At 47.8% G+C, this 68,006-nt stretch overlaps 5 protein-coding genes, 1 long non-coding RNA gene and 1 pseudogene across 9 annotated transcripts; 3 read left to right on the forward strand and 4 right to left on the reverse strand.

Annotated features, from left to right (window-relative positions):
• The first annotated feature begins 8,458 nt into the window (after nucleotides 1–8,458).
• Nucleotides 8,459–12,354, forward strand: LOC120674410 (receptor-like protein 34). Of its 2 annotated transcripts, none has more exons than XM_039955598.1 (2): nucleotides 8,459–9,638; nucleotides 11,853–12,354. In XM_039955598.1, the coding sequence occupies exons 1-2, from the start codon at nucleotides 8,498–8,500 to the stop codon at nucleotides 11,873–11,875; spliced, it is 1,164 nt and encodes a 387-aa protein (XP_039811532.1). In that variant the 5' UTR covers nucleotides 8,459–8,497; the 3' UTR covers nucleotides 11,876–12,354. The 2 variants fall into 2 exon arrangements, with proteins under 2 accessions (XP_039811532.1, XP_039811531.1); XM_039955597.1 differs by lacking the exon at nucleotides 11,853–12,354 and adding an exon at nucleotides 10,264–10,635.
• An 864-nt stretch (nucleotides 12,355–13,218) lies between these two features.
• Nucleotides 13,219–16,362, forward strand: LOC120673397 (annotated as a pseudogene). Its single transcript, XR_005674644.1, has 6 exons — nucleotides 13,219–13,834; nucleotides 14,348–14,518; nucleotides 14,613–15,263; nucleotides 15,508–15,625; nucleotides 15,709–15,897; nucleotides 15,971–16,362. The product of XR_005674644.1 is annotated as a pyruvate decarboxylase 1-like (transcript).
• Nucleotides 16,363–33,883: 17,521 nt separating this feature from the next.
• On the reverse strand, nucleotides 33,884–36,652 carry LOC120673398. Its single transcript, XR_005674645.1, has 2 exons — nucleotides 36,559–36,652; nucleotides 33,884–34,369 (listed from the first exon to the last, which is right to left on the reverse strand). It is a non-coding gene; the product is annotated as an uncharacterized LOC120673398 (long non-coding RNA).
• Nucleotides 36,653–52,802: 16,150 nt separating this feature from the next.
• On the reverse strand, nucleotides 52,803–54,507 carry LOC120676862 (transcription factor bHLH51-like). Of its 2 annotated transcripts, none has more exons than XM_039958192.1 (3): nucleotides 54,329–54,507; nucleotides 53,827–54,195; nucleotides 52,803–53,362 (listed from the first exon to the last, which is right to left on the reverse strand). In XM_039958192.1, exons 2-3 carry the CDS (start codon nucleotides 54,103–54,105, stop codon nucleotides 52,880–52,882), a joined length of 762 nt encoding a protein of 253 aa, XP_039814126.1. In that variant the 5' UTR covers nucleotides 54,106–54,195; nucleotides 54,329–54,507; the 3' UTR covers nucleotides 52,803–52,879. The 2 variants fall into 2 exon arrangements, with proteins under 2 accessions (XP_039814126.1, XP_039814125.1); XM_039958191.1 differs by having other exon boundaries at nucleotides 53,827–54,164; nucleotides 54,329–54,503.
• A 4,107-nt stretch (nucleotides 54,508–58,614) lies between these two features.
• LOC120676926 (late embryogenesis abundant protein EMB564-like) lies at nucleotides 58,615–59,594 on the forward strand. Its single transcript, XM_039958272.1, has 2 exons — nucleotides 58,615–59,017; nucleotides 59,131–59,594. Exons 1-2 carry the CDS (start codon nucleotides 58,867–58,869, stop codon nucleotides 59,259–59,261), a joined length of 282 nt encoding a protein of 93 aa, XP_039814206.1. The 5' UTR covers nucleotides 58,615–58,866; the 3' UTR covers nucleotides 59,262–59,594.
• Nucleotides 59,276–62,386, reverse strand: LOC120676927. The gene has a single exon (XM_039958273.1). The coding sequence runs from the start codon at nucleotides 60,159–60,161 to the stop codon at nucleotides 59,922–59,924; it is 240 nt and encodes a 79-aa protein (XP_039814207.1). The 5' UTR covers nucleotides 60,162–62,386; the 3' UTR covers nucleotides 59,276–59,921.
• A 208-nt stretch (nucleotides 62,387–62,594) lies between these two features.
• On the reverse strand, nucleotides 62,595–64,483 carry LOC120676399 (ricin B-like lectin R40G2). Its single transcript, XM_039957664.1, has 3 exons — nucleotides 64,096–64,483; nucleotides 63,648–63,978; nucleotides 62,595–63,559 (listed from the first exon to the last, which is right to left on the reverse strand). Exons 1-2 carry the CDS (start codon nucleotides 64,387–64,389, stop codon nucleotides 63,649–63,651), a joined length of 624 nt encoding a protein of 207 aa, XP_039813598.1. The 5' UTR covers nucleotides 64,390–64,483; the 3' UTR covers nucleotides 62,595–63,559; nucleotide 63,648.
• Between the last annotated feature and the right edge of the window lie 3,523 nt (nucleotides 64,484–68,006).

Raw genomic sequence — 68,006 nt, forward strand, 5'->3', positions numbered from 1 at the left:
ATTCATCTGGGAACACATCTGCGAACTCCCGAACTACTGGCACCTCTTCTGGGGATTCTGCTTGGATGTAGTTCACCATGGAGTCTGACAGGCTAGGCTGGATTTGGCATGTGACTGTTAACCCTTGGCGGTTGGTGTCTGTCACTGCTCTCTCAGCACAGGCTATGTTTCTGCGGTGCTTGGTGAGCCAGTCCATACCGAGTATGACATCTATCCCTTTGGAAGTAAGGACTACTAAGTCGGCAAGGAATACTACCCCACTTAGGTTTATAGGGATATCTAAGACACCTAAGTGGCAAGGTATATGACCTCCAGGGGAACGGGTTATTAGTGGCCTCTTAAGGGCTATAGTAGGTATATCATGCTTTTCCACAAAGTGAGAGGAGATAAAGGAATGCGATGCTCCAGAATCAAAAAGCACTGAGGCTAGAGCTGATTGGACCAGAAACTCACCGAGAATCACTCCTGGTGCATCCTCTGCTTCTTCAGCATTCACATGATTCACTTTTGCCTTGCCGAAGGACTGTTGCTGGCTCTTAGCTGGTGTTGCATGGTTGGCTCCAGTCGGCTGCTTTGGTCCTTGAACAGAGTTGGAGAAAATAGAAGGGGCGGGCTGATTGAGATACGGACAGTTGGCCTTGTAGTGTCCGGCTTCGCGGCAGTGGAAACAGGTCTTCACATTGGTTACTTGACTTCTGCCAGTCTGTTGGGTGTGGAAGGTACTCTGGGTCTTCATAACAGGAGCTGACTGAGTGGGCTTCTGGAAAGAACCGGGCTGCGCTTTGAATGAAAAGGCACCCTGGCTCCTTGGGCCTGAGTGAGCCGGATACTGGGTCCTTTGGAACTTCTCCAACTGCTGGGGCTTCTTGCTTTCAAACCGACGTTTGCGCTCACTGAGTTCTGCCTTCCTGTTTCTCTCAGTGGTGATGGCCCTGTTGACCATAGCTTTAAAGTCACTGTGGGTGGTGACTTCAACCAAGGTCCTGATTTCAGGGTTAAGCCCACCAAGAAAAGCTTCTTGCTTCTTCTCGTCATCATTGATATCCTCTGGTGCATAACGAGACAATTCTGTGAACTTATGAAGATACTCTGTCACAGTCATACCACCTTGACGAAGCTTTCTGAACTCATCCCTCTTGAGCTTCATAACAATGCTGGGAATGTGATGTTCTCTGAAGATCTTGACAAAGTCAGCCCATACCATCTCATTAGCGTTTTCATTTATTTCCCGGTAACTCTGCCACCAAGCAAGGGCTGGTCCCTTTAACTGCTGTACTGCGAGCAAAACCTTGTCTCTATCATCTGCATGTACCACTTCAAGCTTCATTTCAATTTCTCGCAACCAATCATCTGCCTCAATAGGGTTATCAGATCCTCCAAACTTAGGTGGCTGCAGGCGGTTGAAATCTGCAATTCTACTGCCATTGCCATTATGTTGCATTGCAAGTCTATTGTTGCCAAGATTGCCTTGAGCTTGAGCTGTGAGAGTGGTCACAAGAACTTGAAGGAGTTGGTTCTGCTGCTGCAGTATGGCTGCCAAGTCAATGGGTGCTGGGGCACGGGGAGGTAGCGGCGGTAGTTGTCCATTTTCTGGTGCTTCTGGGGCTACATTCAGAGGGGCTTGGTTTCTCGGGTTGACCTCGTCACCGTCTTCCCGAGCATGGAGTCCCTGGACTCGGCTCGAGCGACGAGACATCTACGGTCAAGGAGGGCAAGATTAGGTGACTCCCCTAGTATAATGCTGGGGTATATTTGTATATATAAAATATTTTGTACCGCGCAATGCACACAAACAAATCACTCAAGCACCACACAAGCATTCATTCAAACAAGCAGAGATACAAGACACGACGGATTACAATAACGCGGCTCGACTTTTAAGGGTCGGCCGGGACGACTCGACTACTGAACCCTACAACACGGTCTTCGGGGTCACTATTTTCGGGATCTCGGGGAGATGCGGGAGGCGTGGGCGGCACTGATTCACAAATCCTCCTGCGTGGTTGGGATGAGGAACATAGCGGAATTCCCTCTAGGATTGGCAGCTCCACGGCAGTCCTGGGATTGCGTTCCTTGCGCTTGGCACGGTCCACTAGGTAGACACCCCTAAGGAGCTGACTGTGGCGATCTGCCTGCTCCCTAAGGTTCTCTTCGGCCATGATAAGGCGGCTTTCAGCTTCGGCTGCTCGGGCTTCTGCCTGGGCTACGGCCAGTTTAGTCCTACGCCAACGGGACTCCGCTTCCTCAGCACGCTGGATTAAATCTCTCACACGCTGATGCAGTTGGTCGCACAAATCGTCGAGGCTAAGCAAATAGCCAGACATAGCGACAACTGTGGGGTTCTTCTCTGTCCTTGCGGGGCTCTCCAGGTTGCGGATCCTCGTCGCCCAAGCAGGACGGCTACGGTCCAGCGGTGGAAAGTACTTCATGGGAGTGGAACCCAAGTGCCATTCAAACATCTGGCACAGGTACCGCAACGCCTTGCGAGCTGCAAGTTGAATGGTGTCAGGCATACGGGCTCCAGTGGCGGTGACGCTCCAGGGTTGCATCTCCAAGTACTTATCACTGGCACCAATATGGATAGTGACCTCACAACTTTCGGTGCCATGCTCCACGAACTCGCGACCCACGTACTCCGGTCGTTCCGGAATACCAAGTCGCACCGTGGCAGCATAAAGCACCCTGGGGAATCCATCTTCGTTGATGCAGTAGGTGGTGGTCCAGTCATCCGCCATCTGATTTTCAAGGGTAGGGTTAGCATAACAAGGATAAAGTTTAAGGAGTAATATATTTTCAAGGATTGACCATCCTAGGGCTCCTACGGTCATCGTTTACTACCGGTTCGCGTCCTACAGCCAAGCATGGCTCTGATACCACCTGAAGCGCCCCGACCCGAAGATCAAGGTTAAACCATGTATTAACTACCGAATAAAGTCTCCGGCATAATACATGTTACATCAAGTGGAGTCCAGAGTCATACAGAGCTTTATTTAACACGTACATGAGGAGTAAAGTGGCAACACAAAGCTACACAGAACAACCATAGGATAACAACTAGCATAGCGACATGTAGGACTAGCTCTTCATCCATCACGGCTCCACTCGATCAGCTTGGGTGCGGACACGATCTACTCGTAGTCTTCTGGCACAAAGTCAGGATCCTCTGGAGAAAAATCAACAAGGGTGAGTACAAAAGTACTCAGCAAGCTCCACCTCACCCTACGGGAGGGGAAATGACATGCACGACGCATAATAAGCACATTCTACTAATAATGCAGCTAATGGTATGCAACTCTTTCCGACACAACACACAATAGGTAGCTCACTAGTTGTCAGGACCACACCGTAGCCTGTCCATACCGTGGACACGGACCATTCGAATGGATTATACACTCTGCAGAGGTCGTACACTGTACCCACACGCTCGGCTGCCCGAACGGACAACCGACATAGCCGACACCCAGCCGTGGCTCAACCCCGACTAGTCGCCCCCAAACCCTCGGGTCTGGACCAATCCAGGTCTTACCCCAAAACATATCCACCTCGGACGACTACTAGGTTAGCCAGTGGGATTAGGCTAGGGTTTGCCCATACAAACTCATGTGGTCGTACTGAAAGTAAGCTAGGTGAGATGTCAAAACAACTCGGTCCTTATGGTTCACCAGGGCAGCAATCATCCCTCAACATATCAACTCGAGCCTACCACCACGGTAGCACTCACCTGCCAGTCTACCACCACGGTAGCGCCGGCTCCAGCATACCCAGCTGCCCTAGCCTCATCCAAAACCCTTCATATCCTAGTCTCAACTCTGGATATGCATAACTACTCATATGCATGTATGAGCACACTCAATCACTCAAGTACTGGTATATGTAATCGATCCTAGACCCAGGCTACAGCTAAACGTCCTCACATGGATGCAACCGCTCACGTAGGGGTCGATGAAACTTGCCTTCGCTTGCGTACGCGTCGTCGGCGGCGGCTTCCTGCTCGTGGTACGGGTCTTCTGGCTCCTTGGCGGGCTCCTCCTCGGTCACTCCGTGATCTACGGGCGAGAACGGCACAACCGGCAAACAAACACAAGCAAGCAATAAGCTCAAATGGAGATGAAAATAGGAGGAAAAAGAGTTACATGAAAAGGAGTTGATATGAAGGAGATTTTGAGTTTACAGTATTGATTGGTAGAATGATTTGGATTAAGTGCTCACGGCCTGGGGGTGTTTTGGGCCTTTATTAGTGGAGTTAATGGTCGGGGGAGTTGCCTGCCATCTCACCTTGGCGTGGAACAGCTCGAGGAAGAGGATCAATTATTGGAGCTTCGTTTCGTGAGTGAGCTGGGCTCGGGAGGAGTGGTTCAGCTGGTGGAGCGAAGCGGCTCGGTGCGCTTGGGCTGGTGACGGGGCTTGTCACGGCCTTGCTCCTTTTATAGGCGAGGAGAGCAGCAGCGGCGTCGCGCAAGGACGGCGACGGCGTGGGCTGCGGTAGCTCGCCGTCAACGCGAACAGTGGCAGCACTGAAGGCGCGAGCGCCGAGGCGGCAAAGCCGGCGAGGGCGCTGCAGCGGCGTGGGCGAGGTGGGGACGTGGGGGTGGGCGGCACGGCATGGTGCCGGCGGCAGTGCGCGGTCCCGTCGTGGGGCCGGCGTGTCGCGCGTGCGCGAGCGAGGGCGAGCGGGTGAGGCGGTTCGGCGGAAAAAAGATCTCGGCCGGCACTGTTCGTGGCGACCCCGATTTTTTTAGCGAGGTGGGTGCTGCCATGACGGGTCTTTTCAAGGTCAATGGTGTGGGTACTCTATGGCTTCCAGGGAATGATGAAGTTATGGCAAAGGAGGTAGGCGCTGTCATGATTGTCTGGGAATTATGGCATGGTACGGTGACTTGAGAGGCTTTTATGGAAAGAGACGAGATGATTTTTGTCGTGGGTGCAAGCATGCGTATGCTGGTTACTGGAGGGAACGAATGTACTAACGCAAGACAAGAGTATAAAATAGTTTACCTAGTAGTTATGTAATACCTCGTATAACGTTAGTATTATTTTACATTACTAGTTTAATTGCAACATAAGTTTTATTTTAGTGATTGAGGCAGCCCTACTAAGTTGAGGACCTACACCAACTCAATTCAGAGTCGGCCAGCTTCTAGTTACTTAGTGTACCGGGTCCTTTTGACGGCAGAGCCGCCTTTTGCTTCCGGGAGGCAGAGCCTACCAACAGATGAAGCTGGCTTCCGGGTGGCAGAGCCAACCTTCGATGAAGCCCAGACCCTTTTGTGATCCCGGGTGGCAGAGCCAACCTTCGATGGATCACAACTTATACACTAAGTACTTAAATTTAACCGGGAGACTAACACTTATAAAGACGCTTACCTTATTGAAGCAACAAAGGAACACACCTAGCACACTCTACCTATGCTCACTTCTACCATGCCCTTGGATGTGTGTGGGATGGAGTGGAGTAGTATGTCATGGCAAGGGGTGGCACCCTCCTTATATAGGCACCCATACCCTCTTGGATGAGTGACACATGTCATACTCTAGGAGGTTCCCTACAAATATCTAATTTTAGAAAATTCTAAATTTTACCATGACAAAAAAATATCCAAACTTCTTGTCTTCTTATGACTCTTGTGGAACATTCTGGAACCTTGTCATGGTGAACAAAATTACGCCATGGTTTATCCTTGTTTTTATAGAACCTTTTAGAAGTTTGCATTATAAATTTCAACACTCCCCCTTAATCATGATGAAAACTGGGATGTTACAACTGCTCGTCATCAGATGAGCCCTCATATTCTTCCATCTCTATTGCGGTTTGATCTTCTGCCTCCATCTCGTCCACAATGCTATGTATCATCTCTCCCTCATCAGCAAGGCCCTGTGGTTCCATGTTTTGGTTCTCTGACTCTTCTGACTCATCTTGCTCAACATAATTGGTCTCTCTTCGAATACTCGGAGTTCCTTGATCTGCACAATATTGGATTTCATTTTCTGTCTTCTCCCGGATTTGAACAAGAATGGCCAGACGCCACCCACGCTCTAGAGCTGCTTGCATGTACTTCTGCTAGTCATGAGTGCTGTGTATTATCATCAATTCCCATAATTCACTTTCTACCTCCCAATTAACAAGAGACTGGACAGTGATCACATGTGTCAACGAATCAACATGGAACCCACGCTGCAGCCACTTACATATGGAACCAAAACTCCTTTCCAGAGGTTTATCTATGCCACTAGATGTGCGCTTAAAGGCAGAAAGATCTACTCCATTTGGCCCATATATAACATTGTATTCACCATAAAATACTTGAAACTGCATCTTGCTCGACATATCTGTATATCACATAATACTTATCGAGTTATACTCTTTACTTCACTAACTTATTCAATAATCCGTAAAAACTAAGTATGAAATTCAACTACAACGTATAAGTATTCATAACTGCATGATGACACTCAAATTCTATACTGCATATGCCAAATTCTATTCTAAATCATAATTAATTTATAAACACGTCTCTAATAGTACTGCAATTGTAATAATAAATGCGTAGAACTAATTTTCTAAACTAATTTACTACTACATAACTACAAACTAAAGTATCATTGAACTCCTACTTAAATGGTTCTACTATAGCACTAATTAAATTAAATTACTCACTCCCACTTAAATTACTCATATTTAAATACGTAGTACTTAAATATAACAATATATAAACTAAATGTACTAACCTGCAGATCACAAGTGCTGAATCCGGCAGGGCTTTGCCGCTTTCCTTCTCCTCACTCCTCTCTTTTTTTCTGGATTTTTGGTGGAATTTTCGGGCTCAAATGAGGAGGGAAGGGGAGGGTTGGAGCTTTGATACCCCGGTCGCCCAAGGGGGGGGGGGCGACAGGCCCCCCTGCCGCGCCCGTGGGCCGGGGCGCGCGCTAGGCCCAGCGGTCGCCCGAGGCGGGGGCGACAGGCCCCTGTCGCCCGTTGGGGGGCGACAGGGCCTTTTTTTTCCCAGGGACCTCATTGCGAATTTGAACAAAAAAAATTACACTTAAGACATGTCGCCCTATGGGGGGCGACCGGGGATATTTTTGAAATATTTCAAAACAGACATATATTTTTGAAATTTTTATTTTTAAAAAATATAAAAAAGAAAAAACCGCCAAGCAAGAGGACAGATGATGATGGGCGTCAGGACGTGCGCTGCTAGAACGGCTCATTAGGGAGGCCTGAACGTGAGGCTACTCTGAACGGCCCATTACCTAGAAAATAATCCAAGATGTTGGGTTGAATTTCATTTTTTGAACTTCACATAAAGTATAAAATACTTTCTAAATAATTTTACGTATATATATTTATAAAAAATCCAATTAATCTAAGAATAAACTGATTAGCCTGTGCTACACGTCGGATTATCTAAACACATAGAGAATTAGTGGCTAGTGTGCCTTCTAGACTGTGGTAACTAAAAAAGGAGTTCAGCAGAATGGTGAAGACCGCGTAAAACAGGTCTCTGTCTTCGTTTGTCAAAAACAAATATCTGGATGCTTCCTGATCAGCTGCTCAAAATCATATCGGTCGTCTTTGCTATCCGTATTCACCGCATTAACTATTATCGGTCTACAAATGGGCGGCCGGATAGCCTCGGCCATTCACTGTACTCTAACTACTCTAAAAATCATCCGTCATGAAAAAGGCCTTGCTAGTTTTCAAAAAAAAAAGGCTTTGCCTATTTCTGTTTGCTATTTCTAAGTAAACCGCCGTCGAAGAAGATTAGCTTGCTCAGCATGAACGCGCAGATGAGCCTGACGGTAATGCCACCTGCAGTTTCGCAGAATTAATCTGCAACACGCGTGGAGCGTAGACGCAGGTTAGACGCAGGCCCTGACGAAAACACAAGTGTTCTAACGACACTGACTAGAATATGATCTTAAGAGCCAAGCACGCCTGACGCAACATCACCTACTCCCATCCTACAGTCGTCCCGATACCGACCGCGATCGAGACCAGCCGGGCACATCTATCAGGACTCGGTGACTCGGTCACCACGGCGAGCATTGGATATCCTAAATTAAAATTTAGCTCTATCACATTGAATATTTAATACTAATTATGTTTATTAAATTTAGATTATTAATAAAATTATTTGCATAACCCTTAGGCTGTTTCACGAGACGAATTTATTAAATCTAATTTATACATAATTAGTTCAAGTGGTGCTAAATAATCATAGATTAGTTAGGTTAATTAATTTTATCTCGTGAATTAGCTCTGAGCTTAGGGAGTTAGAATTTTATATTTAATATTTCTAATTAGTATTGAAGGTAAATTTTAGAAGGAGCTGTCTGAAGATGCCATCAGACAAGAACCTGTTGCAAAAAAACAAAGAAAGAAAAAAAAATGAGAAGAGAAGCGACACTGGTAGCAACAGGCCTGTGCGTGTCAATATAATCGAGGCCGATCGTGCTGAAAAGGTAAGAATTCTACTCCGTACTCCAGTCCTCAACAATGATCACTCGTACCAGCAGCCACCGCAAGCAGCTCCTGCTGCCGCCCTTGCTCGTTCACCTGCTCCTCGCCAGCATCCAGCTCTCCTGCTTCCTCGACGGCACTTTCGGCAACCAAACCGCCATGCCGCCAGCAAAGGCCCCGTGCCGGCCGGACCAGGCCTCGGTTCTGCTCCGGCTGGGACGCTCCTTCCACTCCACCTGCTCCCTCGCGTCGTGGCGCGCCGGCACCGACTGCTGCGGCTGGGAGGGCGTCGCCTGCGCCGCCGCCGACGGCCGCGTGACGGCCCTCGACCTCGGCGGGTGCGGGCTGGAGAGCGCCGGCGGCCTCCACCCCGCGCTCTTCGACCTGACCTCCCTGAGGCACCTGGACCTCTCCGGCAACAGCCTCAACGAGTCCCAGCTCCCGGATGCCGGGTTCGAGCGGCTCACGGAGCTCACCCACCTCAACCTCTCCTACTCCGACTTCATCGGCAAGATACCGGACGGGGTACGGCGGCTCAGCAAACTGGTGTCTCTGGACTTCTCCAACTGGATCTATCTCGTCGAAGGAGACAACGATTATTTCCTGCCTCTTAGCGAAGGGCGGTGGCCCGTCGTGGAGCCGGACATTGGATCACTGGTCGCTAACCTCAGCAGCCTGAAAGAGCTCTACCTAGACACCGTTGACCTGTCCGGCAACGGGGCAGCGTGGTGCAGTGCCATCGCTAACTCCACTCCTCAGCTTCAGGTTCTCAGCCTGCGAAACACCAAGCTCAATGCTCCAATCTGTGGATCACTGTCTCTCATCCACTCACTGACCAATATCAACCTGAAGTATAACAGATTACATGGCCAGATTCCAGAGTCCTTTGCTGACCTACCTTCCCTCAGTGTTCTTAGACTTGGCTATAATCTGCTCGAAGGGCCGTTCCCGTCAAGGATCTTCCAGAACAAAAACTTGACAGTGGTTGATATCAGTTACAATCTCAAAGTGTCCGGCGTGCTGCCCAATTTCTCATCGGGTAGTATTCTGACGGAGCTTGTTTGCAGCAACACGAACTTCTCTGGTCTGATTCCGAGTTCCATAAGTAATCTCAAATCCTTGAAGAAATTAGGTGTTGCAGCAGCTGACTTTCACCAAGAGCTTCCCTCCTCACTAGGTGAGCTCAGATCCTTGACATCATTACAAGTTACTGGGGCTGGTATAGTGGGAGAAATGCCATCTTGGGTCGCAAATTTAACTTCTTTGGAAGTTCTGCAGTTCTCGAACTGTGGCTTGTCTGGTCAAGTACCTTCCTTCATAGGCAACCTCAAGAAACTAAGTACATTGAAATTGTATGCATGCAATTTTTCTGGGCAAGTACCTCCGCATCTGTTTAATCTGACTAGTTTGGGAGTCATAAATTTTCATTCCAACAGTTTCATTGGTACCATTGAACTCAGCTCATTCTTTGAATTGCCTAATCTATTTGTGTTGAATCTGTCAAACAACAAGCTTTCGATAGTGGACGACAAATATGATTCTTCATGGGAGTCCATCGACAATTTTGATACTCTGTGTCTAGCATCTTGTAACATATCCAAGCTCCCTGATACCTTGAGGCACATGCACTCCATTGAAGTTCTTGACATTTCAAACAATCACATCCATGGCACTGTACCTCAGTGGGCATGGGATAATTGGATTGACTCGATCATCCTGATGAACTTATCACACAACCAATTTAGTAGTAATATAAGATATAGCTCTGTCATCTCAGCTAATATGTTTGTTATTGATATCAGTTATAACCTATTTGAAGGACCTATACCAATACCAGGGCCGCAGACCCAACTATTTGATTGCTCAAACAACCAATTCTCATCCATGCCAATCAATTTTGGTTCTCAGTTAAGCAGTATTTCCCTTCTCATGGCTTCTGGAAACAAATTGTCTGGAGAAATTCCGCCATCAATTTGTGAAGCGACAAGCCTTATGCTCCTTGATCTATCCAATAATGATTTGATTGGCTCCATCCCTTCTTGTTTAATGGAGGGTATGAGTCACTTGAATGTATTAAATTTGAGAGGAAATCAACTTCATGGAAGATTACCAAATAGCATAAAGCAAGATTGTGCATTTGGGGCATTGGATTTTAGCGATAATCAGATTGAAGGACAGCTACCCAGATCTCTAGTTGCTTGCAAAGACTTGGAGGTTTTTGATATTGGGAATAATCTTATTGATGATACATTCCCATGCTGGATGAATGCGCTTCCTAAACTTCAGGTCCTTGTTCTCAAATCCAACCAATTTGTCGGGAATGTGGGACCTTCTGATTCTGCAGATAAAAATAGTTGTGAGTTCATAAATCTTCGAATTTTTGACTTGGCTTCAAACAATTTCTCGGGATTATTGCATAATGAATGGTTCAGAACAATGAGGTCCATGATGACTAAAGCTGACAATGAGAGGTTGGTCATGGAAAATCAATATGATCTACTTGGTCAAACATACCAGTTCACCACAGCAATCACATACAAAGGATCTGACGTCACTTTTTCTAAAATATTGAGAACCATTGTGGTCATTGATGTTTCAGATAATGCATTCTATGGTGCCATTCCCCAATCAATTGGGGACCTTGTCCTACTCAGCGCACTAAACATGTCACATAATGTCCTCACCGGACTGATCCCATCTCAACTTGGCACTCTAAATCAAATCGAGTCACTCGATCTCTCTTCAAATGGTCTTTCGGGAGAGATTCCACAGAAGTTGGCGTCACTTGACTTCCTTTCAATATTGTATCTGTCCTACAACAAGTTGGAGGGGAGAATACCCCAATCTCCCCACTTCTTGACATTCTCTAATCTCTCATTTTTAGGGAACACTGGTCTCTGTGGACTCCAAGTATCCAAAGGGTGCGATAGCAGGAGACCAGACATTGTGCTACATCAGTCGAAGAAGACATCAATTGATATTGTACTGTTCCTTTTTGCTGGTCTGGGATTTGGTGTTGGGTTTGCAGTTTCAGTTATCCTAACATGTGGAATCTCATGGAGCTGGTCGTTAACTTCCCAAGGCACTGCAATGGGGTACCTAAACAATGTTCTGACTTCGATCTGTCCAGCTGATTCACCAAACCATCAACAGTTTCTCAGAAGAGACCTTTCTGTAACTGAGCCTAGATCACCTGGTTGGCGTGAGAGGTGTGATCATGCATCCAAACCTAGTCTTGAGTCCTCTTCAACTCAAATCTGTGTGCCTGTTTCTTCTTCTTAATAAAAGACCACTCAGTTCATCTTATGTTAGATCTCTTTTTTTTTTGAGTTTTCAGTGAATGAATGGAACATCTTTTCTTTAGCTACGTGACTGATCTTTTTTTTAACAGGGAAAACATCCGTTGCAGCATAATTTGATTTGAGAGGTGGAGATGATTACCATGGCCCGTGGGCTGTGAGTCTGGGCCCAAGATTAGTTTCGGCAAAACAACTCCCCTCTGGTCTGGGCCGAAAAGCCGAATTGCCTCCCGTGCAGCAGCAGCAGCAAATCACGCCCCCCTAAAAAAAACAACGACACGCACACCTGCTGTGCCTGCGACGTGATCCGTGACGGCCTGACGGGTTTTTTCTCGTGTTGTGCACGGCAAGGGCCGCGACACGTGCGTCAGCTATCGCTCGGTTCGAGTGTGATGGGAACATGATCGCTGTTGGACTATAGGTTAGGCCGGGCAGTACCGCAGTAAGACCTCCGATCCGAGCTGTAGACATTCACATGTATACACCTACTGAAAACAAATAAAAGGTCACCACCAAGCCGGCTGCCACTGTTCTAAATATGATCCAAGACTGCTCGGTAATGTACTAAACAATTAATCTCTTGACCGAGAGACAGAGCACACACCGCATGCTTGCATCCAATCCTCCATCACATTCGACACGCACTGTTAAAAACCTGGCAGAAAATTTTATTTTTAAAAAAGGCTTGAGGTGCATATAAGAATCACCTAACAATACGGTAAAACCGTACAAGTACGCTGCGAATATCTGTACTGTCGTGAGACTCAGAGGGATGCTGTAGCACAAAAGAAGACCAACGGATAGTAACCTGTTCTAAAAAGTCCTAACAAGCAAAGTCGCCCTAAAAAGGTCGTAAGCAAATTCCACGCCGGGAAAACTGCTACGCTCTAGAAACCCCGTATTCCAGAAACAACGGGCGCCAAAACCTTAACCATCGGCACTTGACAGTTGACACGTCCAATCCGCCTCTCGATTATCCTCGAACCGCGCACCACATTTGTTAATCACCCTGCACAAAACGCATCCGACACGTATCCCACACGCGGCCCGGGCGATACATGCTGCCCTCTCTGTTCACAGCACAGTTCAAATCACTCTTGCTCTGCTCCTGTGGTTTGCCGCACAAGAAAGAAAACCGTGACGAGGCGGGAGCGGATTGCCCTCCAAGGCTCCAACCTTTGCCAAAAAAAAAAAGTCTACGGCCACTGGACCCCACTTGTCACGCGAGTCCAGCACCACCACCTGTTTCCAGTAGCCTCGCTGACCCGCCTGGGCCCACGCGCCACCACCATATATGCCCAGCCCCACCGTTCCCCACTCGGGCACACGTTCACCTTACCGTTTTTACTGGTAATTGTTTTTTTAACTTTTGTATTTTTAAATTTTGAATCAGAAAACAACCGCGCTAAGTAGCGATAACGATAAAAATCACCGGTAACCGGCGGTGGGTAAGGTGAACCTGCTCGGCCCCAAACCGCTCTGGACAGTGGACGCCCCGCACGCCGCCGGCAAGGCAACCAACTTCTTTTTCCCCTCGCCGCCCGGAACCTTCCGCTCCCCTCCCGCCACGCGGCCCGCCGCCATGGACACGACCATCGGCTCGGTCCCCGCGGCCGCGGACGCCACCCCGCCCGCCCCGTCGGCGTCGGCCCCGAGGGAGGCGACGCTGGGCCGGCACCTCGCGCGGCGGCTCGCCGAGGTGGGCGCCCGCGACGTGTTCGCCGTGCCGGGGGACTTCAACCTCACGCTCCTCGACGAGCTGGAGGCCGAGTCGGGCTCCACGGGGGTGCGCCTCGTGGGCTGCTGCAACGAGCTCAACGCGGCGTACGCCGCCGACGGGTACGCCCGGGCGCGCGGCGGCGGCGTCGGCGCCTGCGCCGTCACGTTCACCGTCGGCGGGCTCAGCGCCATCAACGCCGTCGCGGGGGCCTTCAGCGAGAACCTCCCCGTCGTGTGCATCGTCGGGGGCCCCAACAGCAACGACTACGGGAGCAACAGGATCCTGCACCACACCATCGGCCTGCCGGATTTCACGCAGGAGCTCAGGTGCTTCCAGAACGTCACGTGCTACCAGGTACTAATGGAAATTTGGAATTCCTCATCTTCTTCTCTCTTTTTTTTTTTAAAATTTGTTTGTTTCGGTGGCGAGTAGGAAGGTCCGGTTCTAGACTTCTGCTGACCAGCACTACTCTGTATAACTGCATTACGTGTCCACTGTTGGACCCCGCAACCTTTGTCTGCATCTGGATGTGTGGTACTATGATTATTTTAGGGGGATGAAATACTGCTGCTTCGCCGTCAAAATAACTATGATTATGCTGGAAATCATGATGCACTGATCAGTTTCCTGCATATTTTGATGCTGTGGTAAATTTAGGAACTGGGTAGTTGCAGAATGTTAGTGCTTCATTTGAGGGGGGGTGGCTTGCCTCTGGTGCCAGGGGTTGGGTTATGAAGCTAAACTTGAAATTTTCATGTTCACTAAGAAATTGTGGTGGGATTTGCCATTTTTCCTTTAACGAATCAGTCGAATTCTCATTTCTCAGAGTTTGCAAACGTATTATGTCTCTTTGCTCATGTATCACAGGCTGTGGTGAACAACTTGGAAGATGCACATGAACAGATTGACACTGCCATCTCTACAGCAATAAAGGAGAGCCGAGAGCAAGCCTGTTTACATTAGCATCAGTTGCAACCTCCCTTCAATCCCGCATCCCACCTTCAGCCGTCATCCTGTCCCTTTCTTCCTCTCCCCAAGGTATATTTTATAAACTTGGAAAGCTCTTATATTTGCAATAGTCAATGTGACGATCAGTTAGGTATTACTCATGTGGATAAATTGTTTTTTGGAGGCTATCGAACCAGATGAACCTGGAGGCAGCAGTGGAAGCCGCAGCAGCATTCTTGAACAAAGCTGTGAAGCCAGTGCTTGTTGGTGGACCAAAGATGAGGGTATCCAAAGCATGCAAAGCCTTTGTAGAGCTGGCAGATGCCTGCGGCTATCCCGTTGCGGTGATGCCTTCTGCAAAGGGGCTTGTGCCAGAGCACCACTCGAGGTTTATCGGCACATACTGGGGCGCTGTGAGCACTCCATTCTGTGCTGAGATCGTTGAGTCTGCCGATGCCTATCTATTTGCTGGTCCCATATTCAACGACTACAGCTCGGTTGGATACTCGCTGCTCCTGAAGAAGGAAAAGGCCATCATTGTCCAACCAGAACGGGTGGTTATTGGACATGGCCCTGCATTTGGGTGTGTTCTGATGAAGGATTTCCTGCATGCACTTGCAACCCGTCTGAAGAAGAATACTGCTGCATATGAGAACTATTGTAGAATTTATGTGCCTCCAGGCGAGCCTCATCCATCTGAACCTGGAGAGCCATTGAGAGTGAACATACTCTTCAAGCATATTCAGGCAATGCTGTCTAGCAACTCGGCTATCATTGCAGAGACTGGGGATTCGTGGTTTAACTGCCAGAAGCTGAAGCTACCAGAAGGCTGTGGGTAAGCTCCTGTTCATATCACAATTTGGCTGTAAAATTTTTTAGTGATGCAAAATCCATCTGTCAGTTTCTTCTAGATCATTGTTTAGTGGGCTGTAAGTGGTAAAACCATTATAGGCCTAGTCAGATAAAAACCTGATGGATTCTGTTCTGATTCCTTAACAAAACTAACTACAAATTCAAGGTTGTCAGTAGTGATGTTTTCTGTGTTGTGCTATTAACTAAACGTTATTTGCTTTTACCAGGTACGAATTTCAGATGCAGTATGGATCGATTGGCTGGTCAGTGGGTGCAACTCTAGGATATGCACAGGCTGCTAAGGATAAGCGTGTCATTGCATGCATTGGAGATGGCAGCTTTCAGGTACAAAATGATCGCTGATTTATGTTTTCTATATCAATATCTATCAGAATGTGCAGTGAGAGTTTAATTCAACTGGAATTCAGGTGACGGCACAAGAAGTGTCAACGATGCTCCGATGGGGGCATAACAGCATCATCTTTCTGATAAACAATGGAGGATACACAATTGAGGTGGAGATCCATGATGGTCCTTACAACATTATCAAGAATTGGAACTACACTGGTTTGGTGGAAGCATTCCACAATGGCGAGGGCAAGTGCTACACAGCAAAGGTTGGCAATTGTAGCTGTGTTACCAAGTCTCTAGTCACAATTGCAGTTGACATTACGTGTTCTGTGCTCACAGGTTCGAACTGAGGAGGAGCTGAAGGAGGCATTGAAGGAAGCTCTGGGACCTAAGAAGGACTGCTTATGCTTTATAGAGGTCATCGTGCACAAGGATGACACCAGCAAAGAGCTTCTCGAGTGGGGATCCAGGGTTTCTGCGGCAAATAGCCGTCCACCAAATCCTCAGTGAGTACATCAGGCATCCGAAATTGCGCTGGAAACCGATCCTCATATGTCCATATTTAGAAGTCTTGGGGAGAAGACGCTGTCGATCTCTGAATAAACTCTCCCTGTAACTGTAATTCACTGATGTTGCAAGTCTCGTGGTTACTTCACATATTTCAGAAATTGATATTGTATAGTTCATTGCTGCCAATAAATCTGAAATCAATTTTTGTTGTTCTTAGCTAACTAAGAGTTCACATCGGCCTGTCTTTAACTTTTTTGAAGAAAACTACGGCACCCTTTATTGCATATAGAGAACAACACTTTACAAAGATTACATAAAGCTAGTAAACTAGCTTAGAGAGGGACATATTTTGAAAATCTGTAATTCTCTTTTGTTACTCCAAAATATGTCCTCCTCAATTCTCGATTTCTCGTATCTTACTCCAGCTCTGCAGTCATGCATAAGGCTATCTGCAATGGTACCCCCTAAATTTCACCCTCCAAAGTAATATATTTAGTACCCTGTAAATTTTCCATCCTCTATCTGTTATCTCAATTGCAACGGTGCCCTGTAAATTTTCCATCCCGTCGCCGCGACGCCGCCGCCGCCCGGGCCCTTGCCCTGCTCCTGCGCTCGCCCACGTCCTTGGCTCGTCGCCGTGCACCTCCGCTCCCCCTGCACTGCAACACGCGCCGGCTACCCCGCCGAGCCGCCTCCGTCATCGACGCGCCGGGCCGCCGCCGCCGCCACCTCGCCGAGCGCCGGTGGCCACGCCCCCTCCTCTTCCTCGCCGGCGATCACACCCTCGCTCCTCCCCACATCGGCCGCAGCTTGCCGGGGCGTCCCACATAGGCGGCAGCTCGATCTGGAGGAGGCGGCGGCGGCCCTGTATTCGCAGAAGATCGTTGAGCGCCCAGTGCAATCCAAAGCCCAGTACATCGCCAGGTACCACTTCCAGCCTCCCAAGAACTGGACCTCCCAAACTTGCTGTATTGGCTTATCATGATTCATTAAGTTTAAGCTTGGCCTACTGATTGTTTAAACTAATCAGTTGGCTACAATTTTCATCTTGCTCTTTATATATGGAGACAATCAGTAGCATAAATCAATTTCTGTACCACTAATTTAAGCTTGGTTTTAGCTGAAGGTTACATAGCGAATATGAACTCTGAAATATAAGATTTGGAATGGATAGAAATAAACATTCAGTTGACATCTTTTGAACTCTGAAATATAAGATTTGGAATGGATAGAAATAAACATTCAGTTGACATCTTGTCTGGCCTCTAATATCCTCATGGTTCAATCAGACACAGTTACTCTCAAACAATGTCAGATCACACATGTGAAAAACGGTGGTCAGTTAGATTTCTTCCTATCTGAATTCTGAAACCAGTTGATATCTCATCTCCCAATATGCTTGACCCTGAAGTGAATGTGTAATATATAATATCATTCTATCTACCTCAAGTATTTTTTGCCTTTACCTTTCATTTTAAACTATTCTTTGCTTCTAGCCAATATAGTCTCCATATATTTATTGCAAATTTATTTTAAATTGCAGAAGCTGAACTGAGCATGATGAATCTATATAGCCAAACAATGGAGGACGAAGATTGTACCCTTGTTCGTTACTTGATTGCTGAGGATAACCCAAATTATGAGTTTCTCGATGATGACGACGACATACACACTGGTGTCAGCCATCGATGCAGAGAGCTCCTACCACGGCTCAATACATGTGAGACGACTTGTCCCCAAAGAACGTGTTGATGGAGGATCATACGCCAATACTTTGCTGCCAATCCTATTTACACCCCTGAAAAGTTTCGTAAAAGGTATAGAACATGGCATGTCAAATTATTGTCTTTTCTCTCAATATGTGCATGTTGCTTACATTTTCTTTCTTGCAGGTTCCGTATGAAGCGTCACGTGTTCATCCGCATTCTTAATGCAGTTCAGTCTGTGGACAGCTATTTCCAACAACGCGAGGATTGTATTGGGCTTTTAGGATTGAGTGCTTTGCAGAAGGTGGTAGCCGCAATGCGCATACTGGCGTATGGTTTGCCGTTAGACGCCGTTGATGAGTATGTGCAAATTGGCACGTCAACCGCTCGTGAGGCTCTTAACCATTTCTGCAGTGCTGTTATAGCTGCCTTTGGGGAGGAATACCTGCGTTCTCCAACCCCTGTCGATGTGGCTCGTCTACTGCAAGAGGGTGAGAGACGAGGTTTCCCAGGTATGCTTGGTAGCATAGATTGTATGCACTGGGAATGGCGGAACTGCCCTACTGCTTGGAAGGGCATGTTCACTGGACGCGGGAAGCACCCATCCCTGATCTTGGAGGCTGTAGCGTCTCATGACCTTTGGATATGGCATGCCTACTTTGGCCTTCCAGGCAGCTGCTACGATATCAATGTACTGCAGAGGTCACCTATTTTCTCAGCATATATTCGAGGAGAGTCACCTCCTGTTCACTTCACTGTCAACGGACGGACATATGACATGGGGTACTACCTTGCAGATGGTATATACCCTGATTGGCCAGCATTTGTCAAGAGTGTTCGCCATCCTATGGAGAGGAAGACAACGTTTTGCTGCTGTGCTTCAGTATTGTCATCAGGTCACTAGGACATGACTACCTGCTGCGTTTTGGAACTGCACTCGATGTAATCTGCAGCACTGGTATTCTGAAGCATACACAGAACCAAGTTCTAGACTAAACTGCAATTTAACTGTTATATGTTCTGCTATTCCATATGCTTTTGTTCCATGCTTTGGTTATGTACTCAACATTTTTAATATTAGTGCTATCCTTCAGGCTGAAGGTTGATTCAGCAGAAAATATTGAGAAGAGTTTCTCAGTTTTCTGAAGTATTCTTGTTGATTCTGCAGGCTGTCAGTCAACACATCACCATTGTTACAAGCCTGTGCTGAAGAGCAAGCCTGGAGATTGGCAGAGAACAGTAGCTGTCTCACACCCAGAAGCTGTCTCACATCCATTGAATTGAAAGAAGAAATACTCATGTACATTGCAGAAACTGGTCAGGAAAGGGAATTAGCTGTAACTGTACTGAAAACAAGAGTCGGCCAGAACCTAATTGTATCATGCTTATGTCAGAAAACAAGCAGTTCTTTTCATGAAAATGCATAACTTCGACCTCAAAATGTGGTAGCAGACACTTGACAACACTGCTTCCAGAGACATTTCGCCTGCAACAGCAAGAATTGAAAACCAATGTAATCGCACCATCTCCACTGCATACCGTTTCAGAGGCACCACAGGCCATTCTCAGGTCAAAGCCTCAAAAGCAGTTGGACCTTGTTTATCAAAAAATAAAATAAAAAGGCAGTTAGATCGCAAAGGCATCAGGTGCAGAGCCTCGACCCTTTTCAGAAACCTGACACATGCATTCTCCAGAATGCACAAACACTGAAAATGTTGAGAGCTGGATATACACATAGCAGATTATCATGAGAATTATTATTATAGCTTCAGTTCACATAGCAGATTACATACCACAAGATCCCAGATTACATAGACATCACTATTCAATTCAGCGGCTATATATTGTTTGGCATGATAATACTATTCAATTGTATTTAGAAGATCCCATATTACATAGCACAAGATCCCATATTACATAGACCTCACTGACTTATTACACAGCACACCAACATGATTTGCCACCAACTTCCTGAAGCGTCCCCTCATAAGAGAAGACTTAAATGTGATACAAAGCATCAGTCCCAAGAGTCTGATGCCACATTTATTACATCAGATGGTTCAAAACCGTATAAACCTAGGAGGACACTCGATACAGATAATGATAATAAGTAACCAAGCTACGACATAACACCAGACCGCAAACCACATGGGGTCTATTGCGGGCTCAGAGTACTGCGACAGCGAAGGCATCTTGACAGGGCCGGTTCCACAGGCAAGGTTGGGTGCAGAACGATAACCCTACTCAGCGTCGTCTGGCACGAAGTCTGGGTCTTCTTTTGTAAAAAGTAAGAGTGGGGTGAGTACAAACGTACTCAGCAAGTCCAACCACACCCACGGAGGGGTTATATCAGATTAATATGCATAGGTAAATCAAGGATAAGGCTACGGTTCAATTTGCAGAAGAACGATATTATATGCAGGGGTTTATTTAATAGAAAATCTTTTAGAAAATAGTTTTTGTAGTAACACGGAGTTCAAATTTTAAAACTGCTACAGGACTCCCCATCCGTCGTAGCACACGGCACAACTGCCGGACATAATTCCAAAAAAACTCACGGCAGCCCATCCCAATGAAACCCTAGTTATGTGACCACACCGTAACTCACCCAATACCGTGGGCACGGACTATTCGAATAGATTCTTAACTCTGCAGAGGTGTGCAACTTTACCCACAAGTAGGATACCACAACTCGAACACCGCCGTGTCGGTGTAGATCCCAACATAGCCATTACCCACCTTAGCTTAGCCTGACTAGCCATCACGGGATTCCCAAGGGGTCATTGACCTAACTCTGAGGTATAACCGGGGTGTAAGTCACACTGAGCATATCCCTGTTCCTTGGTCACCCGTTGCTCTCAGCCCTCCTGATGGCTATCACACCAACTAGTGGGATTTATGCTACGTCGTTGCCCATTCAACGGTCGAGTGGTTTGCACGATAGTGGAGTTAGGTGAGATGACACACCAACTCGGTCCTTAGTTGTGACAAGATGGATATCTCCCTTCCTTGCCCTGCCACACAGGCACGAGCACACCAAATGGCAAATCACGCAGAAATGCCATCCATCCCGTCTAAACACACTTTTCAAAAACACCACATTTATCCCTTCCCAATACGCACACATTTTCTTTATAAATCAAATAGTATTTATGAATAAAGTCCTAAGCGTTCTAATATTGATTAACGTCCAAGCAAAATCAGACATTAATCTAGGTGGTCAAGGAATGGTTATCACAAATCAAGGGGTGGCTATCCAACCGTGTTTTCATGCAAGCAAAACATATGCAATTTTATAAAGCAGGCCTTTGGGTTGTGTTTATAAAAACTAGGACCGAAACATGCATCAAAGGATGGGATTGAACTTGCCGTCTTCGTAGCCTTCGGGGAGGTCCTGTCCTTCGGGTTCGGGGTCGCGGAACTGATCCTCGTTCACCTGCTCACAGCACTGCTCACTGACGGGCTCTCCTTCGCTCACTCCATAATCTACAGCGCACACAAAATAAGCACCCAATCAATACAAAGATCTATCGTTGAGCTCGAATCGGAAACACATAAGATATGGAGCATGGAGTGATATTTTTTGGTGTGTTCCTAATGGCATGGTCAAAACTATATTATGAGAGGCGTGGTAAAGTTTTAGGTTGATACGAGGTCGTTTGGCGCATGAAATGATAGGTTACATAGAGGGTTAGGGTTAAATCAGGGTCCAGCGGGCCTAATTGTAATTAAATTTAAGAAGGCAGGGGCTTGGTTTGCATTTTAGAAATTACTTGGGTTAATCTAAAAGAGTCAGGGGCTCATTTATAAATATGTTTATATGGTGAGGGTTTGTTTGGGGAATATAACAAAAAAGGGGGTTTTAATTGTAAAAGGGGCTTAAAAGGATGGGGTTCCTTTTAATAAAATGGGAGGAGAGGGAGGGCCTAAAGGCAAAAGGGCCACTCATCCCCTCCCCCCCCCCCCCCCGACGCAGAACAGGGGAGGCGGCCAGGGTCGCCGGCGGCGGCCAATCCGGCCGCTCCGGGCCACGGCGGCGGCCGGGATCATGGGGGAAAGGAGGAAGGGGCTACTGGGATTTGATTCCCGGTACTACCTCAGGCTGGGACGGCTCGATGAGGTGGGGCGACGAGGGCCGGCGGCGGCGGGCGGATGTGGCGGCGGCGGCGGCGCTGCAAGGTCGTGGAGGGGAACATGCGGGGTTGGGCAGGTTTGAGAGGGAGTGGAGGTGAGGCAGGGGCCCTTTTATAACCGCGGAAAGGCGGTGGAGCGAGGAGCAAGCTCCGGGCGGCGTTAATGGTGTGGGGGCGACGGGGCTCGCCCAGGTGAAGCGATGGCACGGTGCGGAGGCACTGGTGGGGCGTCAACGGCGACAGCGGGCGGGACGAACATTGGCGAAGTGACGCCTCGGGCAGGCGGTTCTGCGCGGTGTCAACGACGGCAGTGGGCGGCGAGGTGACGCGGGGCGGCGACCGTGTGCAGGCGGCGCTGTGCCGAGGTCGCCGGCGCTGTGCGGCGTCAACGACGGTCGGCCAGCGTCGTGGCGTGCGCGGTCGCGTCGCGGCGTGCCGTGTGTGCGCCGTGTTCGTGCTTGCGTGTGCGTGCACGGGCGGGCCGGGGGCGGTGCGCGCGGCCTGGGCAGGCGAGGTGGCGGCGAGCGGCTTGCGCGGGAGCGGGGCAGGCGGCCGTGGCGCGGGACTGCCCTGCAGCATGGGCGCGTGCGGCAGAGGAGGCGCCGAGCTGGTACGGCCGGGGCGCGGCCCAGGAGGGGGGGCGTGCTCGGGTGAGGGGCGTGGTCGGGTGGAGCAGGAGGCGTCGGGGCCGGCCGAGCGCGCGGGGAGGAAGAGAGGAGAGAAAGGAAGAAAAGAAAAGAGAAAAGGAAAACGGAAAAAAGAGAAATGGAGAGAAAGAGAGGGAGAGAGGGAGATTCGCGCCGAGATCACGGCGTCGATCGCGGAGCCGGTCGGCCGTGTTCCGCGGTCGCCCGCGCGCGCTGACGAGGCCACAGGAAAAAGGGGTCGAAATGCTGGAGATCGGTTGATTGGAACAGGGAAAGATTCCGGGAATTAGGGCGGGCTTTGAGCTCAACGATGGAACACTTGGTTTTGAAAATAATTACCGTACAATTTAATTTAGCGGATTTTTTCGGATGTTACAAACCTACCCCACTTAAAATGAATCTCGTCCTCGAGATTCGGCTGGTTCCTAAACAGGTGGGGAAATTCCTTCTTCAGAGGGTCTTCGCGTTCCCACGTAGCTTCTTCTACTCCGTGTCTGCTCCACTGAACTCTGCAAATCCGTACTTCGGAATTTCTCGTTCTCCTGGTTACAGTATCTAGAATCTTGACCGGTATTTCCTGGTACCGCAGATCTGGCTGCAGATCTATCATTTCTACTGGCACATGTTCCGCTTCGGGTACCCTCAAACATCTTCTTAGCTGCGAGACGTGGAATACTGGGTGTATATCTGACATTTCTTCTGGTAGCTCCAAACGGTATGCTACTGCTCCAACTTTCTTCAGAACTCGGTATGGTCCAATGTATCGGGAAGCCAATTTTCCATGTACCTGAAATCTTCGGGTTCCTCGATTGGGTGACACCTTGAGATACACGAAATCTCCTGGGTTGAAGCTTATTTCCCGTCTTTTCTTGTCAGCGTAGCTCTTTTGTCTTGACTGGGCTGCTTTCAGCTTTCCTAATCTCGGCGACTCTTTCTTCTCTTCTGCTTCCTGATGAGTGCGGGGCCGAATAGGGCACGTTCTCCACTTCTGACCACATCAGCGCGTTCTGCACTTCCTTCCGTAGAGAGCTTCAAACGGTGACATGCCCAAACTTGCTTGGTACCCGTTGTTGTATGAGAACTCGGCATAAGGTAAGCTTTGTTCCCAATCTTTGCCATAAGTGAGGACACACGCTCTCAGCATATTTTCCATGATCTGATTCACCCTTTCTGTCTGACCATCTGTCTGTGGGTGATAAGCGGAGCTAAAGTCTAGCTTGGTGCCCATAGCTTTATGCAAACTTTTCCAAAATCTAGAGGTGAACTGGGTCCCTCTATCTGAAACAATTCGGCTGGGCACACCATGCGACCACATCAGCGGCGTTCTGCACTTCCTTCCGTAGAGAGCTTCAAAACGGTGACATGCCCAAACTTGCTTGGTACCCGTTGTTGACCATATCTGTCCTTGTGGGTGATTAAGCGGAGCTAAAGTCTAGCTTGGTGCCCATAGCTTTATGCAAAACTTTCCAAAATCGAGAGGTGAACTGGGGTCCCTCTATTCTGAAACAATTCGGCTGGGCACACCATGCATTTCACTATTTTCCACATAGAGCTTGGCCAGCTTTTCTCCGCCTAGTTGGTCCGTACGGGTATGAAGTGAGCTGATTTAGTGAGTCGGTCCACTATCACCTCATATGGAAATCGTGTCCTTTCTGGGTTCTGGCAGCCTACTATAAAATCCATCCCTATCTCATCCATTTCCAACCGGATGGGTAGGGGTTGCAGCAATCCTGCCGGTGTTGGGGTGTTCGGCCTTGATCCTTTGACAAGTATCACAACGGGCGATAAAACCGTGGCAATATCCGCCTTCATCCCATTCCACCAATATTTTTGTTTTAAGTCTATATACATTTTGGTGGAGCCTGGGTGAATGGAGTAGGCCGAATTGTGGGCTTCATCCATGATTATTTGCCTAAAATCTCCTTTCTGGGGTACACAAATTCTATCTTTATACCATAACGTTCCCCTATTATCCACTCTGAAATCTGGTGCCTTATTTTCTCCGGTCTGCCTCCGGATTTCCATCAGCCCCTTGTCCGATCTTTGGGCTTTCCTGATCCTTTCTTCCAGAGTGGATTGGACGTTCAGTACTTGGCTGGAACCTCGAGGGACAATGTGCACATTTAATCGTGCCATTTCCTCTCGTAAATGGTCATTCTTGGGTCCGTAGGATTTCCGACTTAGGGCATCGGCTACTACATTTGCTTTACCAGGGTGATAATGGATTTCCATATTATAATCTTTGACTAATTCCAGCCATCTTCTCTGCCTCAAGTTCAAGTCTGGCTGGGTGAAGATATACTTCAGACTTTTATGGTCGGTAAAGATTTCACACTTATTTCCAATCAAATAATGCCTCCAAATCTTAAGTGCGTGCACTACAGCTGCAAACTCCAAATCATGGGTCGGGTAGTTTTGCTCATGGGTCCTGAGCTGACGGGAAGCATATGCCATGACTTTCCCATCTTGCATCAGTACACAGCCTAATCCTTGCCGGGAGGCATCACAATAGATGACAAAATCCCGATGAATATCCGGCAGGGTTAGCACTGGGGTTGTCGTCAATTTTCGCTTCAACTCCTGGAAGCTCCTTTCACACGACTCCGTCCAGGTGAACTTCTTCTCTTTCTTGAGCAGCTCTGTCATGGGCCGGGCTATCTTAGAAAATCCCTCAATGAATCTTCGATAGTACCCAGCTAATCTGAGGAAACTCCTGATCTCACTGACATTGGTTGGTTGCTGCCAGTTGGATACTGCTTCGATCTTTTCGGGGTCCACGGCGACTCCTTCGGCAGTCAAAATATGGCCAAGGAAGGCTACTTTCTCCAGACAGAACTCACATTTGCTGAACTTGGTGTATAGCCTATGCACTCTCAGTTTCTCCAAAACTACCCTCAGGTGCTGCTCGTGCTCCTGAATACTCTTCGAGTAAATAAGTATGTCGTCGATGAAGACTACGACAAACTTATCTAACTCGTCCATGAACACTTTGTTCATGAGGTTCATGAAATAGGCAGGTGCATTTGTCAGTCCAAAAGACATCACTGTGAACTCAAACTGCCCATACCGGGTGACAAAGGCTGTCTTTGGGATATCGCTCTCCCTAATCTTGAGCTGAAAATATCCGGACCTGAGATCAATCTTGGAGAAGTACTTGGCTCCTTTTAATTGATCGAAAAGGTCATCGATCCTGGGAAGGGGGTACTTGTTCTTAATAGTGACTTCGTTTAGTGCCCGGTAATCTACACACAACCTCATACTTCCGTCCTTCTTTTTGACAAATAGAACCGGGGCTCCCCAAGTAGACGAACTTGGCCTGATGAAGCCAATCCGTTGTAGTTCTTCCAGCTGTTTCTTTAATTCTGCCAGCTCCGAGGCTGCCATCCTATAGGGTCTCTTGGCTATCGAGGCGGTACCAGGAACAAGATCAATGACGAATTCTACGTCCCTATCTGGTGGCATACCGGGAAGTTCTTCGGGAAAGACATCGGGGTATTCATTTACTACTGGGACTTCTTCCAAGGCCTTGGTTTCCATGCTGAATACCATCGGGTTTGCTCCACTTTCCCGGGTGTGGCAGGTCACTCGGACTCCCTCTGGGTTTGTTAGATGTACTACCTTGTCCGTGCATCCTATGAGGCCATTGTGTTTGCTTAGCCAGTCCATTCCGAGGATCACATCTATCCCTTCTGACTTAAGTACTACTAGGTCTGCTAGAAATTCTACCCCACTTAAATTAATCCTTACCCGTAGACAACCCAGTTGACACCTGATGTCTCCTCCGGGCGTCCGGGTTAAAAGGGGTGTTTTTAGTAGTACTGTAGGTATTTTATGTTTCTCCACAAAACTCGAGGATATGAATGAGTGTGATGCTCCAGAATCAAACAATACTGTTGCAAGAGTTGAGCTGACTAGGTACTCACCGAGTACTACTCCCTGAGCTCCTTGAGCTTCCTGTGCGTCGATGTGGTTGACGCGAGCTCGTCCAAAAGACTGCTGGGATTGCCTCTGCTGGTTGTTGTTGTCGTTGTTGTTGCCGCGGAGGGGCACTCGGTTGGCACCGGTCAGGACTGGCTTTGGACCATTCACCGTGTTGGAGAAAGCTGAAGTAGCAGGCTTGTTCTTGGCATAGGGGCAGTCGGCGATGAAATGACCCGTCTCACGACAGTTGAAGCAGGCCCTCATATTGCTGTTGTTGGTGGTGACCTGACTTGCATTGCTCCGCGGGGCCCTCATGGTGTTCTGGCTCCTGGGCTGGGTGTTAGGGCCCCGTGGTCCTGTCACCTGAGACTGAGTTTTGTATTGCATTGGGGCTTGGGACCTTGGTGCGTTGTAGCTGAAGCTTCTGAGCTTCCGAAAACGATCTTGCTGGCGTGACTTACTTTCCAGGAACTTGCGCTTGTTCTCTTTCCTTTCATCAATCTTAGCCTTCTCGGTGAGGATTGCCTTGTTCATCAAGGTGTTGAAATCCGGATAGATCTGAGGGGTGAGCGGTCCTGAGTTTTGGGTTTAGTCCCTTCTTGAACATGTCTTGTTTCTTTTCGTCGTCATTCACTTCTTCGGGTGCATAGCGAGCCAGCTCCATAAACTGGTGAGTATACTCTTCCACAGTCATACTCCCCTGCTGAAGTGCGCGAAATTCATCCGCCTTGCGCTTCATGGTGGCCGAGGGGATGTGATAACGGCGGAACTCCCTCACGAATTCATTCCAGGTGATGGTGGAGGCATCTCTGGCAGCAGCACAGTAATTTTCCCACCAGGCTAAGGCAGTCCTGGTGAGTTGATGTGCTGCCAGGAGGACTTTATCTCGATCCTGGCACCCAAACGGCTCGAGCTTCCTCTGGATCACATGGAGCCAATCATCTGCATCCAAGGGGTTGCTGGATCCGGCAAAAGTGGGTGGCTTGGCTCTCAGGAAAGCTGTCAGCTTATCATTAAAGGTCTACTCTCGTGGCTGCCTGTTCACTAGAGCATTGGCCAGTGTCTCCAGTATGAGAGTCTGGTTATGGATTATTTGTGCCAGATTCGTGAAGGGTGGTGGTGGTGGTGGCAGCTGTGCACCAAGATTTTCTCCTCTGCCCTGACTCACTTCTTGATCTTCCTGAGGATGGTTTTGCCCGTCAGGATGTACTCCTGCATCAGCGGCTGCAGGGTCCCTGACGCGGGAGGCCCTCGTAACGCTTCGGGAAACCATCTGCAGAACGAGTGGATTGGGACTAAGATTAGGTGATGTTTAAGTTGTTTAATTCGCATTTTTGAAAAGGCAGTATCTAACTACTGCCAAAAAGCACACAACTAACAAGCACAACAACTTTATTACTACAAGGGAGGGTACAACACGGGTAAGGCCAAATGCGTACTACACGTTCGGGTACACAACTTCAAAAGAAAAGGGGCACAGATCTTCTTCGGACCACACGGCTTCATCCCTTGACGGTCGCTAGCACTTTAGGCAGGCTCATCGGCTTGAGTGGGTTCCTCCCTCAGAAGGGAACTCACATCTTCCAGGGGAATGAGTGGTCCTGGCTCGCCGTCCTCTAGATCTCCGTTTTCCCGGGGTTGAGTCGTGGCTTCTCTTGCGGCGGCGGCCGTAGACCTTCCATGGTTCTCGGGTGGGGCTTGTGGGTTTCCAAAGAGTGGTCCCCAACCAATGACGGACGTTCCGAGCAGAACATGGTCTTCTCCTATTGCCGGGACTGGGGTTCCACTACTAGCCCAATCTTGCATACGCTGGTCCCGGGCTTGCCTGAGGCTCTCATGAGCAACTGCTTCACTGCTGACCGCGGCTGCGGCTCTTGCCTCGGCTTGGGCTGCTCGGATCTGCTGCAGTCTTACCGCGAGCTCTGCTTGCTCGGCTCGATAGGTCTGTTCCCTCTGCAAGTTGGCTTGCTCATCAAAGAGCTGATCCAAGGAGGCTAGGTAGGTAGTACTTGGTACAGAGGAACTTCTTCATGGCGCCGCCGTTCCAGGCTTCTCATTCGAGCTTCCCAAACTGGAGTTCTGATGGCTGGTGGAAAGAACCTCATTGGTGTAGGGGCGAGGTGTCTTTCGAAAATCCGGCACAGATAACGAAGTGCTTTCCGGACGGCTAAGGGATAGGTGTCCTGGTGCCTAAACCCTGTAGCGGTCACTCTCCATGACTGGATGTCTGGATATCGGTCACTTCTGGCGATGACTAGGATCACCCTACAGCAGAGAGTGCCATGATGCTCGTACTCTCTGTTGTAGTACCTTGGGCGTTCCGCGACGCCAAGGCTTTCCAGGGAGTTGATCAAGAGACTGGGGAAACCAGGTGCAGCTTGGCAATCGCCCTGGGTCCATCCTTCCTCAGCCATCTGAAAGCAAAAGTAGGGTGAAAAACTTGCACAATTATTTGAGGTACACAAAGGGGGTAGATGACATTTATTATGGTAACATGGTGGGGTACAACTTCATGGATACACGATAATTAGAGCAGAGATTCTAGCTTAGGGGCTACTCCTATCATGGGGACTCCTCCTCAATCCTAAGGGGGCGCTTCTTCAGTGGGAGATACTGATCCATCATGTCGTTCTCGGTCTGAGTACCTTTATCCCAGTGGGTTTCTTTGGGTTCTTCTTCTTCAGTCTGAGTACCAACATCCCAATGGGTTTCCATGGGTTCTTCTTCCTCAGTCTGAATGCCTACATCCCATTGAGCCTCTTCGGGTTCTTTTTCTTCGTCTTCCTCTATCCACCCACCTATTCCCCAGCGAGCCTCGTACCTCTGCATTCGGGCTTGGGGAGCGGCCAGGGAATTCTCGGCGCGTGTGGCTCTCGCCTGTTGCTCTTCCAGTTCTGCCTCTTTTTCTTCCATTTGGACTTGGAGAGCGGCTAGGGAATATTCGGCGTGTACGGTTCTTGTCCGTTGTTCATCCAGCTCTTGGGTTGCCTTCTCTGCTCTGTGGACTTGTTGCTTCAGTTGTGCCGCTTGTTCACGGTAGAGCTCATCCAGGCCGGTGAGATAGATGGATCGGTTGGATACGGTGTCTTCCAGGTCTTCTTCTTCTCTCCCAAGCCCTCTCATCCTAGCAATCCATGTGCGTCCTCTTCCTTCAGTCGGCGGGAAAAATCCCATAGGAGTCCGCTGGAGGTGATGCCAGTAGATCACGCGTAGACGTCGCAGGGCTTTGCGGGCGGCTTTTCGATAAGTGTCCGGGAAGCGAAAACTAGTGGTGGAGATGAACCAAGGATCCACATCTGGGTAGCGGGTGCTCCTTGCCACGAAGATCATCAGGTCACACCGAAGAGTGCCCTTGGAGTCGTACTCCCGGTAAAGAAACTCTGGCGGATCCACAACTCCGATGCGTTCCAGGCTGAGTATCAACAACTTAGGAAGGCCGAGCTCTGCGAAACAGATTCCGCTGATCCATCCATTATCAGCCATCTGGAACAGGGCAAGAACCAGCGGTGAGTGTTTATGTGAAGAAAAGGTTAAGGAAGTAATAAACCTAGGGTGGAAAGGCCTAAAACGGGGTTTCGCTCCTATGGTCACGTCCTACGGCCAACCTACGGCTCTGATACCACCTGAAGCGTCACCTCATAAGAGAAGACTTAAATGTGATACAAAGCATCAGTCCCAGGAGGCTGATGCCACATTTATTACATCAGATGGTTCAAAACCGTACAAACCTAGGAGGACACTCGATATAGATAATGATAATAAGTAACCAAGCTACGACATAACACCAGACCGCAAACCACATGGGGTCTATTGCGGGCTCAGAGTACTGCGACAGCGAAGGCATCTTGACAGGGCCGGTTCCACAGGCAAGGTTGGGTGCAGAACGATAACCCTACTCAGCGTCATCTGGCACGAAGTCTTTGTCTTCTTTTGTAAAAAGTAAGAGTGGGGTGAGTACAAACGTACTCAGCAAGTCCAACGACACCCACAGAGGGGTTATATCAGATTAATATGCATAGGTAAATTAAGGATAAGGTTACGGTTCAATTTGCAGAAGAACGATATTATATGCAGGGGTTTATTTAATAGAAAATCTTTTAGAAAATAGTTTTTGTAGTAACACGGAGTTCAAATTTTAAAACTGCTACCGGACTCCCCATCCGTCGTAGCACACGGCACAACTGCCGGACATAATTCCAAAACAACTCACGCCAGCCCATCCCAATGAAACCCTAGTTATGTGACCACACCGTAACTCACCCAATACCGTGGGCACGGACTATTCGAATAGATTCTTAACTCTGCAGAGGTGTGCAACTTTACCCACAAGTAGGATACCACAACTCGAACACCGCCGTGTCGGTGTAGATCCCAACATAGCCATTACCCACCTTAGCTTAGCCTGACTAGCCATCACGGGATTCCCAAGGGGTCATTGACCTAACTCTGAGGTATAACCGGGGTGTAAGTCACACTGAGCATATCCCTGTTCCTTGGTCACCCGTTGCTCTCAGCCCTCCTGATGGCTATCACACCAACTAGTGGGATTTATGCTACGTCATTGCCCATTCAACGGTCGAGTGGTTTGCACGATAGTGGAGTTAGGTGAGATGACACACCAACTCGGTCCTTAGTTGTGACAAGATGGATATCTCCCTTCCTTGCCCTGCCACACAGGCACGAGCACACCAAATGGCAAATCACGCAGAAATGCCATCCATCCCGTCTAAACACACTTTTCAAAAACACCACATTTATCCCTTCCCAATACGCACACATTTTCTTTATAAATCAAATAGTATTTATGAATAAAGTCCTAAGCGTTCTAATATCGATTAACGTCCAAGCAAAATCAGACATTAATCTAGGTGGTCAAGGAATGGTTATCACAAATCAAGGGGTGGCTATCCAACCGTGTTTTCATGCAAGCAACACATATGCAATTTTATAAAGCAGGCCTTTGGGTTGTGTTTATAAAAACTAGGACCGAAACATGCATCAAAGGATGGGGTTGAACTTGCCGTCTTCGTAGCCTTCGGGGAGGTCCTGTCCTTCGGGTTCGGGGTCGCGGAACTGATCCTCGTTCACCTGCTCACAGCACTGCTCGCTGACGGGCTCTCCTTCGCTCACTCCGTAATCTACAGCGCACACAAAATAAGCACCCAATCAATACAAAGATCTATCGTTGAGCTCGAATCGGAAACACATAAGATATGGAGCATGGAGTGATATTTTTGGGTGTGTTCCTAATGGCATGGTCAAAACTATATTATGAGAGGCGTGGTAAAGTTTTAGGTTTATCCGAGGTCGTTTGGCGCATGAAATGATAGGTTGCATAGAGGGTTAGGGTTAAATCAGGGTCCAGCGAGCCTAATTGTAATTAAATTTAAGAAGGCAGGGGCTTGGTTTGCATTTTAGAAATTACTTGGGTTAATCTAAAAGAGTCAGGGGCTCATTTATAAATTTGTTTATATGGTGAGGGTTTGTTTGTGGAATATAACAAAAAAGGGGGGTTTTAATTGTAAAAGGGGCTTAAAAGGATGGGGTTCCTTTTAATAAAATGGGAGGAGAGGGAGGGCCTAAAGGCAAAAGGGCCACTCATCCCCTCCCCCCCCCCCCCGACGCAGAACAGGGGAGGCGGCCAGGGTCGCCGGCGGCGGCCAATCCGGCCGCTCCGGGCCACGGCGGCGGCCGGGATCATGGGGGAAAGGAGGAAGGGGCTACTGGGATTTGATTCCCGGTACTACCTCAGGCTGGGACGGCTCGATGAGGTGGGGCGACGAGGGCCGGCGGCGGCGGGCGGATGTGGCGGCGGCGGCGCTGCAAGGTCGTGGAGGGGAACATGCGGGGTTGGGCAGGTTTGAGAGGGAGTGGAGGTGAGGCAGGGGCCCTTTTATAACCGCGGAAAGGCGGTGGAGCGAGGAGCAAGCTCCGGGCGGCGTTAATGGTGTGGGGGCGACGGGGCTCGCCCAGGTGAAGTGATGGCACGGCGCGGAGGCACTGGTGGGGCGTCAACGGCGACAGCGGGCGGGGCGAACGTTGGCGAATTGACGCCTCGGGCAGGCGATTCTGCGCGGCGTCAACGACGGCAGTGGGCGGCGAGGTGATGCGGGGCGGCGACCGTGTGCTGGCGGCGCTGTGCCGAGGTCGCCGGCACTGTGCGGCGTCAACGACGGTCGGCCAGTGTCGTGGCGTGCGCGGTCACGTCGTGGCGTGCCGTGCGTGCGCCGCGTTCGTGCTTGTGTGTGCGTGCACGGGCGGGCCGGGGGCGGTGCGCGTGGCCTGGGCAGGCGAGGTGGCGGCGAGCGGCTTGCGCGGGAGCAGAGCAGGCGGCCGGGGCGCGAGACTGCCCTACAGCGTGGGCGCGTGCGGCAGAGGCGGCGCCGAGCTGGTACGACCGGTGCGCGGCCCAGGAGGGGGGTGTGCTCGGGTGAGGGGCGTGGTCGGGTGGAGCAGGAGGCGTATGGGCCGGCCGAGCGCGCGGGGAGGAAGAGAGGAGAGAAAGGAAGAAAAGAAAAGAGAAAAGGAAAAAGAAAACGGAAAAAGGAGAAATGGAGAGAAAGAGAGGGAGAGAGGGAGATTCGCGCCGAGATCACGGCGTCGATCGCGGAGCCGATCGGCCGCGTTCCGCGATCGCTGACGAGGCCACAGGAAAAAGGGGTCGAAATGCTGGAGATCGGTTGATTGGAACAGGGAAAGATTCCGGGAATTAGGGCGGGCTTTGAGCTCAACGATGGAACACTTGGTTTTGAAAATAATTACCGTACAATTTAATTTAGCGGATTTTTTAGGATGTTACACTTCCTCACTGAGGTCCACGACGTTGAGACATCAACTTCTGAATGATATCTTCTTGTAGCGCTTGATAGTACATGCGTTGCATGGGTAGACATTGATCAATGTTAATGGACAAAATACGCTCGTCCTCTTTCTTCTCTTCCTTTTCAGCCTCCATGTGAAGCCGTTGCTTATCCAGAGCCAACCTTTCCTTCTCTATGTCCAGCATCTTCTTGCGGTGCTCGCGAGCTTCCTCTACCTTCACTTTCTCTAGAGTAACAATTTCATCGAGCCGGGCCTTGCGCTCACCCTCTGTTTACTTGAATAACTCAATCTTCTGAACAGATAGGTCATGTATCTTGGACACGTACTCAGAGGACGCTGAAGCAGCTTTCTTCTTAGCCTGTTTTGATGTGTCCCTCCCCATGGGACGTTTTCTTGATGGGCTAGTTGATGAGGACTTTTCGAGATGAAGATCGAAAATGTCTCGCTGCACACTGGGGGGGGACGTTTTCCCTGGAACCACTATATTGAGGGGTGTCCATTTTCCTTTTGAGCTCCATCCATTTGGGCTCATCCTTCATGATTTTCCAGCAGTGCATGAGAGTGAAATTGTGCTTCTCCATACTAGCAAAATCAGCAGGACCAACCACTGACTTATCTGCATCCGACATGCCACTAGGATTGGAACGGATCATCTGTGCCATGTATCCAGAGAACTTGCTTACTTCAGCCTTGATGTGATCCTAACGACTCATAATGGATTTTTGGGTCCTCGTCGGATAGCTGCCGCATTTGGAATTGTATCTGTTGAGCACACGAATCCAAAAAGCTTCCTTCCTCTGGCCGGTGTTTACAACGGGATCACAGCTAATTGCCAGCTACGATTTGCAGAGCATGTTGTCTTCATACGCCGAGAAGTTGGTCTGCTTGTTCCTTGTTGCCCCCACCTTGGAAGCAGAACCGCTCATGGAAGATTCAGAAACTTCTCCAACACCAACACACTGTGCTTCATTGTTGAGATCGATAAAGAAATCATCCATCCTACATTGTTCAAAGAAAATTGCAGTCAACATATATAGTAAAGAAAGAGCAATAAAAGGAACAAAAAAATCTGCAATAAAAGTAAGATATCCATGTTGCTGTGGACAAATTATCAAAGAAATGAGTGCCAGCTTCACCAATGAAATTAGTGGGTCTTAAGGCTATTTGATAAACTAATAACGGGTTTCCTTTGGAAGGGGCAGGACCAAGCCGATGGTGGTAAATGTCTTGATTATTAGCCAAGGGTTTCTCGGCTGATTGAGTGTGGAGGGTTGGGCATCCATGATCTGCCAACCCTCGGTTGGGCTCCCCAAGTACAATGGTTACAGCTAAAAAGAAACAGAACCATCTAGACCTTGGACTGGGCTACAAGTGCATCCGAATGGCAAGGCATTATTTGCTATGGCTACAGTGATGCTGGGCGACAACAGTTTTCAAACAAACTACATGAATCGGCACCACAACTAGAGCATTGGTTCCTTGCAGATCTACTTAGCCGCGGACTGTGAGACAAGTGCTGGCTGACAGTCATTCGGTGAGGAAATAAAGATCACTTCATCGGTCAGGACTTTGGTTGAGGGTGTGTTTAGTTCCCACAAAATTTCCAAATTTTCCATCACATCCATCACATCTCCTATCACATCAAAACATTAAATATAGCAAATAACTCATGCATGGAGTACTAAATGTAGTTAAATAAAAAAACTAATTGCATAGTTTTGATGTACGTTGCGAGACGAATCTTTTGAGCCTAGTTAGGTCATGGTAGGAAAATATTTACCACAAACAAACGAAAAGTGCTACAGTGTGCTACAGTGACTGATGTGATTTTTTCTCCCCCAATTCCCCTCATCTAAACACAGCCTGAGGCCCTGTTTGGTTTTCAATATCATAACATACCACACATTTTCCGAGAAAAGAATCTTCAATGCATGGAGTACTAAAAGAAGTTTATTTGCAAAACCTTTCCACGGATGGGTGTAACTTTTCACGATGAATCTAATGATAGTAATTAATCGATGATTGGCTACAGTGATGCTACAGTAACTGTCCTCTAATCGTGCGGTCAAAGACCTCATTAGGTTCGTCTCGCGAAGTAGTACAGCGCTGTGGAGTTAGTTTTGTAAATTAACTTTATTTAGTACCCCTAATTATTGGTCAAAGTTTTTGTGCTACTTGTGCTAGGGCAAACCAAACAGGGCCTGAATATGTCCACGTTTGGGACTGATGGGACAGTCCGACAGCAAGGTGTACCTGATAGCATGTTTGGAAATTTTCAACTTTCAGGAATTTACTGTAGCAAGCCTGCCTACAATGCCTTCTTCAATTTAGTCGATCAGGCTTGCGCTGAGTATGCAAATTTGGAAATCTGGGGCACCCCTACGATGGAGAACAATTTAACTACAGCCGACAGATTAGCCAAGCGTGCCTTCCTCACCCAACTTGCTGCCTGCTATGTAAGCAGGCCCAAGAAACAATCCAGCATTTAGTAATATTTCTTAAGGTGGTGGCACCGTTCCCTCAAGAGTGTTCACAAAAAGCATAGAAACGATTTGGAAGAACTATCAAGATAAATGAAATGCAAGATAACACCGAACATCTGCAATTAAAAATATGAACTGCTAGTTGGCACCAAATCTAGCAGCAAAGCACTCAATAATTATCAAAGAAATTACTGACATCGTCCTCGTCCCCAGGGCTGAACTTGGGCGCTCAGACTGCCCGCACCGGCGCACTGTAAGGTGCGGGTTCCAGGATTTTTTTTCATAAGTTCCTATCACATCAAAAAGAATCTTACTATTTTATAGTATTAAATAAAATCTGTTTATAAATATTTTTTGACTGCTGAGTGCTAATTCGCGAGATGAATCTAATGAGCCTAATTAATTCATAATTTGCTACAGTGATGCTACAGTAACCATCCGCAAATCATAGATTAATATACCTCATTAGATTCGTCTCGCAATTTAGCCCCAGGGTTCTGTAGTTAGTTTTATAATTAATCTTTATCTAATACTTCTAAATACTAAAAAGTTCCAGGGACTTAAAAAAAGTCCCTAGAACCAAACAATGCCTAAATGTTACTGGAGTAACAATTTCTAGTAAAATGGTCTGCAGCGGTCTCCTCTAACCAATACGCTACGAAAAAGGGAGCTTGCGTTTCCGCCATTTCTAGCGGGGTAGAGGACCTCCTCAATCTGCCATCGTGGCGCCTAGCGAGGGCCCCACCCGCCCGGCCGCCGCTCCGCCCGCCCTGGGCGCCACCGACAACTGCCCAGTCGCTCGCCGCGCCGCCGTCCGCCAGCAGCGCCGCAGTCCGCGCCCCCGTTCGTGCCCGCCGCCGTCCGCCCCGGCCCAACGAGCTCCGCCCCGCGCGGCGAGCTGCGCCCCGGCGAAGGCACACCCCGTCCCGGCGCGCTCCGCCCCGCGCGGCGAACTCCGCCCCGGCACCGCCGTCCGCGCTCGCCCGCAGCGCCGCCGTCCGCACCCCCGTCTGTGCCCACTGCCGTCCACGCCTGCCACGCTCGCCTGCCCGCCCGCCCGCCGCCGTTCGCGGCAGACGTGCTCGCCGCCGTCCGCGCCCGCCGCCGTCCCTGCCGGTGGGCCAGCTCCTCTATCGGTCGGGGAGAGAGGATGGAGGAGCAGCTCCAGCTCTGCCGCCGCGCGGGCCTCCGCCGCCCCGTGCCGCCATGGCCGCCTCCGCGCCGCGCAGAGCTCTGCCTCTGCCCCAAAGCCGCGCCTCGCCTGCCTCGCCGCCGCCGGAGGAAACGAGGTCGAGCCAAATCCACATCGGAAGGGGGGGGCAGCGCCACCGTTCGCGCCAGGGTGCTCCGCGCGCCCCGCTTGGGGCCGGAGCTCCTCCGCCGCCGGTGAAGGGGCTTGGCGCCCCCGCACGCCTGGTGGAACTCACAGATAAATCTGCAGTTAGTGAAGAAAACCAAATTCCTATTCTTGAAGATAAACTCAAAGAAGAACAAAAGAAGGAATTTGAAGAGCTAGTGGAGAAATTCAAGCGTGAATGCCTCAAGTCGTACAACATCAATAGATCTGGTGAGGTGATCAAGAAGTTTAATCTTCCATCCTTCCAGCCATTGACAGAGGCTCAACGTGAAAGCAAGATGATAGACGCAATTGGCCAAACTGTGGCACAAGCCTTCATAAAGAGTGCAACAGTCATGGGCAACACGGTGCACAATGCAGTGGTCAAGACTTTTGCTGAAGGCACGTTACTAGGGTGCATGGGTGAAAGGACAGGTAGTGCGCTCTAGCCTAAGAGGGGGAGGGGGTGAATTAGGCAACTAAAAACTTAGACCTATGACTCCAACTAGTTTGCACAAAATTAAACTAAATCAAGCTATCTAGATGTTCAACTATGGTTATTTTAGTGTAAAACCCGTATCCCGAAAGAGTTTAGCAACCTATAGCCTTTCCTATCAAGAAATTACTCTATGAAAGTAAAGGCATACGAATTGCTAGTATGAAATGCGGAAGCTTAAAGAGCGGGATAGGAGATAGCAAACTCTTGACGCGGGTGTTTATCCCGTGGTTCGGTTAGCCACAAAGGCACTCTACATCCACGTTGTTGTAGCACTCACTAAGAGTATTGCTACTCGGCCACCAAGTCTCTTCCGTGAACACAATCACGGTCACCTTGGCCCCGGGTTCCACTAAGGAGCTTCTCCACAAAGGATGGGGGTCTCCACGTCCCCCGCACAAAGATGCCATCGCCGCTCCACACCAAGTCGGAGGGTCGATGACGTTGCCGGCGAGCCTTCAAAGCTCCAAGGTGCCGGCGCACCAAGCTCTTGTTTTGGTTCACTAGAGAACCACAGCACAAGGGCTCAAGACCTTGCAATCACACTCAGTAAGAGCTAATCCTTTACACAACACTCTCAAAGTGTGCTAAGGGCTAAGGATATAATCAATGGGCTCTTGTATGGCTTGGAGATGATCTTGGGTGTATGTGTGACTTCTAGCAACTCCAGCAAACTTCAAATGGCCGGGGGATGCCATATATATAGGCCTCCAAGTCGTGGAGCCGTTGTTTCAACGGTCAGCAAAAATCTGCGTACCATCGGATGAACCGATGCCTCTGCATGGGGTAGCATCGGTTCATCCGGTCACTCTCAGACCCGAAGTAGCCGTTGGCTTCTCTGACACAGTTGCAGTAGTTCCAGGGTCCATCGGTTGAACCGATGCTTGGGGTGTCGGTTCAACCGGTCACACACAGCAACTGGACTAGCTGTTGGGCCTCCCTCTTCTGCTGACGTCAATGCACCGATGCTATGCTCCGACGCCTCACCGGTTCAACCGGTGCTGAAGACTTGGCTCCTGCGCGCTTGACATCGTCTCTGGAACATGGTACGTTGAATGCACCGATGCCTATCTTGAAGCCGTCGGTTCAACCGGTGCTTCACTTGATCTTCACATGATCTCCAGAGGCGCACAGACTTGTGCCAATAGCCAGGCCATCAGATCATCCGACAACCATCGGATGCACCGATGCCTATAGCATCGGTTCTTCTGGTGCTACTAATTTCAGTAGAACTCGTCCAATTCAGCATTTCTTTGAGTTCTTTCTTCGTGTTTTGCTTTGCATGGCCTTTTTACTACATCCCTGGGATCTAGAAATGTTCACTTAACAATACCATTAGTCCCATTGATTGCATTGTCATTCGATCACCAAAATCACTCGAAATGGCATAAATGGTGCCATGTTCGTTACAATGGGTCCTTGCTATATACAATCAGATCAGATGCAATATACTCCCTTGGAGGTGTCTATGGCAGCAGCCCTGTCGGCTCAAGATAGCCAGGCAGGAACGAGCAATAATCAAACTCCACCTCAGATGACTACTGCAGCATCGGCGGGTACGACAAATCCTATCTACTCAACCACACTGTCGATTGCTACAAATGTGCAAGGTGGATCTGCGTCTGTTTTTCCTAAGGGATGGGATCCTGCTACTAGGTATGGTATGCATCCAGATTTCTTTTCTACACCACCCAAGATGCAGTTTAATGCATCGGCTTCTCAGCCGATAGCCTCTCAGCCTGATCCATCGGCCGTTCAGCCGATGAGTACACAGCAGGACGCATTGGCAACACAGCCAAATGCACAAGGCGCATGGAGTCCACAACAGATGACACAAGCTAATGCATCGGCGCCACCACCGATGACCCCACAACAGCGTCTTGCTATCCTGCTCCAACCCCAGTCTCCTCCAGAAGTGTTATTGTCGCAATCTCCGCATCAGAAGGGAATCAACTGGGTATTCTACAATCAAGCGACTGGATAGTTACGGTGTGTTAATGTGCCGTACATGGATATTGCTGGTCAACAATCAGCTATCCCATCAGCTACACAGCCGATGATGACTCAGCAAACGCCCAATCGGATAGCTCAGCAAGCCGAACAGATGCAATCGGCTGGACAGCCGATGAACCATGTAGTTCAGCAACTTGCGATGATGACCAATGCAGTGAACATGGTTTCTCCTCAGCAGATGCCAATAGTTGAGCCACAAGTTGATTGGAGCACAAAGATAGCTGAAGTGATGAGGGAGCATATTGGTTTGAGGCCAAAACAACAATATATTATGTACAAGACTCCTTATCCTCCGGCTTATGATCAAATTCCTCTCCCACACAAGTACAAGATGCCTGATTTCACAAAGTTCTCAGGGCAGGGAGAAGTTTCTACGATAGAACATGTTAATAGGTTCCTTCTACAGTTGGGAGAAGCGGACAACCAGGATGCACTCAGAGTCTGTTTGTTCTCCTTGTCTTTGTCTGGATCGGCCTTTGCTTGGTTCACCAATTTGCCAGCAAACTCCATATTATATTGGGCCGATCTAGAAAGACAATTTCACCAGTTCTTCTTCTCTGGGATTACTGAATTAAATTTGACCGATTTGACCGGCTTGAGACAAAGAAATGATGAATCGGTTGCTTCTTTTATCCAAAGGTTCAGAGATGTCAAGAAGCGATGTTACATATTAGTTCTGTCCGATCAGCAGTTGGCCGATGCAGCATTTAATGGACTCTTGCCACACATTAAAGATAAATATGCATCGCAGGAGTTTGAAAGTAATAGCCAGATCGCAAGTCGGATGACAGGAGAGACTCGATCCTACTAGTCCAGGAAGCCTTTTCAGAAAAAGATCAACTATATGGAATATTCTGGTAATGATGAGTCTGAAGAGGAGCAAGAGACGGTCGCATCGGCTGAGTGGATACAGAACAGTAAAAAGCCGGTGACGTGTCCGTTTGAAAAGAAAGAGCCTGAGTCGTATGGGTTTGATATCACCAAAGCCGACAAGATCTTTGACTTATTATTGTCGGTAGGGTTGATCAAGTTGAAGCCACATCACAAGATTCCATCGGAGGACGAGCTCAAAAATATAAAATACTGCAAGTGGCACAACGCCCCATCGCATGATACAAATGAGTGCAAGGTCTTCCGACAGTAGATTCAGATGGCTTTCGAATAAGGGAGATTGAAATTTGAGGCTCCCAAGAAGACGATGAAAATCGATGGACATCCTTTCGCCACAAACATGGTTGATGTGGCCAGAGATGAAGGATCTTCTCAAGCTAAGATTCTAATGTCATCATCGGCCAAGAAATCTGGAGATGTTAATCCTAAAGCGCAGATAGTGGCCGATGAGGTCAAAGGAAAGGGTCCGATGAGGGATGCTGAACGTTCATCGGCACCACGTAGATGTGTAACGTATCAAATGCTGTTAAATAAGTTTCAACGTGATCGAGAAAGGCGACAGCGTAGAGAGTTACTTTTGGATTTCCTTTTTGATCAATGATAACTGCTGTATCAAATCCAGCGTATCGAAAGCCCGGTCCGTAATCTCTTCGCCCCGAAGAAGAGGAACGACGCAAACAAGATCATTGGAGGTGTCCTTTCTTTGTCTACTGCTGGGAAGAAGGGTTGACATTGCCATCGGCATACGATTGTCCCGAGTGCAATGGTCAAGGCAGCCGATCATAATAAAGGTCGCGTCATGAGCCTTATCGGCGTGAACGTACTCTTGTGCATGATCGGTTAGGAAAAAGAGTATCGATGCATGATCGACTGGGGGGCAGGACAATGCTACGTGATCCTGCAGGGAGAAGAGCGCCTGTACACGATCGGCTAGAACAAATGGCCGATGACAGAGTACAAGATGATCAGCCGATGCGAAGAGATCCAGAATGTGAACCTAATCGCACGGATCAATCTCAATGGTGCCCAGGGGGTTTGACCAGATCTCAGAAGCGACGTGTTCAGAGGTTACGCCAGCTGGAGATCATTGAGGAAGAACAAGAATAGATTATGTGCAAGAAAGGGATCAGGTCACAAGTTCGGCGTGCTAAGCCCATGGCCGATGGTGATCAAGATTCTGGATCATCGGTTGCACCAATTAATATGGTTTTCATAATGCCAAAAGTGTTTATGGCACCAGATGATGAAGATCATGAACCAGAATTAGAGGAAGCCATGGCACAGTTAAATTTGGAACCATTGCCAGTAACATTTGAGAAGGCAGAAGATGATAAGAGGCAGCATCTTAAGGCACTGTTCATGAAGGGATTCGTTGATGGCAAGCATGTTTCAAAGATGTTGGTTGATGGAGGTGCAACCGTGAATATAATGCCCTATGTTATGCTATGCAAGCTTGGGAAGAATCAAGATGATCTGACGAAAACTGATATGATGCTCAAGGATTTCGAAGGAGTCGTATCTCCTGCTTTAGGGGCATTATGTGTCGATCTCACAATTGGCAGTAAGACCATTCCCACTACTTTCTTCGTTATTAATGGCAAAGGTTCGTATAGTTTGCTGTTGGGTCGGGATTCGATACATGCCAATTGTTACATTCCATCTACTATGCATCAATGTTTGATTCAGTGGGTTGACGATACTGTTGAAATAGTGTCAGCCGATTCGTCATTTAGTGTGGCATCGGCTGAGGCCCATATAATGAGTTATGATCGGATGAATTGTCTTTCTGGTCAAGCATGGGAAAAGGATTTCTTTCGGATGGCTGATTACGAAGTTACATCAGAAAAGTCAGGAGATTCTTCGGAAGAGTCTTGATCAAAGAGGGGTATGGCCGATTGTAGTATCGGCCGGATTTTATAAGTTATAGCCAATACAGGAAGTATTGCCTTTAGTGCAAAAAATATATGAAAGTCGATTCGCAAGTTGGATGCATCGGTTGTAATATGGCCGATGCGATATGAGTCGCCCTTAGAGCAATAAATCATAAAGCCAAATTTATGGATTAAGATCAAGTTGTCTGCTAATTCTGGAGGTTACATTACATGAGGTGTTCTTATAGTAATCCTAAAGCTTCATGGATTACTTTCATCGCACGCAGGCAAATTTGGTCAATGTTTTCAATTACTTGGTTGATGTCTACTGATGAGCCAGAAATCGGTCGTAAACTCTTGTGAAGTTAATAGGCTTGACGAGCTTGCTTTTGCTTATCTTCCTCGAGTTTGGCAATGGCCGGTGGAATTTGAGAAAGATTGTGATCTGCGATGTCTATTGCTTGATTTACCCGATTAAGTTCTTGCAGAAGACGATCCCGTTCAGCTTCCAATGCTGCCTTATTTCTCATAATGCTGGCCTGGGTATCATTCAGAGATTTGATCTCACCAATGGCCGATTCTGCTAGAGCTTTGAAGTTATCCCTTTGCTTGATAATTTCTTCCTGCTGAAGACGATCGGCGAGTTGTTTCTGGGCCTTGTTGAATTCTGCACGATGACTCTCGATAAAGGCTGCAGGAATTAACGCCTCTTCGATCGGTTCTGGAAGCTTACCCTCCAGTTCTTCCAAGATGGCTCGGATCAGCTGTGCATTCTTGATTAATTGGCCGATGTCTTGATTCAGAAACTGAAGGGATTCTTGGAGTTTGGCCCTGATTTCATCCGACAATACAACTGGATCGGCCGATGTTGCTTCTTCTTCTTCCTGGGGAGTGGCTCCAATTTGAAAAGAAAACAGACTATTGTCTGGAGATTCTTGTGCCTGACAGGGAGATATGGTTAGGATGGCCGATGAAGGCAGAGGGATGATGAAATCGGCCAAGGGGAAGGATGCTTACTTGCTTCAGGCGTATTTCCTCTATGTTGGAGCTAACAGGGACGAGGGGTTGTGATGAAGAGCTCGGGATTACAGTGTTTGGCTGGCCAAGTAATTCAGATAGTGTATGGTCGGCAAGCTGAAGGATAATTATCAGAAATATACAGAATATGTTCATGAGCAAGTTCTAAAATCGTACATGTATCAATGGAGATTCTGCCCTGAGTTTTCTGGGGGTTGGAGGTGAATGTTGTGCCTGATGAAACCAAAAGAAAACAATACCAGATTCAGGATCATGAAAAGGTTTAAAATACTTACTGAGTAAGGAGGATCATACCTGGATAATGGGTAATGTATGAGGGGGTGTATTATGAGAGTCTTCTTCTCCTCCAGATTGGTGTTCAGGAACATCTTAATTATAAAGTCAGGGTATGATCAGCATTCAGATAAAGTGAAGACATGGAATTCAGGCTTTTACCATCTGAAGAAGAGGAAGGAAGGTCGATCGGAGTGTCTGTTTGGGGTGCTACTGCTGCTGAAGATTGGCCGGAAGATTTCTTTTTCTTACGGGTTGTCACCTTGGTGTAAGATACCTTACGTTTTCTCCCAGTGGCCACATCTGCCAAAGTAGGAGCACCATAGCCGATGTTTGGTTTATCGGCTGGTATGGTGTAGTTGATCAGCTACTCACTCCTACTGATTGTTGGAGGATTCCGATCATCATCCTGCAAAGAGTAGAGGTTAAAGACTGCAAGCAAAAGATGTTAAGAGATATTATGGGAGGTATTTTAATTTTTACCTCATTTTCGCCTGATGGATAATTGTTATCCGGAGCCATGCAGTATAGATTGGCCGATTTGCAGAAGATATGGTCTTGCCATTTAGACCACCATTGGGTAAAAGGGGTTGTCGCAAAAGGTGCAATCTGCCAATCGGCTAGAAGTGTCATATCTACGTCAGGCTCTAGATCTTTCAGCCGACCGTAAGAGAGAGAGAGAGAGAGAGAGAGAGAGAGAGAGAGAGAGAGAGAGAGAGAGAGAGAGAGAGAGAGAGAGCTATTGTCAAGGGTTCCTCTAAACTGAACTTTACTAGCAAAGAAGGAAAAAGGGGGCACTTGGCCAAATCACGATTGTCTGGCTGCTACTGATTGATTATAAAACTCATAGCTAGGAGTATCTTTGCCAGCTGTGAAGTTAATTGGCAGAATTCTTGGGGAAATTATTCCTTCATGATCTTGGTGGCTTCTTCATCGGTCTTCTATGAATCGAGCTGAAGCTTGAAGGGGTTTTCATACATGACTTTTTCATCCTGATATGCAAACCAGATAATAGAGGTTTCTGGGAACCCATTGTAGAAGGACTTGAAAAAGTCAGTAATGCCAAGGGTCTTGGGATCATTGGCAATCATGATAGCTGCTTCACCAAATGATGTGCATCGGTGAGTGACGGTCTCTTCTTCTTCAGAAAAGTTTTCTGATGGGAATTCTATCTCTGACAATTCGACTGTCATAGTTTTGTGCATATACATGTGCAGCCACAACTGAATAAACCACCAGGGGCCTCCCAAATTGGTGATCAGCTGGTTCTTTCTGAGTCTGGATGATACTTGATGAAGCAGGTGGTAAACTGACCCCAGAAGATGTTTACCGAGAGGAACAGGATTGCCAGTAGCCAGATTTTCTGCCAGCCTGAGATTATTATTTGTTGGACTAACTGCTTTACCACAGAAGATGAATTTCTCAAGCCACATGTTGAGAAAGGCAGTATGCTCTCTGACAGACCCTGATCCAGTCTTCATGTTCTTGCCGATATATCCTTTCCACCCGCCAATGCTTTTGGTTTCAATTTTGAAAGATGTTTTTTCTAGCAAACAAAAAGGTCTATCGGCAGCATGAATATTCAGGCCAGTAAGCATCACAACATCCATCAGGGTTGGTGTCATTGGTCCATGGTTAAACATAAATGCGCTGAGTGCATCAGACCAAAAGTAAGAAGCCGATATAAGCATCGGTTCGTTCCTGATCATCTCCGCTAAAGATAGGTCCAGGCATTGGCTAATATCGTACTGTTCCCAATTGGTCCTTTGGGAACTTGCTATTCTGCGGAACCAATTTCTCCATCCGGGAGTAACATTCGGCCAAGATCTGAAGGCTGGAGTCCAATCTAGATTCATGTTGGAAGACTTAAGAGGGATCCTGCTGGTTTCCAGGTTAATTACACTAGTTGGATCTGGATCTCCCATGGGACCTAAGCAAACCATGCCGGATTGGTTTTCTAGTGGGATAATTGCGTTACCCCTAAGATTCTGAAAAATAAAGGCGGAAATAAGAAATGTGATTAAGGGATCGGAAAAAAAATGGGGGGGGGGGGCAAAGATGCAGATGGAGGAAAAAGACGTACATCTGGGATCTCGGAGATGGAAGCCATTGCCAGAGGAAGAGTTCTTGGACTTGGATCCTTGAAACCCTAGGAAGCTGCAGTGGCGGCGGCAGAGCGAGTGTGTTCTTGAACAAAGAAGGAAGCGGAGGTGCTACAGGAAAGATGCCAGCGGAGAAGAATATGGAGATATTTAAAACCTTTGCTCGAGGGCAAAATGGGGATTTGACACTATGTTTGTTTGGAAGACAGAGATTCATTTAAACGTTGGCTGGAGTTAATTTTGGAGCAAAACAAATTACTCCGAAACTGGGGGGCATGTGTTGACACCATTTTCTGACACGTGCCAAGGAAGGTGATTTCGGTGAAGGAAAGATGGGCGATTCAAAAGAAACCAAAAGATGTACAGAGTAGGAATCGCCCGACGGGAGTCCGTCCGATGGGCTAGGGGAATATTCTGCGAAGATGCTAATCCGCCAGCTCTGGTGCTCGGCCGATGGAAAAATTGCCGATGAAGTCAAGGAAGGAGAAGATGATCCGGACTCTACGAAAATCTTAATGATTCGGTTGTAATATTTTAAGTAGTTTATCTTTTAGGTAGTTTTTTCTTTAGGGTCAAGTAATGTTTGCTGTAATCGGCTAAGACTTAATAGCGCTAGGCTATAAATATGAGTTGTAAGGGACCGGAAAAACTTGATACACATCCAATACAACAAACTTTACAATTCCTTTGCACTTTTTCGGCGACTTCGCCTTTTCTCTTCTTTTTTCGATGAGTTCTTTCAAGTTGATCAAGGATGCCTCACATTCGAGCGACTTGATTTGCTGGTGATTTTTCGTTTTACCGAGTATATTTGAGCTTTAGCTACCGGACGCATCGCTGTGGCTTCGTTCAAACCTATTCAAAAGTTATCGAGTTTATCTAGGCTTTGACTTCCGGGCACATCGCTGTCGTCTCGTCTAGATTTATTCACCAATTATCGATATCGGCTAGATTTGTAGATTTTCCCTATGCTTTTTGGCCATTATCACATCTAAAAACATACTAGATCGGCTTAAGGTTTTGGAGTGACACTTTTGTTATCTCAAGAGCCAGTTTAGATCTGTTTTTAGCTTCTCATCATCTAAGTTACACATTCGTAGCTTAGATCTTGTCATACATACGCGATCGGATGCCTAAAAAGCCGGTTTTGTCGCCTAGTGTATCGGCTGATCCTGCCGATACGCTCGTCCACTACGCGCTTGCATTTAATATCTTTTTATCGTCTATAGTATCGGCAAAGCTTGCCGATGCACCCACCTGAGAGATATTCGGAATCCCAGCTGATACGCTCTCGAATTTGATTTTGTTTTCTCCCTTGTGAATTACAGGTCAAATTGACTGGCACGCTTGGTTGACTTTTCCGTGACTCGGCGAACACTTGCTCTCGGATTCCAGTGTGTTGATTTTTGCATCAACACCTAGGCTTTGAAGGACGCAACTAGACTTTTGAGAAGAAAGTTGCCGGAGGTTCCTACTGTCGGGTTCGGCTTGATCGTGCTTTGGCAACAGCCTTCTGGTGTACGAGATTTCCGATGGCGAGAGTAACCCACCTTACTGTTGCAGCGTCCGACCATGATCCTATCATGCTAAGATGGCAGCAGGTTTCTGGTCGTAAGGGGAGAAAGAAGAAGAAAATGTTCAGGTACGAGATGATGTGGGAAGCCCATGATCAATTCTTTCCCATGCTTGCGAAGACTTGGCTCGATGCGGGGGAAGCCCGTACTGTGAAGGAGCTGCAGGAAAAACTGGCATCGGTATCTGGCAGTCTCAGTGAGTGGAGCGTCAATTCTTTTGGCAATGTGAGACGGGAACTAAAGAACCTGTACGAGGAACTAGAGCAGCTACGTGCGGACCCCATGCGTGTTGGCCCATCGCATGCAGAAATCAAGGTACAGAAGAGGATAGTTGAATTAAATCATCAGGAGGAAATAATGTGGAAACAACATTCCCGAATTATGTGGCTGGTTGAGGGTGACAAGAACACACGGTTTTTCCATCTCCGTGCAAGCCAGAGGTGGAGGAGAAATCAAATTACGAAACTCAGGAAGCCCAACGGCGAGATCACAGAAAATGAAGTGGAGATGGGCGCTCTAGCGTCGGCTTTCTATAAGGATCTCTACACGTCTGAAGGGACAGAGGACATGGAAAGTGTGCTGTCAACAGTGCCGGTCAAGATCACAGCAGCCATGAACGAGCAGCTGATGAAGCCTTTTGAGAAGGAGGAAGTAAAGACAGCTCTGTTCCAGATGTCTCCTACCAAGGCGCCGGGTCCGGATGGGCTATCGGCACACTTCTTCCAACGCAATTGGGAGCTGTGCCGTGGTGAGATTTCAGAAGTTGTACTTCGGGTTCTAAGGGGAGAGGATGACCCAGCAATAATTAACAACACATGCATTGTTTTGATCCCGAAGGTTGATAGTCCAGAGGAGCTTGGCCAGTTTAGGCCTATAAGCCTGTGTAATGTGATTTACAAGATTGCGTCGAAGTTGATGGCCAACAGACTTAAACTCATCTTGCCGGAGATTATATCTGAGGAACAGTTTGCCTTTGTTCCAGGACGTCTGATTACAGACAACATAATTATAGCTTATGAGTGTATGCACTTTATGAAACAAAAGAGAGCTCGGGACAATCGTTTTTGTGCTCTTAAGCTGGATATGAGGAAGGTGTATGATCGTGTGGAGTGGAGTTATTTGAAAGCTATTATGCTCAAGCTGGGTTTTCATCAGCTTTGGGTGGATAGGATCATGCGTTTGGTTTCTACGGTCTCATTTTCAATCTTGTTCAATGGTGACCGGCAAGAGAGTTTTATGCCTTCAAGGGGGATCCGGCAAGGTGACCCAATCTCACCCTATTTGTTCTTATTAGCAGCAGAGGGCCTTTCGTGCCTGTTAAAGTCAAGGATTCAATCATCAGTTCTCAGTGGAATTAAAGTGGCTTCGTCAGCTCCGGTTGTAAGCCACTTACTCTTCGCAGATGACAGCCTGCTGTTCTTCAAGGCAAATAGAGAGAGTGCTGAGGCGATAAAGGAGGCGTTGAACAATTACTGTCGAGCCTCTGGCCAGCAGGTAAATATGGACAAATCATCAATTCACTTCGCTAAAGGTGTTGGTGGCAGCATACAGGAGGAGATCAAGGTTCTGTTGGATGTCCATAACGAGACTCTTAGTGAAAAGTATCTCGGCATGCCAACTGATGTTGGCACATCTTCGAATGGAGCATTCAAATATCTTAAAGACCGGGTCTGGAAACGGGTGCAAGGTTGGCTAGATCAAGCACTTTCAGCCGAGGGGTAAGGAGGTCTTGATCAAGGTTGTGGCTCAAGTGATCCCAACGTATTCGATGTCATGCTTTCGATTGCCCAGGGGATTGTGTAAACATATTGACGGGCTCCTCCGAAGTTTCTGGTGGGGTAGCAAGGAAGGAAAGAGAAGAATCTGCTGGGTAGCTTGGGAGGACATGACGAAACCGAAGTACATGGGTGGGCTTGGTTTTCGTGACATTGAGCTGTTCAACTTGGCTTTACTCGCGAGGCAAGCCTGGAGAATATTACAAGAGCCGTCATCATTGAGTGCACGGGTCCTTAAAGCTGTGTACTTCCTTGATGGCGACTTCTTGGAAGCTTAGATTGGTACATCGCCATCTAGAATTTGGAGGGCGATCGTTGATGGCAAAGATGTGTTGTGCCAAGGATTAATTTGTCGCATTGGGACTGGTGAAGCAACTGACATTTGGGCGATGAACTGGATCCCAAGAGATGGGCTTATGAGACCTATGTCTAGGTTACAAGGAAACAATATGAGAATGGTGAGTGATCTTGTTGATAACACGACTGGATGCTGGGATATGCAGAGGCTGAAACAATCTTTTTTGCCAATGGATTGGGAAGCAATTGCTAGTATTCCACTGAATACCAGAAGACAAGTGGACTTTTGGGCATGGCACTACGAGAAGATGGGTGTTTTCACCGTCAGATCAGCCTATAGGATGCTTGTGAGCAACCGGGAGAAGCGAACGGACTGGATCGAGCATAATCCAGGTAAATCAGACTGTTCAGCTGAGCGCAACTGCGCAAGGAGTGGACAGATATTTGGCAAGTTCAAGTTCCATCCAAGGTGCGCCAATTACTGTGGCGCCTCGCTCGGCAATCGATCCCAACAGGAGACGTTTGACATCAATGACACATGGCCCCAGACAGCAGGTGTGTTGTGTGTGGAGGACTGGACTCGTGGAAGCACTCCTTAATTGAGTACCATCAGGCGAGGTGTGTATGGGCGCTGCAGAGTGAAGAGATAGTTGATTTCATTAGCTCTACACAGCAGCAAGAGGCTCGAGGATGGCTTCATGAAGCGATGAATTCACTGAACCATGATGTGCTAGTGAAGATGGTGGTCACAATGTGGGCGATCTGGTATGCTAAGCGGAAGATCATCCATGAGAATAATTACCAGAGCCCATTATCGACACATTTTTTGTGGAAAGATTCTTGGCTGATCTGCCCGAGAGTAAATCGGTGCAGAAAGAGTGGAAACCGGCCCAAGCCAAGCAACCTGGTTGGATTCCACCACCACCCAGGTTCGGGAATATCAATGTTGATGCGGCTCTCGCGAAGAACACAACCAAGTTCACGATGGCGGCTGTGGCTCGTGACGAGGCTGGCAATTTCCTGGGAGCCTCGGCACTAGTGATGGAAGGTATAACTGACCCGGAGATGGCAGAGGCGATGGCATGTCGTGAAGGGATGGCACTGGCTAGCGATCTGGTGCTCCAGAAATTCAAGCTAGCGTCGGATTGCCTGAACGTGGTTCGGAATTTGGAAGGAACCGCAATGGGAGCTTATGGACATATTATTCGCGAAATCAAGGCAAGAGTGGAGGACTTCACTGAGGCCAGGTTTACTCATGAAGGTAGAGATGCTCATAGACTAGCTAAAGGGTCGGTGCATGAGAGTTTTGGTAGACATATGTGGTTTATCACTCCACCAGATGGAGTTTGTACTGCTTTAAACGCTCTTTAATATAAGCAGTACGCCTTTCCCTAAAAAAAACCTACCTGGCCGGCGTTCGAGTATGAAAAAATTCAAAAGGGCAGGAACACGGTACTCACTTTGGAGGCGATTGGGTCGATCTGGTGCTCTCCAGAGATGCCGCCGTGGTGGGTGCTGCGTCGCTGTCGGGGACGGGCACGGCGGGTGGTGCCAGCGGGCCGTGGATGGAGCGGCACGGCGCGGCGCGGTGCTGGGCCGGCGCGGGTGGAGGACTTGGGGGAGGCGGCGACGACGAGAGGGAAGCGGCGAGGAGGGAGAGGCGGCGACGGCGAGAGGGATGCGGCGAGGAGGGGGAGGCGGCGACGGCCAGAGGGAGGCGGCGACAAGGTGGAGGTAGCGGAGGAGAAGCCCCCCCCCCCCCCAAATTTGGGGGAGGGGATGGCGTCCTTAGAGAATCGAGGGCTGGAACCAGGATGCCGCTGCGGATGGTTTTTGGGAAGAAAACCGCTACAGTACCAGTTCAGGGTGGTTTAGGGGTCACCGTTGCAAATAGCCTAAGTTTCATCCTAGTCTTCAAGTCTGATCATAACAGCTTTATCTCTTACCGAAATGTTAAACCTTTTGCAATGATAAAAGGAAAGATGTTTTCCGTAAACTAAGACCTTTGTTCTTTCTGAAGAGGAATATTTTTCATTCCAAATTGTGGCTTTTTCCAAGTTCCTCGAGTCAGTTCAACACGTGTACTTTGTACACCAGCACTTTCTGTTCACCAGCTAAGTGCATTGCTCGTTGCTAACGCCAAATGGGCTACACGTAAAAAGGTTCGACAGATTAACTTTGAAACTGAGGGCAGCAAATTGCAAGATCTGAAAAGAGCAGCAACCCTTACCATTTGGTAATATAAACAATTTTTTTTCATGAAAAGCTGAAGTCTCATCGTTGAGAAAGCCACTTCTGCTTTTTGTGAAAGAAGCAAAATTTTCTTAACCTATGGGTAACTGCCCATAGTTTCACATATTATGTACACCATGTATCACAAAAAAAAACATGAATCAAAGAGTTGTGAGCAAATTTATCCAAGAGAAGCTCGTTTGCATCGAAGTATATGGTTATGTACTTTACCTCTAGTTCCATGTGACAGAAATTGTAACGAGTTTCTTTTCTTCTCCGCTTTTGCAAGTGAATAACCTTGTTATTTTTCCAACGTTCTTATATAATCTTTCTGAATAACACATTTCTGCTACATAACTTAGCGTAGGAAAGGTCTGAAAGCTCTGGAGAAGCTAAATGCTCAGGCAAGAGACAAGGGAGTACATTCTTGACAGGGAGCCAATCAAAACTCAAAAGGTGTCACCATCTTTCCACATAAGCCCTGAAATGTCAAGCCAATCGTCTGGCTTCGCAGAACAGCATTTCTGCATCCATACAGTCCTCACACTACAAATCTGCAGGCTGCAGCACACCCCATCTAAACCTGCTGGGCCCTGGCCATGTGGGCTTGCATAATTATTACAGCACTATCCACACAGTTCAGGACTTCAGGTTCAAATCGCACACAGTTAAAAAGAAACATTTCGGTACGCAGCAAACACAATTAGCACTCTTAATCTAAATAATTTTCTACCGTTTCTTAAAGACTTTTGCAGTTCCTGAATCCCCAGGAATTAAATAAGGCCATGTTTAGATCCATAAAGCCAAAATGCAAAAATTTTATAAATCGTTTGCATGGTGTACTAAATGTAGTCGAAAAATAAATCGCATTATACAAATAGACTGTAAATCGCGAGATGAATCTAATGAGCCTAATTAGAACGTGATTAGATACTAAATTATTACAGTAATGCTACAGTAGACATGCTCTAATGATGGATTACTTAGGCTCATTAGATTCGTCTCGTAGTTTACATACGAGATCTGTAATTAGTTTTGTGATTAATTTACATTTAATATTTTAAATGTTGAAGATTTTCTTCTAAAAATCCAAAATACAAAGTGATCTAAACCAGGCCTAAAAATCATCTATATGGACATAATTGAGCAACGTGACTCCAGAATCCTCTGCCTCTTGCTCTGAAAGGAACTACTCCCATATGCCATTTCTGGGGAAGCGACCCTGGCCAGCGCCTGCCTGACAGCCTCCTTCAGAGACCTGAGGCTTGCGCCTGCACTGCCCCAGCCTTCCTCCCTGCACAGCACGAACACATGCTGCGCCCTTCCTCCTAACGAGGTCAAGTCCGCCCTCACTGTCCTCAGCCTCAGGCCATGGAACGCCTGGGTGAGCCCGGCGATGAGGTCCGGCCGGTCGTCGCAGCTGATGGAGGCCTTCATGTAGATCATCTTGTCGGTGCCGGCGACGACGACGCCGTTGTTGCCGGTGTGGAGCTCGATGGAGACTTCGTTGGTCTCCGGTGGGAGGGCCATGCTTTGAGTGGCCTCACTTGCTTTCCTCTTCAGCAGCTTCACTTGGTCTACCACTCTCGCAAGCAAGGTGGCCTTGTCCATCTGCAGTGCAGGGAAAATGAAACAGGCCTTTGCTTCGAAGCCATAGCGTTGTACTTTGTCTTTGATAATTCTAAAGTGAAAGCATGATGAAATGTGAACAAATGGGAGTGCAAAGGTTCCATTCATATGGCTTTCTTGCAAACCTCAAACATCAAACTTCTCCATAAACTATGCCCGAGGAGAGGCGTTTGATATGATTAAGCAATAACTTATTATTGACACCTAACACTGAGATTATGGGAAGTGACGGAGATTAACTTCTTTCCAATTTTAACTTCGTATTTTTCCGACTTCACTATAACTACCCTACTCATTTAAACCAGTATAGTTACCAGACAAATCTGAATTGCAAAAGAAAAAATGGTGAATCAACTCGGGTAAAATATGAAGAAACTGAAATGGTTCAGAAATCTTTGGCAAATGCTTTGACAAGTGAAGCACTGAAATCGTAGGATCACACGAACCTGCCTAATATCAGGGACCATCCTCCTAAGCGTAGTCAGATGAGCATTGATCCTCTCCCGGCGGCGCCGCTCGGCCTCGCTGCGGATCTTCAGAGCCCTCGCCTCCGTCGCGCTCCTACCAGACCCCGACGACGATGACATCTCCGGCGGCGCCGGAGGGCCCGATCTGGCCTGCCGGGGCAGCAGAACTGGCCCTATGAACACCGAAGGATCGCAGGCATCGTACGGCTGCAGCCCCTGCGGTTCCTTGCCTTCTTGCAGAGGTTGGCATCCAGCCATTCAGCCAAGCATCACCTCACCAGCAGGTTCTTGTCATTGCAACAAGAAAGGCGAATGTTCTGAATGAATCAAACAAAAACAAAAAGGCAGCTACCCAAACTTGATCAGCATCAACAACGAATAAAGTTTGCAGCAAGCATGAGAATAAGAGGAGGTGAGAGACGAAGCAAGCAGAGAGAGATAGAGAGATCATGCTGTTGAGTGGGTGATGCTGGATGCTTACAATATGTGATGCAACGTCGCCTTGTCATCTCATCTCTATTCTCTAGGATGGGTGATATGCTTGTGTGTGAGATGTGATCATCTTATAATACGTATGATGATAGGCGTATGCTGCAGTGCCCACCTCTCTTTTTACTGGCCAACCACTCTCTATATATATCTTCATGTTTCTCTCTCCACATGTGTTCCCACTAGCAGAATGGATGAGGTGGCTTGCATGAGTGTGCCATGCGTAGGATATGAAGAAAAAAGCCTGCCAAATGGAGGAATTTCAAGAGCTGCCTAACAAGTTTCTGTTCTGATGACCAGGAATCCAGGATTCATATGGCTTCAGACTGCGATCATGTCTTTGGTAAATGGTAACTCAAGTAAAGGTTCCTTTGATTGCTACTATTAGGTGAACTGAATTTTGATTGTGTGCTTGGATACAGTCAGAAAGCAGATGATAAGCTTACACGGTTCACAGTTATTTATTGTAGTAATTTTAGATTGGTTATAGGACCGTTCGTAAATCGTCATGTAATTTTTACGAACAACCCATGGACATCAAACCAGCCAAGGACTTCTGAAAGTCTGGAGGACAGTCCACAAGATTCCTCTTCTGGAATTGGATGGCCATGAAAGAAGGTCTTCGCAATTCATTGACTAATGCTCCATGCGTTGTCCCATGAGTGAGAGAGATGGACAGGGACACGGTTAAATGAATTCCCATGCACTGTAAGCTCCAACAGTTTCAGTCTTGGCATTTACCTGCAGGCACACTTCGTTTCCACACCCCCTTAACAAGCAACATCCCAGGAGAGGCCTTTGGATCCTTTCAGACTGGCTGACAGGTCTAGCTTGTTTTCTGCGTATGATTCAGGGTGTGTTTAGTTGGTGAAAAAGTTTAGGTTTTGGTACTGTAGCATATTTCATTGTTATTTAACAAATAATATCTAATTATGAACTCATTATGTTTAAAAGATTCATCTCATACTAATCAGTTAGACTATGTAATTAGTTATTTTTTAAAATTATATTTAATGCTCATACATGTGTCCGAAGATTTGATGTGATGAGTACAGTAGGAAATGCATCTATTTTTCTATCTCGATCAGACAGTGAAGCACTGTTTACTCCAACCTATCCCTGATAAACACAAATCTTTGTCCTCTAGCACTGCCTAATCTTTCCCCCTAACAACATGTGACACCAGAAATTCAGAACTAGTACGGCTTTGTGGCTACTTGCAGAGCATTTTATTCAGACTGTTTGAGGATCTGACACAGCACAATTGCAAATGGCTTACCGTTTGACCAGTGAACAAGGATAGGGACGACACCAAAACTATGCAAGCTTTAGGCCTTGTTTAGTTCATTTTGTATTTTACATTTTTGTATTTTTGGAAGGGAATTTTCAATATTTAAAGTATTAAATGTAGACTAATCACAAAACTAATTATAGATCTCGTCTGTAAACTACGAGACGAATCTAATGAGCCTAATTAATCCATCATTAGAGCATGTTTATTGTAGCGATTTATTTTTCAACTATATTTAGTATATCATACAAGCGATTTACAAAAATTTTACATTTTATATTTTGAGATCTAAACAAGCCCTTAATAGAGAGACGGTTCTCTCGGACTCCTTCCTTCCCTTGGTACGTCAGTGCCCTGCATGTGAACCTGCAAACGCAGCAGGTCGACAAGCGGCCCAAGGCCGTTCGCACTCCATAAACTCTGTAAACGCAAAAAAAAACATCACATCGAATATTTCGATACATGTATGGAGTACTAAATGAAGTCTATTTATAAATTTTTTTGCATAGATGGGCTGTAAATCGCGAGACGAATCTAATGAGCTTACTTAATCCATGATTTGCAACAGTGATGCTACAATAACCATCCGATAATTATTAATTAATCATAGATTAATTAGCATTATTAGATTCGTCTCGCGATTTACAACCCATCTGTGCAAAAAGTTTTGTAAATAGACTTCATTTAGTACTTCAAATTAGTAAGATTTCATCACAATTTTTTTTTGCAAAACATCTAAACACGGCCCAAGAAACCGCGGAGAAGACTGTTCCGGAGCCAGAAATGACAAACGTCTTGCATGATTTGTTTGTCCTTGCGTCTCAACCTGCATTCTGGCATCTGGAATTCATGTGTCCTTTGCTGTGCCAAGTCTGCCAACCATATAATTTGCTTGGAGCTGTGCGTGCATCAGGTGACATATGAAGAAATTTAATTACTTTAGCACGCGCTGCGGTCACAAATACTTCACCTTTTTTTACTTTTAAACTTTTCAGACTTTGACTGCCTAGTAACTTTTAAAATAACTGGTTCACAAACACAAAAAACATGTGTGTACAAAGGTATTTTCATAGTCTCATAAATTTATTACGTATTACCAATATATTCTATTAGAAAATCCTGTCTCAGTCACAGCTCAAAACCCCTGAAAAATAAAAAAAATAGAAACCTCAAGTATTTGGCCGTCCATTTATTTTCATAGTAGTACTGTTATGGAGTTCAGAAAGAAGATTTGAAGCGTATGAGTTCAGAACGAAGATGTAGCTGCATCTTTCCCAAAATCGCTACCTACCTCTGTCCTTGCACTTCTTGTGTGCTGCAAACTTGCAGTCCTCTGATTTGACTAGCACCCCACAACACACCTGCTTCTAGAATTCCCAAAGCATTCGCATATTGTTCTCCATTGGGCATTGGTTTGAGGTGACATTACACTCGTACTGAAGCTGATAGAGACATTTGCAGGTGATATGAACTCAGATTTGCATCTAGCCATGCCTGTTTGGCATCTTCTAGCCTTTGGCTTTTTTGCCCAAGTTCAAAGAGGGGGGGCCGTGTAATCTCTGATCCATGATCTTTTTCGGATCCTTTGGATCTCTTTTTGACGTTGTGTGACGAGGAAAACTGCAATGCTGCCGGGCGCCTTCTGGACGTTCTAGCTAGCTCACTTTTCCTTTTGACATTCGGTACATTACGCCAATGGCACACCTTAGTACGCACAACGACACAAACTTTACTGGACCTCTTACTGTTTTCTCTGAGACTACCGAGGTTCACCTAACCGGTGGGAACCGGTCCGGTTTGACCGGTTACCGGTCAAACCGGTCCGGACCGGGTCCGGTTCCGGACGGTACCCAACCGGCCAAAATTCAAAATTTAAATTTGAATTCAAAAAATGAAAATTCCTAAAAATACTTCAAGGTGCGATGAATTTAATGGTGTCAAATTTTCTCAAAAATTCGTTCGTTTAATATACTTTTCGAGCATTTAAAATTAAAACAAAAAAGAAAAAGAAAAAATGAGACGGCCCATAAGGCCCACTTGGTAAACCGGTCAAACCGGCCGGTATACCGGTTACACATGCGATTTTAAATTTGGATTTGAATTCAAACCGGCCGGTAAACCGGTCTAACCGGTCGGTTTACCGGTACGAACCTGTTGAACTGAGTTTTTTGAATTTAAATTTGAATTTGACCGGTTTCTACCGGTAACCGGTCAAACCGGTCCGGTAAACCGGAACCGGTGGCCGGCGGTTTGGGGTGTCCGGTCGGTAAAAAGAACCCTGGAGACTACTGCCTCCTACCTGACTGTATATTAGTCTCTCGCACAGCAATTTCGTACAAGGGCAAAACTACACGTTTTTTTTGCAAGAGCGAAAGTACACGCGGAAATACTGGGCGATAAGCGCAATGATTTTGTTTTTTCTTTTGAGATTACACGGTACAACTCAGACACTCACAACGCACGCACACTCACACCCCCTATGAACACACGTACACAAATCCTACCCCTATGAGCATCTTCGAAGACCGAGCCGGCAAATCCTCGAAATTGACGGAGTTACCACTGGCGCCTCGCTGTCGACGGGAACGTCGCCTACCACTGAATGCACAATGCCGTTAAATCCCAGAATATTCACTCCCAAGGAGAGTCGAACTCAGAACCTCATGTGCTACCGGGGCTCTTATAACCACTAGACTACATGCTCTTTCGCAAACGCAATGATTTTGTTGACTTGGGTGACCAATCAGGTGGGCCGGCCCATAAAAGGATTGGGCCGGGACCAAGCCCATATTGGCCCCCAACTGCATCGGAATCCACGTGGCGTAGGGAGGAACCCACTGGGAGCTGACCGTGGCGGCTCCCTCCACGTCGGACGCATGCACCCCATTCACCGCGACACGAAGGCAGCTACGTGCTCCCCGCACGGTAAATCCCTATCCTCCCCGACGCGCGTCCGGCGGCGACACGCTGACGCGGCCGCAGGCATGGCCGCCACACGCGTCAACACTTCCCGGGGTAAGACCGGGGCGGCTGGGTAACAACGAACGCCTCGAGCAGCCTACGCCTAGCCGTGTATAAGTAGAGGTGCATGCCGAGAGCCACAGATCAGGAGCGGCAAGTGCGGTGGACAGCGAGCGATCGAGACTCGAGAGAGGACAGTGCACAGCCCGGAGCGGTCAGGTCTCGAGGGGTTTCTTCTCGTGCGAGCGGGAGCGTTCTGACGGCGGCGGCGGGCCGGGATGGCGTCGCAGCAGGCGGAGAGGGCGGCGGAGCTGCAGGACCCGGAGATCCGGGCGGAGCTGGACCGGCGCGTCCGCGAGGAGGGCGAGACCGTCGTCAAGAGCGGCGGCGGCGGCACCACTCTCGACGCCCAGGAGCGCCTCGCCGAAGGTGAGCTCGGTCGCCCGCGGCGGCCGCGCGCGGCCATTATTCATCCTGCGTTTGGCGTTCCGTGCTGCGTACCATGTCGATCGGTTTCTGACTGTTCGTTGTTGCTGCGGCAGGGCGCAAGAAGGGAGGGCTGAGCCGCACGACGGAGTCCGGCAAGGACCGCGCCGAGAAGGAGGGCGCGGTGCGCGTCGAGCCCGACGAGAAGCAGCTCCAGCAGGCTAAGAAGAGCCTCGGCCGCGACTGATGCGTTGACCACCGTAGCTTACTCTGTAGTATGTACTCCAATATACTACTATTAGTACAATAACAGCTAGCCGTAGCCGTAGTCTGGCTAGCTGCTCTAGCTGCTGCAAGGGTGTAGATGAAGTATGTAGGTGACGGCCAAAGGCTACAAAATTTTGGTCTCTGCATTGTAGCCATCGCCCTTGGACACGACGGTAGTGTGTGTTTCATTTTGCGTCTCTGTCCACTAGTTATGGTACGATGAAGGTAGCACCTCTCTGGTGCCTGCACGACTGGACGTCTCCTTGCTGTAGCCTTGAGCCCAGTATAAATATGAGAGGTCAGCCCCTGTTATCTTGAAATCGAACTGTGTCCCAAAGTTTTATTTATTGCCCCTTCTGCATGACTGAAACTGAATACGATCTTGTCCTATTTAAAAGACTTACGCTCTCGATCGGCACGTCGCAGTAAAGATCGACACGTCGCTTGTGGTGACGGTCCCAACATGTATATAGACGATCACAGCAGCTTGTCAGAGTTAGTATATACTGTGTAGCGTATATATACGCGGTGTACAATCATTTTTAGGTACAGCACGCAGGAAGCAAGCGAGAATCAGTTGGATCGGGCGCAGAAATGGATTGATCCGCGCGGCCGCGCACCCCTGGTGGTTTAGAGATGCTCAGCCGCGGCACCTGTCGATGGCGCGGCAGCCGCGGGTGTAGCTGTTGGCCGGCTTCCCGGGGCGGGTGGCGTCGGGGCCGGCGTACTTCTCGCAGTTGCCGAGCACCTTGCAGTGGATCATGTTGGGCGGGTACGTCATGTACTCCACGCCGGCGGCCTGCTGCGCCGGCGCCAGCAGCAGGCACAGCGCCACCACCACGGCCGCCGCGGCCAGCCTCGCGGAGCTCACCTTCTCCATGCTCGCGCCAACCGTCACAAGCTAGCGAGAGAGAAAGGGCCGGTGTATTTGCAACAATATTACAAGAATGATCCCTTGATGAGGTAGGAGGGATCGAGATTTTGTAGGGGATGGTTGTCTAAAATATTTGTGGATGGGAGCAGATTTAGGGTCTCAGAAACGCCTAAGCTTCTATTTTGGTAGCAGGAGTTTCTCTCGTTTCAATTTACAATGGGGTAAAGCTCGTGGTTCGTCGTTGTGAGGTCTGGTTTTCCTATCATTTTTTCCCCCACAGATTAGCTAATGATATCGTTGATTTGTCAAAATGAGTCAAATTTAGGTTTATCCCTCCCGTCATATGAACAGGTTCTTTTGGGAAGCACATAAATGCTGCACAGCGCTATAAGATAGATGGGCTTCGAAATAGAGAAAAGAGTAAAATGCATCTGAGATCCATAGTATCACTTAGATCCATCAACTTCAAAATTATATTTCTGGATCCATAAACTTGTAATTTGTGTCAGTTAGGTCCACAAACTCTGAAAGTTCATTCCTAGGTCCATAAACTTATAATTCATGTCACCTAGGTCCATACCCCTCCACCTAGGTTTCATGTACTGATATCGCACCAACATGAATCTACACGGTTCCCACATATTACTGGAGTTTCGTCAGAATGGTGAATTTTGAGCCCCAATTTCAAATTAAGTGCATAAGGGGGCAGGAGGGATGAAAGACTTATTTTTGGAGGTTATTGACATATATTGGGATTCAAAGGAGTCTTCCGGACTGCCACCGGTAAGTTCTGGAGCTTAGATTAAGAAATAACCCTGTAATATGGATAAAGTTCATGAACTTAAAAATGCACTTTCAGAGTTTATGAATCTAGGTGATACAAATTACATGTTTAAGGACCTAAAAATGCACTTTCATAGTTTATGGATCTAAGTGACACGAATTACAAGTTGATGGATCTAAAATGCACTTTTAGAGTTTATGGACCTAAATGACACACTTTTAGAATTTTGGCCAGTTGGGTACCGGCCGAAACCGGAACCGGTCCGGACCGGTCTGACCGGTAACCGGTCAAACCGGACCGGTTTCCCACCGGTTTGGTGAACCCTGATTTCAAGTACAAAGTATCATTATTTAATAACAGGGCACTGGTGCAAGTAGTTGTCCCGCTCCATCTTTTTGGGTATCACTTGGACTTAGCTTCGCACGCTGCAGTGTATAGAGTGACGCTTAAATCTTCTCTTACCTATTTGAGTATCACTTAAAGCGGCCTAACTAGCTTGTTGGAGCACAGACTAATTAGAATTAACATAAAAAATAGATTTATAACTAATAATTATAATTATCTATCCCATACTCGCTTTTATCTATTAAATATTCTAACATACAATACTCTAAAGATACATGCTTATCATTTACTAGTTGTAATATAATTGTGATATGTTTATGTAGTAACAATGTTTTTCAACTTTGTATGACACCTTCATATATATTTGATATGTATTTAATTGACTATCTGTTTAAGCCATGTGAATAATATAAACATTGTATTTTTAAATCTTCCCCGCCCATAACACGCACCATAGGTAGCGTTTTTATATAAATAATATATTAATAATGATAGATGTAGTAATTTAAAATTTTATATTGGTGCACTTTAAAACTTTGCTATAATTATATAACTCAGAGCTACTTTAATTTTTAATAATGATATAATTAGATAATTTATATACAAACTTAGGGAGTTATTTTTTAATAAAGATTAGATGTTAATTTAGATTATTTTTATAATGGTAGATGTGAGTAATTTAGATAAATATTTAGAGGTTTACTTTAGCCTATTTTTATAATAGTAGAAGTGGAAAATTTATTAGAGAAAATAATAGATCCAATAGGTGTTATGATTAAAGTTGCCAGATTTATGTTTCTATTTTTTATGAAAATTTTTAGAATTTCTCTATTTTTTGTTAGAGTGGTCATCTAGAATTCTAGATGGTTTGACAAAAAGGCTTCAAAAGGAGGAAATATGAAGCAGAAAAACTACAAGTTATTCGCAGCACAAAAGTTCGTGTCCTTTTTTTATACTAGCAGATATGCACGTGTGCCGCACGTGTTAAAAAAAACTATTGAACACACATAATAGTACTCCTTCCGTTCTAAATTATAAGTTATTCAAAAAAATTTGGAGAGTCAAATCATCTCAAAGTTTGACCAAAATTATAGAGAGAAACACAAAAATTTATGACATCAAATAGGTATACTATGAAAATATAACTAACAAAGAATCTAATTATACTTAATTGGTATCGTAAATGTTATTATATTGTTGTATAAATTTGGTCAAACTTGAAAAATTTTGACTCTCCAAAATTCTTGGGATGTTTTATAATTTGGAACGGAGGGAGTATCAAATGTTTATTCAACATATTTTCCACATAGTTTGAGATTTCAATATCCTGTATTCTCGTTGCTTATAGCATTGCTAGGTATGTACAAAGCAAAAGATAAGCTAGAATAGATTATCTCGACCAAAAATATCACCTCGATTAAAAAGCATACGAAAAATATCTGATATCTTATATATGAAAAAAGCATGGCTAAAAAACATATCTTTCTTAAACTGATTGTAGCTAACTCACAAGATTAGTAGCTAGGAATAAATTTGGCATGGGCAAACCCGACAAAGCAAGCTTCCTTTTTCTCTACTTCCGTCTCTTCTCCGTCCCCTTCCTCGGTTCATCCAATTGAAAATTGACTTCTTGCTGCTACATCTTGATCGATGGATTGGACTGGATGCGCGCAGATGGTCCAGACGCCCTGACGGGGCTGCGGGATTGATACTCGGCTTCGCCTGCAACCTCAGCCCTCAGGTCGGCCTCCGAGTTTTGTCCCGAGCTTCGCGGCTTGCGCGGCGGCCTGGATGCATGGATCACGGCGGCGGAGAGCGGACGCGCGATGTGCGGGTGGGTATGGGGCGCGAGGATGGCGGTGACCATGGCGACGTGCGGCGGGCGGGGGTGCCGATGTGACGTCCGGCGGGGGTGCCGCGTCGGGGGATCGCGGACTCGCGGGGCCCGGCGGCGCGACGTGCGGCAGGCGGGAGGAGGCGACCGACGGTTCCTTTCGCTTCCCACTTGAGGTTGAAGGATACGAGATGGTTCTGCGCGGTGGAGGTGGCTTGGCGTGTTTGCTTGGGATTCTAGGTCGGCGGGGCCCATCAACGAGGAACACGGGATGAGAACAGAAGCCCCGCGTGAAAATTTCAGGTGGGTACAGTGCACGGGTGAGAAAAAAATTAAGTTTTTGGCAGAAACACACTACAACTCGTTGTTTTTATAGGTCTTCATCTTCTTCCACCTCCGTCAGCCCCGACAGGTGGGTCCAACGTGAGGGCCTGAGGGGTACTGCAGGCTCAAATTAGATGAGAAAAATTTTCAATTATTTTCGATCTTTATAGTATAGATAGATAGATATAGATAAAGAAAAACCTACCTCAGCTGTCACATTGTGATAGTGTCCACTTTCGTGCGAGTTTGTTCACTTCCGGTGATCGCCGGACTTTGGGACCAACAGAGTGCGCCTCGGGGCCCCAGGGCAGGATCTTCCAGCTCTGGTTCTCGCCCTTGCACCACTCCCAGAGCACGACGGTGGTGCCGTCGTGCACGCCGCCGTGGTCCTTGTCGCCGTGGAAGGCGTCGAAGCCGACGCGGGTGTTGTTGACCATGCGAATGCAGCGGAAGCCCTTGCCGACGTCCTTGCTCTCCGTCCACAGCACCGACGCGTCCTCCTCCTCAGGGTTGAACGGCACCAGCTGTACAGGTACCTGCACGCATGCATACGAATCGATCATCGATGGTCCTCCATCAGAATCCGGCCATGTAATGCTGCCAATCAATCAAAACACTACTAGATAGACAAATTGATGCATAGGCATGTATACCGGGTGGGACTGGCCGAATGAGTGCTTGATGGCGAGTCCGGTGGCCTTGTTGACGAGCGCGGAGGCCGGCATGCCCTCCTCGTCCTTGACCCTGGTGCTGAAGCGCATGTCCTTGTACCTGTGCTGGTGGACGTCCTTGGGGTTGGCCGGGGCGAGCACGACGGCGCCGTCGCGGACGGCGAGGCAGTAGTTCTCGTTGCCGCGGCAGAAGATCTTGAACACCTGGTTGGGGCCGCCCGACTCCGACGCCGGGGGAGCCGGCTGGTTGTGGTGGTGGTGCCCGAACCACGACATCTTTGGATCTCAACGGCTCGAGAGTCGAGAGGTGATTGCGAGGAGAGGCGCTGCCCCGCGGCCGCATTTTATAGGTCCGGCGAGCGGCACGGCTGGCTGGCTCCCACACCACAGTACCACACCCTAACGCCAACGGCTGCCAGGATGACCAGGAAATGAGTCATCCCCGGTAGTAAAACGCTCCAGCTGTAATTGGCAGCTAGTAGCAATCGCTGGCGAGTGGGACCAAACAAGGCCCAACTGATTCTCCGCGTTGCATTTCCGAAAAATAAAGGGAAGAAAGCATTCCTATCATAATTGAAAAGCAGTGGTTCGATTCCGATTGAGCACCTCTCCTCTCTCTCCATCCGCGTATACGGGCTCTTACCTGATAAGAATCTTTTTTAGAAAACAGGGATTCACCCCAACTTTTAAAGAAAGCGTGTAAAGAGTTTACACAGTTGTTACTGGGGATGCCAGTTTGCAAAGGGTAAAACAACGAGCGGTAAAGAGTATCTAGCGAAGCCGAAAGAAGCCAGATTACATAAAAGCATCATCAAGTGGGCGGCTATTCAGCTTGAGCAGGAACTCCTCCATCCAGCCTCTTACTTGTCCCTCTAGCTTTTGGAGGTTGTGTTGGTCCTCCTTACGCAACCGAACCTTCCACTGCTGTAAGAAAGCATTAATTTTGAAAAGAATATCAGAAGGAGCCCTAGGGAATTTCCCTTCAATTGCTCTCTTATTGCGAGTTGTCCGTAACCCCTACATCACAGTAGTTAGTAGGACAAGTAGTTAGTAGGACAAGTTTGAGATTGTAGTTAGCACACCCAAAAGGAAGCCACAGATCCAGAAAATCCTGAAGGCTTCTCGGCGTTCTATCCCACCCCAAAGATTCTGCAAAACATGACCACACAAAGCGAGCAGTGACCACACAAAACCTGATAAGAATCTTCCTGCAGGTCAGCTGCATGAGGGGTCGGGTCACCATCTGCGAAAATGCTTCAGAATGCTAAAGAAATTTAGACATATTCACATATACTTGGCATCGTTTTGCTGCACAGTTTGTGGCTTTGTGCCAACTCTGAACGAATGAACCTTTTGGAGTGAAGTTTGAAACATGTCCACAAGGGCGGAGCCAGGATTTGATAATTGGGAGGGGGGCAAGCAGTGATTATATTGGGGAAGCCAACAATCTTGCCGCAGGCTGTCAATAGGGTGAGTTCCACCTTTCCTAATGGTGCTACGGGAGCAAGGCCCCTACCCCCCCTGTCCATCTCAATCTTGAACTCTCTAATACGGTAATACCGCGCCCAACAAAAGCAGGTGAAGCATTCACAGCATCTGCCATCTGGAGTGCTGTGCGGAGCAACGGCTGGTCCGCCGCGTGAAATCTGGCTCTGGCTAGGCGCGGCGTCAGCAGATGAGCAGAGCTCAGTAACGTTGGTTCTGTTGGTGCAAGCACCAAGCACAAGCAGTTTCCTCCGGATGCCATTACTGTTACCAATGGGAGCTGGTGAAACTCGTCCTGTAACCAGTAAATGGGTCTGAATCACGGCCTAATAAGCCAGTTTGTCCGACTCACTGTTCGTGCTGTATCCTGTGAACCATGTCCTGGTGTGATTAGATTAGGTGAAGGTTTTGGTTACCAATCCCATATTTGATATCCCCATGGTCACCAAGAAACATTTTTTCTTGAAGGACTTGCTAGCTAGTCTGCTGAATGCAAAGCCTGGCAGGGGTTATCTGGACGGTTGTATATCTGGTAGTTTTGTTGTTTGCTTTGCCTGCCAAATGCGTTCTCTGTGTCCAAAACTCGAAATCACGAACTAAAACGTGTCCCGTCTCCCGAAGCAGAAAAGGTGCCAATGCGGACCTCCAGCTCGTTGTATCTTATCTCTAAGGCTGGTTCCAACGGGGGTCGGTACCGACCCCCGCCGGTCGGTACCGACCCGGCTACCGACCCGTGCCGGTCGGTAAGCGCGGAAACCGAGAGCGCGGGGCGGTAGCGCTACCGACCGGCCGGGCGGTCGGTACCGACCGGCGTTGGAGCCGCGCGCGGTCGGTACCGACTGGTCGGTACCGACCCGGCCGATCGGTACCGACCCCGCGTCCGGTCGGCTGCCACACGGCGTTCTGTGATTGGCCAACGGCTGCCACGTCAGCGCCACGTCAGCTAGCCGTTGCAATTAGCCGTTTTTGACCGTTTGGACTCCAAAAAATTCGAAAAAAATTTCCAAAAAATCACAAATTTCGTCCCCAACTCATCTATAAATAGAGAGGGCTGGTTGGAGCTCATTCCACACCTCTCACTCCCCATTTTGCTGTGTCAATTTAAATCATAGAGCAACGCGTTCTGAAATGGTTAAGTCTGGAATGGAGAAGCTGACGTGGCGCTGATGTGGCTGTGGGCTGAGGCTGCAGGCTGACTGATGGAGCGCTGGGGTCGAGTGGGCTGGCGAGAACTGACGTGGCGCTGACGTGGCTGTGGCTGTGGGCTGGGGCTGCAGACCCGCTGTTGAAACCAGCCTAACAAGAGGTAACAAGTCATGATGTGATTCAATGTGTTCGTTTGGCTTGTCAGCCAACCAACCGGTACTGTTCTCTCATACTAAGAACCTGTTTGGGAGCACTCCACTTCCAAAACAGCCACTCCACTCCACCGACTCCACTCCACTGTTTATAGTCCATTATATTTGGGAGACCTCTACTCCACAATTTTCAGAGGTCCGTCTGCCCCACCGACCCAACAAGCAAGCAGCAGCCCAGTTTAACCCATCTAACTTCTCTTACTTCCACACGGGTCCCATTTTTAAGTTGTCTTCTACCTAGGGCTGGATATCAAACCAGCTCGGCTCGTTAGTGGCTCGGCTCGTTATAGCTCGGCTCGTTGTGGCTCGACTCGTTATAGCTCGTTATACAAACGAGCCAGAAAGCTAGCTCGGCTCGTTAGTGGCTCGAGCTAGCTCGTTTGGCTCGCGAGACAGAGTATAAAAATATTTACATAGAGATGATAACCGTAAATCTGTAAAAAAAATACATTACATGCATATTTAAAGCGAAATAAATAAAATAATGTGAATTTTACAATGAAAAATATAAGTATGTTATCATCCATGAACATGATCAATCATTATTCGTTGATCGTTTCCACTAATTCATACAATATTTGTTATTTATCTTGGCTCGTTATGGTTCGCGAGCCAGCTCGAGCTGGCTCATTATAAAGCGAGCTGACTTGTTATAAAACGAGCTGACTCATTATAAAACGAGTCGAGCTCGAGCCGAACTACTAACGAGCGAGTCGAGCGAGCTAGCGAGTTTTTCGTCCAGCCTTACTTCTACCTTTCTCCCAACCTTTCTGTTCCCCCTCCCTCCTCCCGTGTGTGCCCCTGACCCTAAGGGCCGGCCGTGCATGACAGATAGCCGGGCGCGGCGGAGGCCACCACCGGTGTGCCCCCTCGCGCACGCGGAGGCTCTCCCAGGTATTCGGCGAGCGCAGCGCCGGGGAGGAGGTCCAGGATGGTACCCATCGATCCCTTCTCCTCCTCTCTTGCCCGTGCTCTTTGGTCGCTCGTTGCTGCTAGCTGCTGGATCTTTAGTGGTTCTGCGCTCCGCAGCTTGGTGGGAGGCCAGGGGCC

Source organism: Panicum virgatum, chromosome 5N (genome assembly GCF_016808335.1).
Source record: "Panicum virgatum strain AP13 chromosome 5N, P.virgatum_v5, whole genome shotgun sequence".
Taxonomy (NCBI): domain Eukaryota; kingdom Viridiplantae; phylum Streptophyta; class Magnoliopsida; order Poales; family Poaceae; genus Panicum; species Panicum virgatum.

Coding starts and splice junctions, on each gene's coding strand:
- LOC120676926 (XM_039958272.1), top strand. CDS start 58,867: ATGGCGTCGCAGCAGGCGGAGAGGGCGGCGGAGCTGCAGGACCCGGAG. Junction 59,018..59,130: donor CCAGGAGCGCCTCGCCGAAG/GTGAGCTCGGTC, acceptor TTGCTGCGGCAG/GGCGCAAGAAGGGAGGGCTG.
- LOC120674410 (XM_039955597.1), top strand. CDS start 8,498: ATGATCACTCGTACCAGCAGCCACCGCAAGCAGCTCCTGCTGCCGCCC. Junction 9,639..10,263: donor AGAGCTTCCCTCCTCACTAG/GTGAGCTCAGAT, acceptor TATTGATATCAG/TTATAACCTATTTGAAGGAC.
- LOC120676927 (XM_039958273.1), bottom strand. CDS start 60,161: ATGGAGAAGGTGAGCTCCGCGAGGCTGGCCGCGGCGGCCGTGGTGGTG.
- LOC120676862 (XM_039958192.1), bottom strand. CDS start 54,105: ATGGCTGGATGCCAACCTCTGCAAGAAGGCAAGGAACCGCAGGGGCTG. Junction 53,363..53,826: donor TGGTCCCTGATATTAGGCAG/GTTCGTGTGATC, acceptor CCTGCACTGCAG/ATGGACAAGGCCACCTTGCT.
- LOC120676399 (XM_039957664.1), bottom strand. CDS start 64,389: ATGTCGTGGTTCGGGCACCACCACCACAACCAGCCGGCTCCCCCGGCG. Junction 63,979..64,095: donor CATTCGGCCAGTCCCACCCG/GTATACATGCCT, acceptor GCATGCGTGCAG/GTACCTGTACAGCTGGTGCC.